At 42.4% G+C, this 72,089-nt stretch overlaps 1 protein-coding gene across 1 annotated transcript; it reads left to right on the top strand.

Moving 5' to 3' along the window:
- The first annotated feature begins 18,312 nt into the window (after nt 1-18,312).
- On the top strand, nt 18,313-46,163 carry LOC133917835 (ankyrin repeat-containing protein At5g02620-like). Its single transcript, XM_062361671.1, has 3 exons — nt 18,313-19,049; nt 44,778-45,376; nt 45,477-46,163. The coding sequence occupies exons 1-3, from the start codon at nt 18,320-18,322 to the stop codon at nt 46,161-46,163; spliced, it is 2,016 nt and encodes a 671-aa protein (XP_062217655.1). The 5' UTR covers nt 18,313-18,319.
- The last annotated feature ends 25,926 nt before the right edge of the window (nt 46,164-72,089 follow it).

The following is a 72,089-nucleotide window of genomic DNA, read 5'->3' as shown; positions in this document are numbered from 1 at the left end:
CTCGAGTGAACTAGTGTATCCTTCCTAGATAGGAGACTTACGTGTTAATTGCATACAAAGACACCTTCCTGGATCTCATCGGTGTTGCCTATAGGTCATGATGTACCTCAAGATGTCTATCTCTTGTCCCCCTGCTCGTTCGTTGGAACCAGAAGTTAAAATTGTTGTGGATAGGGATCATGAAAAAAATGGAGGAATGGGCCTCACCTAGGCATTTTTCAAGAACCATCAACTAAAAAAAAAAATCCTATGAATGCATAACAGAAAAGACTTCTCAATATTGTAGGGAATGAAATGATTGATGAGCACTATGAAACCAACCCAGTGTGGTTTCCAAAAATGCTTATGGATTGGTAGGCCCTCCAATTTTGGAAGGGGTTTATCTAAAAGATTCGACCGAATTAATTATCCTCATGGAGAAACAAGAATTATGAAAGTTTAACCAATGGAACTTTTTAGAACATTTCCTAGATGCCCAATGAAGGTTTTGGATGGATCGAACCAAGACAAATCATGTTAAACCAAAAGATCCATCAAAAAACAAAATTGGAAGACAAAATAAAGAACGAGAAGAAAAGAACCAAATCAACAACTAACCAACTTACGAATCTTGATCTTCATTGTATAGATGAGTTCACAAGATGCATCTCTATAGTATCCTTATAAGGATTTCTTTGAAATCCCAAACCTTAAATAGTTTCAACTCTTCTCCCTCTCTCTAGATGGCATTCTCTCAATTCCCTCTCTCTAGATTGATCAACGCTTCCACAAGCGTCTCTCTCGCTAAACTTAAACTCTAGGTTCTCCTCTAGGTGTTGGTGTCTTCCCTGGCTATGACCTCTTCTTTTTATAGCCTCCTAAGCCGACCTTGCCTTGGAATCACGAGCTCCAAGTCAAAATTGACTGTATCATGCCTGGTAGTCACACTGGCCCTCCTGGTGGTTAGACCATAGCATACCTGCGCTTAGACCACCAGCCACAAATAATACCTATGTTCTAGCCAAGCAGCCTCCGGCGTTCAGATCGCCCATTTCAAACAGAGTCATTTCTTGTAGGACTGCCTCATGTGGTCCAAGTGTTGTCCTTGTAGTTAGACCAGCCCTCCTAGCAAATAGACTACCACCTAGCAGTTAGACTCTTGATAGAGTCTGCCGACACCACTTCCAACTTTATCTTCTAGAGGTCAGACCACTACTGCACCCGGTCAGATCACCACCTGCTGTCATCGTGTAGTCGATTAGACCACTAACTCCACATGGGCCTCCAACGCATATTGCCTCCATATGCATTGTTCTCTAGCTCAAACATCTTGCATGACATTCTTGATAACTAGAACCTTAGTTCCTCCCTGAATCTAGTTTCGAACCTCAATTCCTCCTAAACTTAAATCTAACCCCATCATCGACCATGTTTGCCCTAAAGCAACACCTGCACATGAAAAACCACGAAACCACAAACGAGCACAAGTTCTCCCCAACCTAACTCCAAATTAGTTCATGCAACACTACTCACATCAGTATACTGCATACATATCAAAACCACAACTATGCTACCAAAGGCGTATAAACCAACTATGCTACCTCATATCCAAGCAACAACTTAGCAACACATGTACATCATCCTAATGCAATTATGCTATATCACTTTACTTTGACAATCTCAACACACTACTAAAAAAACCCCTTCATTGTCGGCTCATATAGGGGTTTCCCTGCTAGTTTTGGAGCCGGTAGTGGGCAACGGGCAGTGATAATCTCCGACTATCACTGCCGGTTGAAGGCTTCACTGCCGGTTGGTGGCTAGAGCCGGCAGCGATAGTGGATTTTCATTGTCGGTTCTTTTCGAATAGCCTTTTAGTACCAGTTCATTATACGAACCAGCATATAAGCCTATTTCTGTAGTAGTGACACTAAACTAATTTTTTATCACTCATGATCTCACAATCTCCCCCTTGATGAAAACATTAGCAGCACCTCAAAAATATTTTCAAGTTCAAGAAGCAAAGTGAAAAACAAAAGATCACATAAGGTCCAAGAAATTCTGCCCTAAGAGAAATAAAAGAAAAAAAGAATAAACCTCCCCCTTTGACAAAAAAGAATGTGAAAAATCCAATTTATTAAAAGATCTCACAATCTCCCAAAACTCTCCTCCTCTTTGATAAAGTCTCAAATCTCTTCCCCTTTGACAATGAAGGAAAATAAAACCCAAAATGAGTACTCAAACTTCTCCTCCTTTGACAATGGATTTATCAAAAATACACAATAGAGAATAAAGTCTTTTTATTTGTTCATTTTTATAATGTTTTTATCATAATGAGCATCCTAAATCATCCACATATGAAATAAATACTAGTCCATGCCACACTATCAAAAATATTTGCACCAACACATCTACACATGTAAAAATGTAGTGTAAGTACAACTCATCCAGTGTACTTAACGATTTATTTGAAAGGCATGGTCTCTCAATCTCAACTACTCCAATCCATGATTAATACTATTTGTATTTCATACTTATTTTTAGTGACTGAAAACTAATTAATATCACTTGTAACAATAAGATTGTTTTGCAAGGAATTATATGCACAATCTTGCCTTACTTTCCAACCAAACCAAGTTTTTGTCAAAATGACAATCAGAAGCTTAATACCAATGGGTTTGGTCATACACAACTTATTCCAAGCTCATATCGAAGTGCCAAGATAAGCTATCTCATAAAGAAGAATTGTGACAATGCATACTTCCTTGATATTTTACCTATCAACTATTACTTAGCACTTTTCTCATAACTTTAACACTTCACTTTTAGCATTTTTCATCAAAGGTCAAAGCAGTCAAGAGAATTCAACAATGAAAAGATTTAATTCAAGTTATCATTAGATTTAGATAGTCTCGACAAAGATGTGAAAGTGCAAAAACTCCTAAGTAGCATAAGCATGGCTTCAAATGTCACATATGTATCATATACAATGCTCATTACTTTTTTGTTGTTTTATATTTTTTGTTTTTTCAATTTTTGAAACACATAAAAAAAAGCAAAAGCAAAAAGAGATACAATAAGAAGATTTCAAGAACTTTCCTCAAAACAATCCTCTCATTTTTTTTTTCAAAATAGTCATCCAATTAGATCAATTTTGAATTCAAAGACCAAAACAAAAATCTTTTCCCCCAAAAGAAATTAAAATAATGACTCCCCCTCATCAATAGAATAAGAATGAAAACAAGGGAGACAAGGGGATAAGATGCATGTGTTTGAATTATCATAGTATGTTCTTTTAAGCACAAGTATGAATCATGATAAAGCATGGAGATATGCAACATGTCAACAAGTGATTTTTCTAAGAAATATCATGTGCCACTTGTTTTATCAAATTTTAAATCCCCAAGATAAGCATCAACGATCCATGATAAGCACGTCCTAACTATGGAAAGCCATGGTGCAAGGTATAACATGATGAAATATGAAATATGCTAGAGGATACAAATGAGCATATGAACAAGCATCTCATCTCATACCACAAAAAGATATCTTTGATTATAAAAAGCATAATTGTATAGAATAGGTCATAAAGTAGGTGAAAATGCTATAGTATCCAACAAGCCTCTTGAAGGCCTTCACAAGGGTATAAAACTATCCAATTCTGGATTATGTAAAAATCAAGATCCATCAAATTTTGTTCTCCATCCCACATTTCAAAAACCTACATAGCACTAAGAAGATGTCAAGACTCGGTACTGGGGTTAATAATAATACATTTAGGAATTCAGTACTAAGACACACGACAAAAAGCACGAGCAGAAACAACACGAGTACTCTTATTAGCAAAATTAGTTTTAGTTTTTCCCTTGTTTCTAGCAATAAAAGATGAAGTCACCTGAGGCATAAAGTTAGGCGCCACAACCTCACGAGGAATGAAACGTGCCTTTCTCCAATTAGACCTAACCTTAAACTTTTCTTTTCTTTGTTGCTTAGCTAGTCTAAAGCAAAAAATTTACTAAATATTCGTCTCTACCACAATAAGTACAAGTGTACTTAACATGATATTTGGTTGTAGAAGAAGAAGCTACATTTGCATACATCATAGTAGAAGATAAAAATCCAGTACACTTGAAAACAACATTCTTAGGCTCAGCAAGTGTTTCAAAAGTTTCACTACCAAGAGGCTTAACAACAGTGAGAACATTATGACTTAGAATGAGCATAGGGATCAAAACCTAAACCTTCCTTATATGTGATTGATTTAGATGAATAAAAAATTAGGTTTAGATTTTTAGTTCCCCTAGAAAAGTATTCTAAAGTCCCTTTTAAGTAAACAAGTTGTGTTGAAAGAGCCAAGCACTTATCACAAGAAATATTCATGGGATTCTTTTATTTACGACAATTAGAGCATGAAAGCACTTACTACAAGCAATATTCATGGGATTCATAAACCACCGATCTTAGTATGGACGTAGCCAAGGATACAGGTACTATGCCATGGAAGGCTTGAGTAAACCAGCTTGATGGTGGATCGAGAGATCTGCATCGCATCAAGTGCATCTGAGAAAATGATGTTCAAAGAACACCCTCCATCGATAAGCACTCGGGAAATCATGCAATTGTTGATCGTAGTCTTTACCACTATCGGGAAGTGGTCTGGCAGTACGAAGTTTTCTAGGCAGTCGTCTTGGCCGAAAGAGATTTCGAGATCCGACCACTAAACGACTTGACGACCCTTCGGGACAACAACTAAGATTTCTCAAGCCACCATCTTGTACTGTTGTTTCTACTCGTAGGTCACAGGACCGCTGAACATGTGGTTGACAGTTCTCTTCTCCGGTTGGTAGTACATCGGGTCTGAGTCTTCATCACTGCTGCTAGAGCTAAAGTCCCTGCTCTAGGTTGTGACCTAGGTCATATTCCCTTTGGCCTTGTCGATCTTGGCCCTGGCCATCTTCTGCCAGATACGACATTTGTGGAGGTCGTGGCTGTCAGTCTGGTGGAAGTCGCACTAGGGTCCGCCATTGCGTTTGCCAATACCCGACTAATGGCCCTTGCCCTAGGATGAGCCAGAGTGCTTATTAGGACGTGTATTGGAAAGATCTATGAAAACTTCATCGGTTTTGGTTTTCATGCTTATACCTCCCTTCGAGTTCTTCTTGTGCTTGCTCTTTGCCATGTCATCTTCTAATCTGGGTTGAGGGCACTTGATGCCCCTAACCCCTTTCCTTGATGAACAGGCCTCTTCGGCGTTAGCCGCCTTGGCAATGATCCTTATGAGCTCCTTGACTATCTCGGGCTCCTTTCTAGCAACATTCTCAATGCATCGTTGGCTCCTGACCCCTCGGGTAAATGCTTGGATGATGTCATAATCACTTATTTTTGGGTTAGTGTTCCTGTTGTTGCTGAAGTGGCAGATGAACTCGCACAAGGTTTCCTTCTCTATATATTTGACATGGAAGAGGTCATTCTTTGTGCCGGGGCAAACGTAAGTACCCTGGAGGTTGGCTCAGAACAAGTCACAGAGCTGCTCCCATGAGTAGATTATCCCTGGTGGTATATTAGTTAACCATGTTCTAGCTGACCTTTCAAGTGTTGTGAGAAGGTAGTTTGCTATAACCTTTTTGTCCCCGCGAGCCGTTTGGATGGACATAGTATAGATCTAGAGGAACTCAATAGGATTGGTGTTCCCATTGTACTTCTTGATCGAATCGAGATGGAACCGAGCTGACTAGTTCACCTTTCACAGACCTGGAGAGAAAGCCTAGCATCCGTTGATGGTGACTTGCTCGGTTCGGGTAGCCTCTGGTGCTCTACCAACGGGGGTCAGGGGTTTGCCGTGGCTTCTACTTGAACAGTACTGGGACATCCTCCGATTAGACCACTGAGGGGTGGTTGATTGTTCCTCAGGGATCTTCGAGCATCTCTGCCAGTCGATGACTTTGCGCTGATCATTTATGGGATGGACCTTGATCGGTGAGGTCTTACGGCAGCTAGGAATTCATTGTATCGGTATTTCGACAATCCATGTTGTCAAAAGCCACGGGGGAGTTATCGACTTGCGGCTAATGTCACATACGTGATTGTCTTGGAAACTGAGCGGTTCAATCTCGATCCTGCAGTACTTGGCGCACTGATCTATAAAATGACTTACCTCATCGCTGGAGTCATCGCCAGTAATGCATCGTCTAGATCCACCCGATCGATCACCACCTCATTGTTGGTCGAGAGGGCAAAGTTGTCATAGAACCCCTCATTTGAGAAGCCTATCCATGGTGCAAGCTTGGGATAAGTCAGCAACATGCTGTGTCTCGAAGATTCCATGTCTTTGGTCATAATCCCCACATACGACGCCAGTTATCAACGATTTGTAAATTGTCGATATTACAAACTTGTAGATGAAGTAAGGGGTACTCCTTGTAAATGAATCACACGCCATACACACAGAGGTTTGTACAGGTTCAAGCCTCCCTTAGGATAATAGCCCTATGACTTATTTGTCTTGTATTGATATCTGAGATTGTTTACTAGGGGGTTCTTGGCTAGCTTAGTGGATCTAAACCTAGTCAAAGGGCTCCTTATGTGTAGTTGGAGAGGGTTTCTAATGTAGATCTAAAGTGTAGAAGGCTTGAGGGGTCAAAGTTCATGTAGGTTTGAATGGCTTTAGTGGACTTGTCCTCTATAGGGTCCCCTGGCTCCGTATCTATCAGGGGTCTGTACGGTCTCTGGAGTCCTTCATATAATTTTTTGAGATAAACTTCACTGTTTAAGAGATATCCTGGGGACCTGCGGTCAATTTCCATACGTCTAGGGATTCCCTTCCTAGGTACAAAGATATGTCCCGAGAATATAGGAAACTCGGATACGATAGATGAACCCTCATGATAATCATATAGTGTTTTCCATGCCTCGTACACTGACTGGAGATGTAGAACTCGGTCGAAGTCACTCCTTCCCAAACCTTGAATGATCAAGTTCCTCGCCTTGCTATTTGCTTTCACGGCTGGCATGTTCTGCGCTGTTACTTGATTGCTCTCCAAAACCTCATACAACTTGTAGATCTTCTACCAAATTGCAAAGCCTTAAGCTTGAATGTAATCTACCATCTTCGCCTTTAAGAACTAAAAATCAACACAATCGAAAACAAAAGGTTTTGTGGAATATCCATCCGATGAAATGTTTATAATTACCGGTTAAGATCAATTACAAAGGTTTTAGGCCCTGATACCACTTGTATGATCGATTGCTCTCTAATAAGGCAATTAGAGGGGGGGGGGGGGTAAATAATTGCAGAAGTCAAATTCAATTTTTTTATGATTAACAATTCACCCTAATAAAAAATCCAATTTAATTTTGTATTCCACTTCTAGACAAACCACAAACATGTTACTCAAAATATTGTAGATCCAAATCGTAGCTCTGATGGACCTCAATTTTAATCAACGGAAATTAGACAAAGTTATGGAACTAATCCAATAAGAATTATGTCAATCGGGTATATAGATATAAAATTATGAACAACAAAAACAGACTATGATAGATGGTGATTAAATCCTAATTTTGTGATTAAAAAATAAGCATGAAAGTTTAAACAAATTGAAATTTTTAGAATGTTTCTTAGATGCCCTATGAAGGTTTTGGATGGATCAAAACAAGACAAATCATGTTAAAACAAAAGATCCATAAAAAAGCAAAACCGAAAGACAAAACGAAGAACAAGGAGAAAATAACCAAATCAACAACTCATCAGCTTACATAACTTGATCTTTATTGCATAGATGTGATCACAAGATGCATCTCCAAAGCATCCTTACAAGGATTTCCACAAAATACCAAACCCTAGATAGGTTAACCTCTTCTCTAGATGGAATTCTCTCAATTCCCTCTCTCTAGGTCAATCAATGCCTCCACAAGTGTATCTCTCCCTCTAAACCTAAACTCTAGGTTCTCCTCTAGGTCTTGGTGACTTCCCTGGCTATGACCTCTTCTTTTTATAGCCCCCCCCCAAGCGAACCTTGGCTTGGAATCACGAGCTTCAAGTTGAAACTAACTCGGATCGTGCCTAACGGTCAGACCGCCCGCATAGCTATAGTCAGACCGCGAGCCACAAATAGTACCTCTATTCTAACCAAGAAGCCTCTGGTGGTAAGACCGGACCCATGGTGGTTAGATTCCCCATCTCGAACAAGGACATCTCTAGCTGGACCGCCTCCTGCGGTCAACCTGGTCTTCTGGCCATTAGACCAGCCCTCCTAGTGGATAGATTGTCACCTAGCGGTCAGCCTCTTGACAGAGTTTGTCGACACCACTTCCAACTTTAACTTCTAGCGGTCAGACCACCACTACACTTGGTCAGACCACCACCTATAGTCACCGTGCAGTCAATTATACCACTCACTCCACGTGCACCTCAAATGTGCGTTGCCTCCACACGTATTATTTTCTAGCCTGAACGTCCTGTATGACATCCTTGATCACTAGTAATGATGGGTAGTATAGAACTAACATATCCGAATACCCTAGGGTTTTTTTGTCATTCTCATGGCATATATTTATCTACTGGAAGGGAATCCTTGGATGCATGGGAATCGCTTGAGATACTCAGAACATCTCATAAACAGTGAAGTTTATCTCCAAGATTGGGAAGGATTAGAGGCCGTACGATGTCCCTTATATATGCAGAGCCTTGGGACCTTGTGCAATACAATTCGAGACAATTCAATACAAGCCGTTACATGCCATTGAAGCCTGTGGATGCTCCGCATCCACCACGCCTTTTGTAGTTAGATTTGTATTAGCATCTCCCCCGACTACACACAAGGAAGTCGTTCAACTAGGTTAGATCCATCTAGGCTAGCCACACACCCTCTTATAAAAGTCTTAGAGATGAATACAAAACAAACATGACATATGTCTATTATCCTAAGGGAGGTCTGAACCTGTATAAAAACCCCTCTGTGTGTTTCTTTGATTCATCTACTTGAAGCATCTCCCATCTCTTTTACAAGTTCATAAGATCAGCGGTTCACCAATCATCGACAACTGGCACTGTCCATGAGGAACATGACAATAGGCGTTGAAAAATCTACACACGACATGCCATCGACTTCGTCCAAGCCTGCATAGAGGACTGTCTTCTCGTATGAGGGGTTCTATGACAACATCAGCCTTTCAACTGACGAACCGGTGATCGATCTGGTGAACCTTGACAAAGAACTACCCGGTGACAATTCTGGTGATGGGGTAAGTCGCTTCATTGATCAATGAGCCAAGGACTATGGCATCAAGTTTGAACCACTTGACTATCAAGACAATCACGAAGGTGATATTCCCCACAAGTCGAGATCCTCCCACACAGCTCTGACAACATGGATTGTTGAGATACCTACCCGGAGAAATCCGATGACAAATCCATGATAGATCTAAACTCCTCCACTGGTGGAGATTACCCCTGAGATGTCTTCACCATCGGAGATAGGGAATACAGTCATGTTAATCATGATGATGATCCCACAAACATGCACACCCCTTCCGCTCTAGTTCCGAGCAACAGCTAGCTTTTGCTAACCACAGCCCACCAGATCCAAAACCCTGACGGGGCGTAGGGTTTACCATCTTCTGACTATCAACAGGGGGCTCGGTGCTATAGATTTGCAAGGGCGCGAAGGCTCCTCCTTCTACAAGAGGCTCTCATGTGCCCTCCGATTATAGATCTAACAACCCCTGCTGGTAAGGGCTGGATGAACTTAGTGACTGGCATGACGAAGGAGGTTCTCCTTCAGGCTGAGAACTCCCATCTAACCACTATCAGTAATAGCTCTAACCAGGGGAAGTCTTGCACTGCCCATTATACAGATGGATCAGACTTAGAGAGGTGTAATCGCTGGAACAAGATGACCCAGGAAGACAACCGAGTAACTAACCACTGTAGGACCTCACCGGTCAAAGGTCAACTGATCAACAACCTTTGTGAGGTTATCAACGAACGGAGGCGCTTGAAGACCCCTGAAGAAACATTACTACGCCTCAACGATCTGGTCGGAAGACATCCTGGCACCACTCTATCTAGGGCCAATCTCCGACCCACATGGATAAGACACATGAGGCCACATGGACCAAGCAAGGTTCCATCAACAGGTGTTGGGCCTTCTCTCTAGATCTATGGAACGTGAACTGTCTGGCAAGGTTTCACTCTGAGTCGATCGAGAAATACAATGGGAGAACAAATCCCGTTGAGTTCCTCTAGATATATACCACAACTATCCAAGTGGTTAGTGCGGACGAGAAGGTAATTGCGAATTACATCCGCATGGCCCTTGAAGGGGCAGCCAGAACCTGGCTGACCAACCTATCGCCGGGGACAATCTACTCATGGGAGCAGCTCTACGATATTTTCCAAGCTAATTTTTAAGGCACATACGTTCGCCCTGAAATAAAAAAAAGGTCTCTACCATTGCGAGCAGATGAAAAAAAGAAATATTGTGCGGGTTTTTGCGCCACTTCAGCAACACCCATAACACCATCCCCAAGATCAGCGACTATGATGTCATTCAAGCATTCACTCATGGGGTTAGGAGCCGACGATGCATTGGATACATCGCTAGAAAGGAGCCCAAGATGGTCAAAGAACTCATGAAGATTATCGATATGATCGCCTAGGCTGAAGAGGCTCTCCTCTTCGTCAAGGAGAAAGCCAAGGGCATCAAACGAACATAGCCCGAGCTTGATAACGACATGGCCAAGAGCAAGCACAAGAAGAACACATAGGGAGATAAGGGCAAAAAAGCCAAAATTGATGAAATTTTTGCAGATCTGCCCAATATCCGTCCCGACAAGCATTCCAGTTCGTCCCGGGGAAAGAGCTACACGCTAGGGACCAGAGAACACTACAGTAAGTCTTGGTGCGACCTCCACCAGATCGACAACCATAGCTTCCACAAGTGCCGCCTCTAGAAGAAGATGGCCAAAGCAGAGATCGAGAAAGCGGCCAAGGGAAAGGTGACCTAGGTCACAGCCTAAAGCAGGGACTCCAGCTCTACCAGCCTTGAGGATGACTCAGATCCAATGTCTTTCCACCTAGACGAGATGACCATTGACCACACGTTTGGTGGTTCCACGTCCTACGAGTCCAAGCGGCAGTACAAGACGGTGGCCCGAGAAGTCTTAGCTATAATCCCTAAGGGTCGCCAGGCCATTTAGTGGTCGAGTGTTGAGATTTCCTTTGTCCAGAACTACTACCCAGAGAACTTCGTACGGCCAGGTCGTTTCCCGATAGTGTTCGAGCTTAGGATAAACAACTACAAGGTCTCCCAAGTGCTTATCGATGGAGGAAGTTCCCTCAACATCCTCTTCATGGGCGCACTGGAAGCAATGTAAATCTCCCAATCTGCTATTAAGGCAGTTACGCAAGACTTCCATGGCATAGTACCCAGGTCCTCAGCCACTACTATCGGCCAGATATCACTCTTCGTTACCTTTAGGAAGCATGATAACATCCAAACAGAAAAGATTCTATTTGATGTGGTCAACTTTGAGACAGCGTACAATGCCATTTTGGGATGACCAACTTTGGCCAAGTTCATGGCTGCTGCACAATATGCTTAACAATGTGTGAAGATCTTAGGACTCGAAGGGCTCATTATCATTTGAGGTTGCCCTAAGGCAGGTCTCTACTATGACAAGTGGAGTCTCGACATGGCGTCTCAACACCGACCCGATAAGAAACCCGAGAGCTCAAGGATTAAGGTGAATGAGAAGCCTACATCATGACCATGACTACAACACTTTGATGAGAAAACCTAATAACCCGGGGATCTGGTTCCACGACTAGTTAGGAACCCATGCAATAGCTGTACGCTACCCTAGAAGTTGTAGGTCCCTGCTTATCAGCTTAATCTAGTTTGTGTCATTTAGTTTTAAGATATTAGGTATAGAATAGCTCATGGGTCATCAATTAGCTCTGTAAGTAAGTGTAAGTAATAAGAGTACCTTCGTAATAATAAAGATCATATTGCCTAGAAAGTTGCTTAAATTCTCTTTCTGCCTTACTTGTCTTCTCGCACATTCTGATGCCTGATAATGGGATAAGTCACCTCTTGGGAACCTCATCTCATGCGTGCACTCCAGGCGGTGAAAAGCTTTTTCTATGACCTAAAGGCAAAATGAGCTCTCTTCACTTTATTACATTTTCCCATTTAGACTGCCTACTCAGAAAACCTTTCTATGTAGACAGTCGGGGGCTCAACAAGTACTTAGTACTTGAAACCAAAAATGACATATTGTGTACATTCTAAAAGCAAATTCTAATGAGAAGGGAAGGATCAATACGTTGCGACTTCGGAGTTGCAAAAAGATTCCTTATCGCGCTCCACGAGTGACAAGGGGCTATGACACCTTTCACTCAAGCGGATGTAAGGCTGACCATAATAAGCGCTCCTACTAGTGACTAAAGCGTCCTGAACTAAGCAAAGGAAGAGGTAAGTAAGGATATTATGATATGATGTCGAATGCATCCAGCATCAGGTACCTCATTGAATACAATGCATTTAAAGATAAAAATTCCTAAAAATCTGACAATCTATCAAGTTATTTATTACAGACTACATGATGAAAGTTTAAAGCGATGACCCAAGTCTGAAGTCCATCATGTTCACATAAGCCTTGGCCGGCCCAAATATCCTCGACTTTCTACACCACCGACTCCTCATCTGTTTCCCCTAGGAAGTCCTCGTGGAGAACATCGGTGTCCATGTTCTGGTAGTGTATCTTCAGTATGGCCAACACCTCGGCAACCGCTTCCTTCAAGCCTCGTCAGGCTTGGCTCAAGATGTGCTCAACCACCTTCCCTCAGAGTCCCTCATAGACCTTGGTAAGCTTGGTCGCTTGGGTGGCTAGCCCAACTCCATCGACATCTCCCACATGCTCCACCTGGATCCTGACTTTGGCGAGTGCTTCCTAGAAGACATCAAGGGCGATGACAAGCTATTGTCACATGATGGACATTCGAGCCCCCTCATGGGCTAAGACCTCACGGGTCTCAAAAAGCTCTGCAAAATGCCATGATCAACACAAGAAGGCAAAGGGAAGGCATGCCTAGGCTGGTGGAGGGCTTACCTTTTGATCGGCCCTCAAATTCTGCACATGTCTTCTCCTTTTTGTGACCTCCGGGGAGAGCTGATGGCACATCTCGATAGCTTCCTCCTCGAGTTTGGCCACTCAGGCAATAGCCTTATTAGTGTCGCCATGGATTTTGTTCAAATGCGATGTGAACAACTACAAAACCTTAGGTTAGTACCTGTTATTTCATTGACTAAGTAGCTAACTTGTAGGAAAATGCTTACTGTGAAGAAGGAGGTGAAGACCGACTTTGGGTCATGACCCCTCGTTCCTTGAACGATCTCCTTCCAGATCATGTCCTCAGGTAGCCTGAACGTATTTTTCGTGGCTGCTAGATGCATTGTGGCCCCCACTTCCTGGCTATCGACAATCGATGCTGGGGGCTCATTGGGCTTGCTCCCACCTCCCTCAGAGGAGGCAACATCCAGGATCTAAAGAGGTTGAGACTTGGGGGCCGAAGCCGGTTCATCGACCAAGCCGGAGCCGGTGCATCGACCAACCTACAAGAAAAGGTTCTAAAACTCATGCTCCTATCAACATAGGAAGGACATGCATAGCGACAATACGCACCTCGGTCACTTCCTGTCTAGCGAGGGTCTCAATGGGACTAGTATGGAGGTCGACCTCTTGGCCGCCTTCTTGGGGTTGCCTCCTCCTGTCCCCACTCCTGGCGTGGCTAGGGTTGCATCGCTCGATGTTCCTGTAACAATGATTTCCTTTCCACAATCCTAGGCCGATGCCCAAATGTACTTAGAGTCAAATATCATGGCTACAAAGGCTTTGGCTAAATGCTTAAACTTACTAGAGTCAGGGCCGATGTTCCAAGTGTTGGAGTTGAGGACGGATCCATAGTGGTCATAGCCTCCGACGTGGTGCCATCACCACCGCTTCTACTCAGGCCTATAGTACCCATGATCTGGACCTTGTTTGGGTCCTCTTCCCAAACACCCACATTATCAGTTTTGATGTCAGGCTACTCGTGCAGTCGTGCCTAGGGAGCTTCATAATTCGTGATAGTTACCACCATGGTTTACGACTACATGGAAAAAAGATAAAATAAGAAAACAAGAAGGCTCGTGAGGCTTACCGATAAGATCCTCTCCTGAGCATCGACCTCCATCTATACGATGGGGATAGGGATGTTCGAACGATTGGACTCGAGGGCTAAGTCAAATAGAAGTTTGGTCTTTTGGTCCATCACAAAGGTTAAGAACATCATACAAATACAAATCATACATTGTTCAGAACACAAAAACCTAGCTAGTTATATATCATTGGTCGATTGACGCCGTATTCCAAAAGGATGAAATGATTGACATCATTTCAGCATCCTTTATTTCAGCACAATATCAACACAGAATCATCTTCAATTAGCATCTCACAGTCATCCGGATAATCTGTCTGACAGCTGATGAAAATGTCTCCATTCTGACAAACAACAATGGAGAATTTTCCATCTGGTAGAATTGAATGGAGAACGTGGTTGACGGCGTACACATGGTTGACGGAGGGAGCCTTGATAGCAATGAAGAAGACAAACTCCACCGGGCTAAAGTCGACACCAAGCATCTGTGTCGTTGAAGCCGCCATAGGGACAACCCCATCCTACCACTTCTTGATTGCCGTGAATTGCACCATTACAGATTGACGATGAAAAACAATATTTTTCCATTAATTGCATAGATCGAAGCAATGAAAACCTCGGTGTAGTAAAAGGAACCATATGATACTCACCTCGGTGCAGTGAAAGGGATTCAGCCATTGGCGAGATCTAGCTTCTTCGACGCGATTGGTGAGGGCACAGAACACTCCTCGTCACTTTATATTGAGGAGAGACGAGGGGTCATGTGTGTAAAGCCAAAAGAGCCTAGGGAGACGAGTGATTTGTGTGTGTTGGAAGCCAAAAGAGTCAACGAAGACGGATGGTCAAATTTAAAAATGTTCACAGGTCTTGAAATACAAACAAGTGTTTATAAAATCCATTTGTGTCTACCTACTAGACATAGATGGATCTTATAAAAACTATTTGTGAGTACATTCATAAATAGATGTCTGTCTTAGCAACTATATGAGGATATTTAGTTTGTGATAACTCCTAAGAAACCGTCTGTGATATATCGTCTGTTTTCAATGATTTTGTGGTAGTGCGACGACATTCTCAATATTGATGATACTTCTTTGGTAATGTCTAGATTTCAACCATGCAGCCGTTAACGCTCATGCCTGCACACTCCCTGTGCTGAGCCTAATCCCAATGCTCTGCTACGCTAAGCACCTTGTCCTTTGATGTGGTTGCTCCACCTCCACACAAAAATCTCCCATCTAGGCCTCTCTCACCAAAACCCTCTCAATCTATAAGAAATATAGAAGCCTCCTCATCCCGTTCCCCACCACCATTAAGCAGAAGCTCACCTATCTGCATCACCAAGCTCTTCTCTGGCGCCGTGCTTGCTCGAAGCTCACGCAGGCTGCAACCTTGAGTTCTCTCCTATGTCACTAAGCAACAGCTCCCTCCCTCCCCCCTCTCTCTCTAGGCAACAAGGTATTTGCATCGATGGGCTTGCCGGCCGTCCCCCTGCATGGAGTTGATGGATCCGGCCCACGAGTTGGGCAAATGCAACTCCTGCCCTCCATCCCATGCTGATCACGACCTTGAATCGTGCTTGTTCTGCTCAAATCTCGCACCACCTCCAAACACGGCAGAGAATGAGGATGGGAGAAGTGGTTGCGGAGGTCATAAATATAGATAGCGGAAGGAGGCCAAGTGCATTGTTTTCTCCCAAATTTGCTCCATTTTTTTCGTTTTTGGTGCATCCATTCGATCTTCCCTTCCCTCTCTCCTAATATGCATATCTCTATGTCTCATATATATTGATTCAACCTCCCATCCCAAATCAATTGCCATGGTAATCGTGTTAGGATTTTGCTAGATCTAGTGCCTCCTATAACACCCTCACCTCCGACCACCTTGACCTATTCGCTGTCCTCTGGTTGTCCCCGGGGCCCAGCCCTGACCAGGTCACCATCTCTCATGCCTTCCACCGCCTGGCGCTCCTTGGCCCCAGCAACCAGCACCACGGCTCTAAGATGACCCTCCGCCTCATCGATGATGCATACACCCTCCTCTCCAATCCATCTTGTCGGCCACCAGCTTGCTAGATTTGCTCTTTGGTTTAAAAAAATTAGCTCTTGGATTTGGTACGGATTTTCTCATAAAAAGATATAAATTTGCTTTCTGATTTTTTTTATGTATTTACATTTGTAAATTGAAACAAATTTGTCCTCTAAATCTGTATGGATTAATTTTCTTGTAAATAAAACAAATTTGTTTTATAAGTTGGTACATATTTAATTGTAAAATTAAACAAACTTCTCTTTTGTGTCATACTGATTTGCTTTTGTGAATTGAGGCAATTTGCTCTCTCAAACCTAGGAAAGCATACAAATTGCTTTTTATTTTTGTTTGGAAATATATAGTAGACTGATTTGATTTTTGCTATTATGATATCTGAATTCATGCAAATTTGCTTACACATTTGTTCCAACTTGCTTCTTAGTCCATTCTGGTTTGCTTACAACTTTTAACAAAAATGCTTATCGACTGGGTGATTAAAGAAAGAACATATGGATTTTTCCTATTTTTGTTTGGTTTACCTCATATTAAAGTTGGATCTATAAACAATGTACTTGGAGCTCAGATGCTAAGTAGCAAAAAACCGAAAAGGCGAACATATGTTGAAAAATGGATGTTAAATATCCCAAAAATGGAAAGAGAAAGTAGTGTTTAGACCAAATTATGCTAACTATGGGTGTGCATGCTAAATTACTATAGCATGCATGGTCAGAACTTAGCCATGTCCCATTGGCAAGAACAAAAACTTGTGTGAGGTCCATAGTAGTTATATTATACTTGTCGATGTTTACACTATCTGGAGTCTAATCTATTAGTATCGAAACAGAGGAACTTTTAAAAGTACATAGACAAGCTCATAAATCTTCTCTATGAGTACATAGGTAGTGTTTTTCTTGCCAGTGTTGTTATAGGTATCTATATAAGCACCACTATTTTATTAGTATTTTTATTATCCTAAGCTCTCATATAAAATACTATCTATTTATATTATATTTTTAGAATATTAAAATTGTACTTGACGGTCCTAGAGCCTAGGATGGCTGCAAAGGGCAAAAAGCCGAGCAGTTCCTCTGTTGAGCCCGGCCTCGTGGGGGGAGGCCGAAGGCATTTTGTAGTGTTCGTAGACGAGGATGTGCCTCATCTCATCCTCGGCCTCGGTGATCTCGGCAGCACCGGCCTGATCGGCGAGGATGTGCCTCATCTCATCTGCGCCAGCAGCTTTGGCGATCTCGGTGGCCCCGGCGTGCTCGGCCAGGACGAACGTCATCTCATTAGTGGCAGCAGCCTCGGTGATCGTCCCGACGGCGCCGGCGTGCTCGACGGGCAGCGATCTCATCGGTGGTTCGATCTCTCGCTCGCTGGGCAATGAAGAAACCTTGGCGCCGCGCTACTTGGCTCGGGAGGCATGCCCGTCAATCTGGCTCAGATATGCTCGTCAGCATGTGGCTGCTCTCGTGCTCCAGGGCTGGTGCTCGGGTCAGATGCACTTATGGCTGCGCTCGTGCTCCAGAGCTAGTCCTCGTTTGCTCTTCTCGTGCTCGATCCTTTGCTAGCGCTCGGCTCGTGCGGATGCTTTGAGATGCACATATACATACAGGTGGAAGGTATCCTGGCGTTCTGCATGAGGAGGGCTGTGCAGCACGTCTCCATAGATTTTTTTCCCGTTTAAGCTGCAGTAACTTTATAAAAAAAATTAAGCACCAATTTACAGATCAAAAGAACCTCGATTTGTCCTAGTAAGGAGAAAGCACAATATTCGGACCAGCAACAAGGACCAAAAAGAGCTGCATGCGATGATACGTCCATGTGTCTCCGATGGATTACCATCGAAATGCGCATATGTTTTTGCTGACCCGTCTTTTTACAACTGTATACTACAAATAAGGACTTCCCGTGGGTGTTTGCTATGTGTGGAAGTGGAACTTAGAACCAAGTGTACACTTACCTGTACACTATATATAAGTTCTCTGTCAAATAATTAAGTCGAGCGTGAATACAAACATGTGCTTACTAAACATTTAGCATTCTACATACATTGGAGCATGTTTTCTCACTGTGGCAGAGGCTCAATAGGTATCGGAGGCCACCGCGATGAGTACCCCGGCTTCCATGAATCCCTTTCTGCTAGCATCAGCATGCTTTGGCTCCTGGCGGGCACTGAGCGTTCTTCTCAGTAGGGAAGATGGGCCTGCAGATGCGGTGTCAACCCAAGCATTCCTTGACTTGCTCGAGGCCAGCTCAAGTCCGGAGACTCAGGAAGCTTCCGATGTTGAAGAAGGCGCTGATCAGACCGCGTGGCCTCCGGCACCGATTCTGGAGGGTGTCACCGCTGATGGGGACACCGCACTACACGTGTTGGCTACATGTGGAGACGGCGACAACTTCTTGAGGAGCGCTGACATAGTCTACCACAAGGCCAGATACCTTCTGGTCGCGCAAAACAGCAAGGGTGATACACCCCTGCATTGTGCTGCCCGAGCTGGGAGACCCAAAATGGTCTCTCGTCTCATTGCTCTAGCCAGAGGTGAGGCCAACATCGGGGAGATGCTCAAGGAAGTCGTGAGAAAGGAGAATGGGCGTAAGGAGACGGCCTTGCACGAGGCTGTCCGCCTTGGTAGCAAGCATACAGTCGAGCTTCTAATGGCGGCTGATTCGGAATTGGCTAGTTTTCCTAAAGAAGGCACATCGCCATTGTATCTAGCCATCTTGCTAGAACGTATCGACATTGTGCAGTCACTATATGTTATGAGTGGTGGGAATCTTTCTTATTCTGGACCAAATGGACAAAATGCATTGCATGCTGCCGTTCTTCGAGGCCAAGGTACGAACTTATAATATATTGATGCATTTAATTCTTGAAATCTGTACTTATTCAATTGGTAATAAGTGTTATTAATAAATATTCTTGATTTTTGAAAACATCAATCACATAGAAACACAAAATCGTCTACAGTGGCAATATAAAAATATCATTACTTGATTAGCGTTTTCTATAAAATATCACAATCTTTTGTATGCTCGTCATGTCCAAAACTGTACAACAAGTTGTGTCGTTATATGTTACAAAATATTACAAAAATCGTGATATATAAAACTACATTTAGTTATTTTCTGTGACTAAATATCCACGATTAGAATTTATTTACTAGCACACATATAAAGGGACATCTTTGGGACTAGAGTGAGTAATTTACAATCACACTACTATAATAATTAATAATATATTGTACAATATGGAAGCACACAGAGAGAGAACATAATCCCTCGGCTCCTTGTGCATCAAGATTTATACTAAAACTGAAAAAATGACCGCGAATCACGCACCATCAGGTGAAGGGAGCTCTGCTTCCACTATACATCAACAAAAAAAAAACTGAACAACTCCAGCCTACCAAAAGTGTTCCTAATTGACATGAGCAAACCCGCCAGCATCCTGACCCTTTCGTAAGACGAATCTCACCACCAAATAATAATTTCACCTTGCTCACGTAAAATCATAGGTTTCAGTCTTAGTTTAGGACAAATTAACAAGGGGAACCAATCTGAAAAACCAATCAGCGAGCTAGACATATAGAATTACTGAGATACAATCATGGCTAAGCAGTCTACCAATACAATGGTCTTAAATATACCCAAATGACATTAACTATTGCTTACACCATATACTATGGGTACAACAGTAGGTAAATCAATATTTCAAGGCTGACAAGTACGTTCAAGTGGGATTTAACTACCAAAAATACTCGAAACATAGCAATTTGTAGCAAACATATATACACACGTGCATAGATAAATTGCAAACAACACACACACACACACACACACACACATATATATATATATACATATGTGTGTGTATGAGATGCTTGCCTTTCTCCAGTTAGTAATAATCGCGTTCTTCATGGTTCTGATCCTCGCCAATTAAAACCACCCCCGTACATGCTGTCTACTTGAAGCACTGCCATATGCACAAAGAAAGTAAATAAAATCAACAGGAGTAAGCATTTAATATTTTTGCATGATATGAAACGTAATGCTTTAGGTGAATATTTCAAAAAGAACCACTTAAATTGGAGCTCCTATGAGGGAGATGTCAAAAAGAGGGGGGGGGGGGGGCAGATTCACTGCCACTATGGTTTCGGATTCTGTTTTATTTTTGAAATTTTATTCTATTAATAAAATATCTAGACATCCATTTATGGGACTGACACGGCCCCAAACACTGATATCTTGATTTTATTTTTATCCTATAGAAAATTCCTTTGAAATAGCCTATGACATGTGGGTCATGCAAATTTGATTTTTCATTTCCTTTGTCTATATTCAAAGAAAATCCTTGGAAAGGCATGTTCCGATAATATTCCTTGTCCACGGGATTTCGGTCCATGGACTCGATCCACATGGACCAGGCCCACTTGCCATCGGCACATTATGTTAAACTGAGTTAAATTGTATTTTCATAATGCGCCGTCTAACCTGTCAGTGACTACATTAAGTGCCTCTAATTAATCATGTGATTACATTAAGTGCACTTCAAAGCAACTTACTAGTGAAGCCCAGGGAGAGAAAGAGAGAAACAGAGTTGAGAGTTCAATGGGGCTCTAACCCGGCCAAGAAATATCCCAAGGGACATCCTGGGTTCTTGCGGCAGCAGTGGCTCGCTGTGAAGTAGCCGGAGCATCGCCAGCACCTAGGTTTAGCGGCGGCTGCGGTACAGTGCATATGAGACCAACGCCGGATTGTTTGATCCTTTAATCGACCGCTACATGTCATCCGGACAGAAACTCAGTTCCAAGAGATCCCTAGTCCAAGTCTTAGGATGCAAGGGAAGTAATAAGATTCCTCCCACTTCCTGTATCGCCATCCAAACTAGCTTTCCATAAGTGCACTCGGTGGTATCATACACTACTCGCCAGGTTCAAAAAACCGATGGTAACCGAGTAAAAATCGCGATAACCGATCTTCTCGATCCGGTTCGGTTTCAGAAACCAAACGGTAACCGAATTTTAGTTCAAAAAAGTCAAAAAAAATAAAAAATTTAAAAAATTTAAAAAAAATCTTAAAAAAACTAGACACAATTCTAATACCTTCTGTGAAAAAATGTTTCAAAAATAATGTTGTTTGCATCATATTCTATAGGGAGGAAGTTTGAAAAAAATAAAAAAAATTGAAACGTGCGGCTCAGTTATTAACTCATGTTAAAGAAAAGTTTAACATGCAAACTCATATTTTTTTTGTGTAAAACATATCTTAAGAGGATCTTTAAAATTGATTTCACTTTATTTAGAGTTTTATTAATTTCTGTATGATTTTTACAAAGTTCACAAGCATAAAGTGAATATGTTAAGAAACAGCACTGTAATTAACTTTTTCATGTTTACTATTATTTTTTCTACATAAATCATAGTATAAATAAACTAATAAAAGTGGTTTCACTAATTTTTGAGGTGTGATGGGTCAGTTATGAATTAATCTAGTCGCAACATATTTACACAATCATGCATATTACAATAACTAATTCATGAGTTCATGTATATTTAAAAGACATAGGATCATGTAAGAAGACTAACAAAATTAGTTTCATGATTTTTGGATTAGCAAAGAGTAAACTATGCATTTAACTTGGTTTAACAAATACAATTTATCACAGAAAATTTTGAACTTTTTTATGAGTATAAATACTTTTACCATGTAGATCATGTTACATGGAAATCAACAAAATTTGTTTCACTTGATTTGAAGCTCAGATGAATTAGTTATTGATTTTACAAGATTGAGATAATTTTTGGATTTTTTGTTGAACTTCACTGAAAATCGAGAAAACCGCTCAATAAATCGAGAAAACCGAGCGGTTACCGATAATGCGAAAAATTCGAGAAAATCGATCGATAAATCGCAAAAACCGCTCGGTAACCGGTCCAAACCGACCGGTTACCGAACGGCTAAAATCGCGATTTGTTTTCCAAATTTCAAATTTTATCAAATAAATTTTCTCTGAATTTTTTTAATTTTCGACCGGTTACCGCGGTAACCGCGAATTTTTGGTTACCGCCGGAGCTCAATAACCGAGCTCCGGTCGGTAAGGTGAACCGTGCTACTCGCACATTTTATCGTTCTTCATATGAGGACGTACCTGGTGTCCCATCCCTTTATACGATACTTCCACGTATTTCTGAGGTATAGACGTTTTCAAAAATATATCCAAATTTTTTTGAGATATAGGAGAGGATATATATATATATATCGTACGTAGAACTATCTAAAATACATTATATGGAATTGATAAGCAGCGGAAATACCATTATTCATGCCAGATTTATCTTTTTCATATCTCTCAAATGCAATCGAGTTTGATCTGACTTATAGGATATGGCGTCCCTTACATCTCCATATTTTTTTTCCGGAAACTTTTATAGAAACTTTTATATCAAGGAAGTATGGGAAAGTACCACAAGGGAAGAAGAGCATTGGATACACTAAGTGAAAAACAGATAAAGGAGACACAAAATGAGTGATAAATCATAACACAATCCGTCACTGATAATAAAAATGATGTGTTATAGTTGTAACTCGTCATTTAAAACTTATCATAAGTGACGGATCATTCTAGGTCAGTGACTTATCATAAGTGACGGATCATCCTAGATCAGTCATAGATGACAGGTTGTAGTTGTGATCCGTCACCTATTACGGCTCATAAGTGACGGATCATCCTTACCAGTCATTAGTAACATGTCACAACTTGATCCGTCACCAATGATTAACTCATAAATGACTAACTCATTAGTGACAGATCAAATTGTGACCTATCACCAATAACTTGATCAATACATAGAGCTATCATTTTCTCTATTGTGTGTATATATATCCCTAGATAATATTTATGGTTATTTTTATAGATGTACATGATCGATATATAGAGATACCATTTCATGTGGTGCAAAAGTGCATGTATTCTATGTTATTTTCTCTATTTATAGGGGTGTATATATATAATATACAACCTCAGGAATTTATATATGTATGTGATGCTAAATTTTTTTATTTTTTTCCTCACCTCGGTAGCTCTAGAATATGAATTATTATACAATTTTGCTTAAATTTGATGTAAGAGGTGGCAGCTATAGACACAAACGCGTGTTCCAGAAACGGTATAGAAACTTCCGGGGGCGAGAACTCAATCTTCCAAGCCATTTGGCCTCAAAAAATTCTCTGAACCCGACATAGTCGGGTAGAAACAAATTTAACTTTTTCTGTAGATGTCCGTAGAATAAAAAAACGTCAAAATCAGAGTCTATATGTAAAAGTTATGTCTTTTTACTAAACGCTCTCTATATCAATATTTCAGTAAAAACGTCATCGATAAGGGTTATAATTATGACCCGTCACCTATGACTTACATAAGTGAGAGGTCACAGTTATGACCCGTCACTTATGAGCTTTGGTAGCAAAGGTTAAAAGGATAGTGTATCTAGTTTTTATCATAAACAAGTGATAGCTGAGGTGGTAAGGGAGTTGCGTGCAAGGTCCTGGGCGCGGATTCGAGTCCCACAAAATGCAAAGACCGAAATATGTTTGAAAATGATGTGGATTAGGCATATGCGATGGGCCTTATAATAGGGTGACTTTCGGGTGAAAAAATATTTTTTTGATTTTTTCTGGTAAAAATAGGAAAAATGTTCGTTAGTCAATAGTGATGGGTCATAACTGTGGCCCATCACTTATGACTTGTAGTAAGTGATGGGTCATAGTTGTGACCCGTTACTTATGACTTGTAGTAAGTGACGGGTCATAGTTGTGATTCATCACTTATGATCTTAATAAGTGACAAGTCAAGTTTTGACCCGTTATCAATAATATTATTGGTGACGGGTAGGACCCGTCACTTATAACTTGTCATCAGTGACGCTTTCAAAGTGACAGATGCCTCACCCATCACTTTTGAGCTTTTTTCATGTAGTGATATACCTGTTTTTCATGTGTCTGCAAAAATGGTTGCTCCTGGTTCGCCACCAAATGTTCTGAATCTTGGTGGCACTTTAATCTTCTAAATTCTTCTTTCAAAGAGGATTAACATCACCATGCGAGCTTGAGGCTGCAATTGCAGCATCAACTCGTTCATTAGCCTTTACCGAAGCTCGGTACACAAAACAGATCGAGTAAGCTTCGCATGTTTCTGAAAGTGTCATGCTAGCTATCATGTCCTCCAACAGTACCAATTGGAATGCTCCATATAGCATCAACATCAGGAGCCAGCAAGGTCTGATCAACTCCTCATCCAGCTCTTCTCGGTCAGGTTATGTCAATCTACGTAGCAATATAGTGGAGTAAAGATTGGAGACATGGATAATCCAGTTAACCTGCTCCTGTTTCCACCAAAATCTACGTATGACCACCTTTTTTCGCAGGTTAAATCCATATAAAAAACAATTTGTGTTAAAGCACCAAATCAACATGAAAAATTCCCAAAAGATAAGAGCGCGTATTCTAACATTGCATTACCCTCCATAATTTCAAATTCAAGTTAAAAAGAGTTATGAGGAAAAAAGAAATTTATAATAAATAGTAACTTTTTTAGTCATCATTTTCATTCACAGTGTGTTATGGATATCTCTTTTTCATTTATGACAACACTAAGTGAATTTGAAGCTAAAATTAAACGAATGCCTGCAAATTAAGAACTACCTTCAATTCTATTGGGGAACTATGCTTGTTCACTTAGTACTCAAACTAAAATGCTTGCCAAGTTTTCACCTTGTATGTCCCCTCGTTCATAGCACACGCTATTAGATTACTAGGACAGGCAGGAAAAGGTATTACATAAAGCGTGCATTATCTTCACATATAAAAATAGATATTTTTGCCTGGCTTATAAAAATTATGAAATGATAGAGGATAACTCCCTACCTTAGAACAGTTTATTACATATGAATTTTAAACCTATTATAGATGGTTATATGTTCCGTCTCTACAAAGGTATTTGTGGTATTGACCTTATTACAAATAGTTTCAGAACTGTCTGCAATAGACTTACACACAGATGGATTTTTTTGAAAACTATCTGTACGTAGTAAGGATCACAAATAGTTTTTGTTGAAACCATCTGTGAGTAGTAAGAGTCACAGACGGTATTTGTTGAACCACGTTTGTGAGTAGTAAAAATACATAGATAGTTTTTGTTCAAACCCGTCTATATTAACTGTCATAGACGGAGTTTTTTAAAAAACTGTCAGCCAAGAAGCAAATTTGCTTATAGAGGGAAAGGGTCGCATACCCACTTAATGATTCACAAATTAAACACATTGACACATTATTTAGAATATCGATCACACATTGTTCATAACATCGATCACACATTGTTCAGAACACAAAAAACATGTATTTACATATCACAAAGGTTAGGAAGATCACACAGATGCACATCACATATTTTTCATAACACATAAACCTAACTAGCTAAACACAATCCCTAGCTATACATCATTGGTCGATCGACTCTTTCAAAAAGATGAAATGATTAACATCATGGAGATACCGTCTTCCAGAAAGACAAAAAGTGATCAATAAACTTAGGTCAATTGACGTCGTCTTTCAAAAAGGCGAGATGATAGATATCATCTCAGCCTTCTGCGTTTCAGCACAACATCAACCCAAGCATCATCTTAAATGAGTAGCTCGCAGTCAGCCGGATCTGGCTGCACCTTGACTAGCTCATGCACGAGCCAGCACAAGCCAGAACAAAACTGTATTACTGCTAAATTGCTAGCCATGGTTTAGCAGGAAATGCGCATTGAAGCCTATCCTGCAATTGATGATAATCTCTCCATTGTAATGAACATCAATAGAGAAAATTCTATCCAGAAGAACATAACGGAAAATGTGGTTCACAGCATACATAGGGTCCATGGAGGGGGCCTCCAAAGCAGCGAAGAAGACAAAGTCCACCTAGCCGAAGTCGATGCCAAGCATTTGCACCGTCGAAGCTGTCATAGGGAGAATCCTTCCTGCCACCTCTAGATTGATGTGAACTATGCTATTAGTGACATGGATCAAACAAATTAAAATCGTACAAACCCTAACTAAACCGCGATGGGAACCATATGATACTCACCTTGGTATAGTCAAAGGGATTCGGCCCCAGCTGAGATCTCGCTTCTCCGATGCTGATGGTGAGTGAGGATGACACTTTCTCAGTATAGTGGAACACTATGGTGAGTGGGAAATAAGAACACTCATCGCTTTTTATTGAGGGGAGACGCACAGGTTGTGTGTGTGGGAAGCCAAAATAATCCCGGGGAGACGAATATATTGTGTATGTGAGAAGCCAAAAGAGCTTAGGGAGACGAATGGGTTGTGTGTGTGGGAAGCCAAAAGAGCCAGAGGAGCAGTCAAATTTGAAAACGTACGTGGGTCTTTAAATACAGACATGTGTTTATAAAATCCGTCTGCGTCTCTCGTATAGACACAGATGGATCTTACAAGGAATTATTTGTGACGATAGACGCAGACAGATCTTACAAGAAACCGTTTGTGACAATATAACAGATGAATTTTTCTAAACACTGTCTATGTTTGTATGATAGAAACAGACGGATTTATAAATTTTTTGAGTTCAGTCACACCTAGATGGCTATCTTGTTATAGATATGGTTGTCTTAGCAACTGTTTGAGGATATTTTATCAGTTACGGGTCCTAAGACACCGCCTGCGATATACCATATGTTTTCAATGATTATGTGGTAGTAAGTTCTTTATGCACATTAAATAGATGTTTCATGCATGTTACCATTGAACTTGATTAACATATTGAGTGGCGATGCTAATGGTGGTGGGTAACGACATGGTGTAAATTTTATCCGAGTGATTTATTTCTTGGCAAAATTTTGGAAACCCAACTAGAAATACATCACAATATGATTTCTTCAGACAATAATTTTGTGGCACTTAATTTGGCCCCAACTAGTATGAAGTTGATTGGAACTTGCCCCTTGATATCCTTTTTCATGTAATTTCCAATGATGTGGTCTTCCATAATTGTGGCAAACTCGTTAAAATTGGACCCCTCCCGAGCGACCTGTTTGGGTGTAGGCCTAAGGAAAGAGAAAAATCTGGGCCAATCTTGGTGAGGAGTGATGTAGTCTCTTCCATGATTCGGCAGTGTTCTCATCAGTGCGCTGAGTTAAGCTAGTGATCTTATTGCGCAAGTGTCTTGCCTGGCAGGAAGTACTTGGTGAGGGAAGCACGACCACATTATCTCAAGAGTTGGCGGTTGTTTTCGGAAGTATGTGGAATCACTGGCATGCCTTTCCCATGAGAGAGAAAAGGAAAAAGCGCGTATTGACATCATTCATGTTGAGATTTTTATCTTGAACGTGTTGTACACCTCTAGAAATTGCTACAGATGGAGACAGGTGTCCTCCCTCCACTACTTAAAAAAAATCTTTTCACTACTGGCTCTAAAGTGGTCATCACTGTCGGTTTTAGAGCCGGCAGTGGGCAACTGGTAGTGATAGTCGAAGACAATCACTGCCAGCCCAGACACCGGTAGTGAAGGGGTTATCACTGCCAGCTGAAGCAGGCTGAAAGCTTCAGTCGGCAGTGATACAGTCTGCCCCTGATTGATTTTTTGGGTCAGAAAAACTAAATAAATAAATAAATTTTGCACCCGAGGAACCTCACGCCCGCGCAAGTCACAAGTCACACGATTATTCGCACGAAATACGCACACATGCGGTTCATGGCACTCGAACCTGAGACCTCTCAGCTCGCACGATACCATATTTCTTATTTCCTTGGAATTGAAGCCCACTACACTGCTAATGGTTTTCCTTACCATCCCACCACATAAGTACTTGCGATAACAGTAGCATGCAATCCTTCTGACCTCTTTTGTTTGAAACTTCAAACTATTATTTAGACATCTAAATGATTTCAAATGAAAAAAATTTCAACTACAAAGTTGTAGATCTCGTTGGGGGCTATAATTTTCATATAAATTTTGTCCCCATCTGACTTTGTATGGAAAAGTTATGAAATTTTAAAGATAAGCTGTCAGCTATTATCACTGCTGGCACTGCCGGTTCGTAACACGAGCCGACAGTGATACCAGACCAGGTGCTATTCACCCGACGAGTCACTACTCACCAGTTATCACTGCCGGTGCTTCTTATGAGCTGACAATGATACCTATTATCACTGTCGGCTCATAGTACGAGCCGGTAATGATACTTAACGAACTATCACTGCCGGTTCATGGCTAGAGCTGGCAGTGATAGTTCAGGTACCACTGCCGGCTGGTTCCTTCACTCAGCAGTGAAGCATCACTGCCGGCTCAAATCATCAACCGGCAGTGATGCCCTTCATCACTGACAGTTCATAAGTCACATTCGTTGATTCTTCCCGCGCGGCTTTAGTGATGCCTCATCACTGCCGGCTCATTTGCAACCGGTAGTGATTGGCTAGCATATAAGCCTGGTTTTGTAGTAGTGCTCCTAGTGAACTGAGACTAGCCAACTATGTCGATGTTGGTTCGCTTGATCTCAAAGTTGCCAGTGACTTCCTTGTACTTGTCTATCAGGATCTTGTCCGGATTTGGCGCTCCGTACTTGCTGATAGCCTGCTCAACGGTCTCTCTCGTGTTGCCTCTTGGTTCTTCTGGCTTCAGGGGGCTACTTCTCTCCTTCGGATGAAGAATCTGGCTTCTCGTCCTTTGGGGGATCTCCTTATTGTTCACCTGGTGGCGGTGGCATGGTGCCAGATGCAGTGGCAGCAGCAGCTTGTCTTTGTCACGCCCTAGCTTGCATCAGCGGCAGGTCTGTATTGTCCAAAAAGTAAGGGGCTTATTGGACTTCGGCCTTGACATTCATGTTCTTGTTAGCGGAAAAATAGGATATATGCAATATAAAAGAAATAAAACTAGTTTGAAAGAATAAAGTAAAAACACCCAAAAGGTTCAAGTTGCTAATCCCTGACAATGGTGCCAGAAAAGCATTTTGACGCTAGTTACACGCACAATATTAGTACCGAAAGCGCACGGATCATCTGTACCCTTTCACCTATAGTATTCCAAGGTTATCATACCTACAAGGATCAACAAGTAAACCAAATAGGATTAACTACTCTACACTAAAAAAATAGGTTTACTCCTGAATGTAATTGCATAAGAGAATAGCTGATGGTTGTAATGGTTATGAGAAAGTAGATACAACACAAAAGATAGATCTACAAGCCTAAGCTAGATATGCATTAAGTTCTACCTCGGTAGTTAATAGTTGTGGTTCTTAGCCAAAGGATGTTGACGATGGGTAGTATAGAACTACTGTATATTAGTATCCTATATGTGTCCAGATCCCCTAGTATTTCATGTATTCTTGGAGCATACATCCGTGCCTGAGAAAGGAATCCCTAGATATATGAAAACCACCCACATGTATCACGGTATCTCACAAATATGAGAGTTTATCTCTAAGCATAACAGAATCCTACTCGGGAAAGAGTCCAAGAGCAACACGACAACCCCATACATATATGGAACTAGCGGACCCTGCGGAGGACAAGTCCATTGAAGACCGACAAACAAGCCTAAGCCTACAAGAGCCTCATGCCCTCGAGCCTTCTGTAATTGTGATCTACATTGACTTCTCACCGAGGCTACAAGCAAGGAACCCTCGACTAGGTTTAGATCTATCTAGGCTAGCAAAGACCCCTCTTGTACTACTGTCTCGATCCCCTAGTATTTCATGTATTCTTGGAGCATATGTCCGTGCCTAGGAAAGGAATCCCTAGATATATGAAAACTACCCGCATGTATCAGGGTATCTCACAAATATGAGACTTTATCTCTAAGAATGACAGAATCCTACTCGAGAAAGAGTCCAAGAGCAACACGACAACCTCATATATATATGGAACTAGGGGACCCTGCGGAGGACAAGTCCATTGAAGACCGACAAACAAGCCCCAAGCCTACAAGAGCCTCATGCCCTCGAGTCTTCTGTAATTGTGATCTACATTGACTTCTCACCGAGGCTACAAGCAAGGAACCCTCGACTAGGTTTAGATCTATCTAGGCTAGCAAAGACCCCTCTTGTACTACTGTTTCGAAGATCAATACAAGACCACATGATGTAGGGCTATTATCCTTTGGGAGGCCTGAACCTGTATAAATCTGTGTGTTTGGTGTGTGATTCGACTACAAGGAGTATTCCTACATCCTTCATGTATTTGTAAGATTGGCGGTTCAAAAATCGTCTACAACTGGTGTTGTCCGTGGGGAATATGACCAAAGACATCGAATCCTTGACACATAACATGTCACCGATTCCATCCAAGTCTGCACCGAGAACCAGCTTCCTGGATGAGAGGTTCTACGATAACTTTACCCTCTCAACCGACATGGAACCGGCGGTCGATCTAGTGGATCTTGACGATGACCATACTAGCAACGACTACAATGACGAGGTAAGTCATTTTATGGATCAATATGCCAGAGAATACAGCTTCATCCTTGAATCACTCGGTGACCAAGAAGATCGCGCAAGAGACATTCTTCGCAAGTCGAGATCTTCCCCAGCGGCTTCTGATAATATGGATTATCAAAGGACCTACCTAGAGGTCTCCTCTGATGATAAATCCATGATAGATCTAAACTCCTCTACCGAAGATTACCCCTAAGAAGTTTTCACCATTGGAGACGAGGGCTTGCCTCAACCCCATGGCCCCAGCTATGGGAAACAACAACCAGTCTCCACTGATGACAACTACTTTGGTCCAAAATCCTAACGGGAATCTAGGATCTCACGTCTCCCGACCATCAACTGGGAACCTAGAGTTTCAGTCTGCGGTAGCTCAAAGGCTCGTCCTTCTATAAGAGATCCTCCGGTAACCCCCTGCTACATATCTATCTACCCTTAAAGGCAAGGACTAGATCAACTTGATGACCGACATGTCCAAAGAAGCTATACTTAAGGCCAAGAACTCTCATCAAGCGACACCACAAATAGCTCTAATCGGGGGAAGTACTGTGTTGATCCTTCTTGCGATGATTTAGATCTCGAGAGACGCATCCCTCGGAACACGACAGTCTGAGAAGATAACCGAGCTCTTTACCGCCACAAGACTTCGCCGATCATGAACCATAACATTAACAATTTGCATGGAGTTATCGAGGAATGAAGACATTTGAGGACCCCTAAGGAGCAGTTGACTTCTCCTCAGTGACCCAACCGGAGGATATCCTGGCATTATTTGAGCAGAAGTCATGGGCAATCTCTGACCTAGCCGGTAGAGTTCCCATAGTTATCCGAATCAATCAGGGTGCCATCAACGGGTGCAAGGCTTTCTCTCCAGATCTACGGAGGGTTGATTGGCCAGGTCAGTTCTGATCAGGGTCAATTGAGAAGTACAATGGGACCACTAATCCCATTAAGTTTCTCTAGACCTACACTACAGCCATCCAAACGGCTGGCGGGGGACGAAAAGGTGATGGCTAACTACCTCCCCACAACCCTTGAGGGGTTGGCCAAGATTTGGCTGATCAATCTACCGCCATGGATGATCTACTTTTGGGAGTAGCTCTGCAACTTGTTTCGAGCCAACTTTGAAGGCATGTATGTTCACCTCGGTAAGAAGAATGACCTTTTTTCTTCTTATGCAGACGGAGAAGGATACCTTGTGCGAGTTCATCCGATGCTTCAGCAATATTTGAAACACCATCCTGAAGATAAATGATTATAATGTCATCTAAGCATTTACTGAAGGGGTCATGAGTTGATGTTGCGTTGAGTACGTCACCATGAAGGAGCCCGAGATGGTCAAGGAACTCATGAAGATCGTCGACAAGGTGGCCAATGCTGAAGAGATGCTCCTATTCATCAAGGAATGGGATCTGGGCATCAAGCACCCTCAACCCAGACTAGATGATGACTCAGTGAAGAGCAAGCGCAAGAAGAACTCCAAAGGAGGTAAGGGAAAGAAAACTATAACTAACAATGTTTTGGTGGATCTTCTTGACAAGCATCTAGGTACATCTCTGGGCAAGGGCTATCAGCCAGGCATTGACGAACGCTCCGGCAAGCCCTAGTGCATCTTCCACCAGATCAACGACCACAACCTCCAACAATGCTACATCTACCAAAAGTTGGTCAAGGCTAAGATCAACAAGGTTAAGGGGAAGAAGACCTAGGTCGTGACCCAGAGCTAGGACTCAAGTGACGATGACTCAGATTCAATGTCCTACCAAGAGGGAGAAAGGACCGTCGACCACATATTTGGTGGATCTGTGTCCTATGGGTCCAAACGACAGTACAAGATGGTGGCCTGAGAAGTCCTAACAACCACCCCTAAGAGTCACCCGACCATCAAGTTGTCAAACGTCAAAATATCTTTCGGCTAAGATGACTACATAGAGAACATCGCACGGTCAGGCCGCTTTTCAATAGTAGTCGAGTCCACGATCAATGACCGCAAGGTTACCTGTGTGCTAATCGACTGAGGAAGTTCCCTCTACATTGTCTTCACGGATGCACTTGATGTGATGCAGGTCTCCCGATCTACCATCAAGCCAATTACTCAAGCCTTCTACGACATAGTACCTGAATCTTCGGCCATGCCTATCAGCTAGATATCACTTCCTGTCACCTCTACGAAGCTTGACAACTTCTCGATAGAAAAAAAATATGTTCGGTGTGGTCAATTTTGAGACAGCATACAATGCAATCTTAGGACGACCAACCCTAGCCAAGTTCATGGATGCCGTGCACTATGCTTACTAGTGCATGAAGATTCCAAGACCTGAAGAATTCATCACCGTCTGGGGCTACCCAAGGTAGGTCTCCACTACGACAAGCGGAGTCTCAACATGGCAGCTTAGTAGCAACCTAACAAGAAGACCAAGAACTCAAGGACTAAGGTAGCCGAGATGCCTTCATCATGTCCACGACCAAAGCATCCAAAAATCAAGCTTGGTAACCCAGGGATTTAGTTCCATGACTAGTTTAAAACCAATGTAACAATAATACACTATCCACGAAGTAGAAGGGTTCTTGTGTATCGACAAAATCCAATATGAGTTGTATAGGTTAACGGTATAAGGTGGTAGGGTACTCAATAATTCAGGGAACACCAATTAGCTTTATAAGTCCCATATGTAAGTAGTAAGAGTACATTTATAGTAATAAAGATTATATTGCACAAAAAGTTGCTTGAATAGCCTTTTTAACCTTATATATCATCCCTTGCACCCTAATACCTAGCAACAGGGTAAGCCGCTATCCGGGTACCTCTACCCATGAGTGCACTCAAGGTTACAAAAAGCTTTTCTATGACTAAAGGGTAGTATGAGTTTCTTTTACTTCATTGCATTATTTGCTTCCTAACTTTTAGACTGGCAAAAATCTGGAAATTCTTCTGGGATAGACAGTCAACGGGTACTCGATACTAAAAACTGAAAAGGTGTATTGTGTATGATCTAAAAGCAAATTCCAACGAGAAGGAATAGAGTTTTAAGATGTGACTTGGGGGTTGTGAAATGGTTCCTTATTGTGTCCACAAATGCCTGAGGGCTATGACCTCAAGTCAAATCTAAGGCTGACCATTATAAGTGCTTTGACTAGCAGCTAATGTCTCCTAAACTAATCGGAAGGAGAAGCGAGTAAGGCTACGATGATAAGTTGTCAAATGCATTCGGTACCAGGCACCCATGTTGCTCCCATCTCAAGTGCAAAACATTTAAGATAAATATCGTAGGTTCTAACAAACTACCATGTTCATATTACAAACTGTAGGAAATAAAAGTCTTAAGGCAATGACTTGAAGGTCATCATGTCCACATAGCCCTTGGCTAGCCCAGATAACTTCTCCACCATCTGGTTTGCCTCCTCTTCGGTTTCTCCAGGGAACTCCACGTGAAGGAAGTTAGTGTCGATCTCCCAGTAGTGCACCTTCAGAATGGCTGGCACCTGTGCAACCGCCACCTCTGCGCCTCACCAGGCCTGGCTCATGATGTGGCTAGCCATCATCGGATGGAAGCTTATGAAGGCCTCAGTTAGCTTGGTTCCCTGGGTGGCCAACCCGGCAGCACCAATGTCCTCCATAGGCTCTACCTGGATTCTGACTCTAACAAGGGCATCTTGGAAGGTATCCAGGGTTGTGATGAGCTGTTGTTCGATGGAGCCTATCCGAGCTTCCTCCTGTGCTGGGCATTGTAGGTCTCAGATAGCTCTACATGAAAAATACATTGGGTTCAAAACAAAAAGTCAAGGCATGGTGCGTCCAAGATATCGGGAAGCTTACCCTTGGATTTTTTTGTCTAACTCAGAGAATATCCCCTCCTTCTCAGAGACCTCCTTGGAGAGTTAGAGGCCTATGTCATTCAACCATCAGTCCTTCTCAGCTAGCTCCCCCTCTTGTCCAGCTAGCTGGGCTTTCACCTGACAAACTTTATTGCAGAGCTTGTGCATCGATGACATGCCAAACTGCAAAACATCAGGTCAACACATATTATTGTATTGACTAATCGGCTATTTTGTAGGTTAGTACTCACCATAAAGAAGGCAGCCAATAAGTCTTCTGGGTCATGGCCACCTTGAACTTGGGCCCCCTTCACGACATCCCTCAAGGGCATATTGTCAAGCAAACCATGGACGAGTGTCTCATCCACCTCGGGTGATGAGACTTCTACCTCCCCGCCTTCATCAACAGGAGCTACGGGCTCAATTGTCACGTCCCTCCATCCCTCAGAGGAATCGACCTCCTGGATCTAAGGTTGTGGGGGCTCAAGGCCTGGCGCTGGCGCTATGAGCAATCTATGAGAAAGTAGCTAAAGATTGTGTTTCTGAAAATGTAAGGAAGGTGTCAAGGCCAACAACCGTAGATGGGCTTCTCCAAGTCTTGGGACGCCTTCAACTGAACGAGCAGGGAACCCACTCTCTTGGATAACTTTTGAGGGGTGTCCACCTCAACTGCAACTTCTAGCACAGACGAGGTTACGATAGCCGAACTACCCACACCAACCATGACCTTTCTGTGATCCTTGTCCGGCATCTACTCATATGTCAGATGAATCAACTACCATAGCTATAGGGGTTTGGAGAGAAGTCTGAACTCACCTGAGGTGCGGGTTGAGGGGATGGAACCACAGGAGCTGGAGTTGGGCTTGGAAGCATAGGTTCTGGAGTTGGGGCTGGCGACACCACAAGACTGCTGACTGACAAGCCGCTGCCTCTTGAGTCCACATATTCCTTTGACATGCCATCGCAGATGGAGGACGAGGCTGGCAATGCAGTTGTGGGGCCTCCACTTCTGCCAGGGCCCACGCTTCCCATGACTTGACCTCATCCGAGTCCTCACCCCGAACGCCTGAGTTCTTGACCTTCAGTCAGGCCTCCCACGTCCTAGTTACTTCTTGATTTGTACCAACAACTACCCTAAATAATAACTAATCGAAAAGAAAAGGAAGAAAAAATGGCTCGTGAGGTTACTGATAAAATCTTGACCCTATCATCGGCCTCCATCTCTATGATGGGGATCGATATGTTCTTGCGGTTGGACTCGGGTGTTGTTTTGAAGAGGAACTTGGTCCTCAGCTCCACCTCCTTCAGGGAGAGATATGCAAATAAGAACAACTCGTGAGAGATATGCCCTTAGTACCCCTGATAATTACTCGGTATAGGTGAGTACTTGTCTCACCTTCTCGTGCAAGGTCCTCTCTAGCTGTGAACTCCCAAGTGTAAAAAATCCTCGACTTCAGAGGACATATGCGCACTTGATAAAATCCCCAGCGATGTCCCATGCTGTTAGTCCCCGCTCCTTTAGATCCTAGATCTTGGTGATGAGGGTTCGAGTGGCAGCGGTGGTCTTCAGTACTTCCATCCACACTGGCCCTACGAGTGGTGCAAGTCCTCGGTACATGATTTCGGGTAGGGGTGTTTGGAAGTAGAACCACCTATTATGCCACCCTGACCAGGAGCTCTTGGCATAGAAGTCGATGTACTCCGTTGACTTCCCATTGCAGAGGAAGAATCCAGTGCCACCAGTGACCCTACCCTAGAATCTCTTCAAGATGTAGAAGTACAGGAAAAGGTTGACCAAGGGGCACACGCTTAAGTAGGACTCACATAGGTGTATGAAGACATTGAGCATGATGATGGAGTTGGGGTTGAGAAGGATGAGCTCGATGCCGTAAAAGTTGAGCACGTAGAGGAAAAAAGCTAGAAGGGGGAAAGCGGAAGCCACAACAGAAGAAGTGAAGAAATACGATAATCCATGGAGTGCTTGGCCTGGGGATCTCTTGACCCTCCACTGTTGTGCAGGCGATCAAGGTACGTGGAGAAATGACCTTGTCACGCTCCTCACTGATCAGGACCTCCTCCAAAACATCTGACACCACCCATGGGAGAATTGCAGACTTGGCAGTACCGACATTGGAGCTCTCCAGCCTGTCAATCTTTTTTGCGGCCCATGATGCCTGGAGGATGTGGATAGTGAGGCTAGGGTTTGGGTGGAGGTTGTAGGCACAAAGTAGGAGGTGAGAGAGAAGATGGCTTGAGGAAAATGATGACAAAGGAAATAAATGTTGTATGGACTGCCTCAGTTTTCTTTTATACAAGGGTAAAGAGTCTCTAGATGGTTCTCCGACTACCATGGTAACGGTTCCGAGTACAACATGGGGCAATGATCTGCTGTGCTAACGTCCTGTCGCAATTTAATGCTCGGAATCTCTTTTGACACATTTGGGAGTAGTCAGAACAGTAAGCCAGAGAAACTTGCGCACTACCTCACCGGACATGCACAATTTCCAAACATCATCATGATCCTTTGCAAAAGAAAGATTCTTTTCACCACTACGCAAAATCTCCACAGTGATGGTTCAAATTTCAAAGCCAATCAACGACGAGTCTTTTCTCTCTATCCTTTCAAAAGGTTGGGATGATATTTCTTGGACAACTCAGAATTTCTACCCAAATGAAATACTTACTTGGGGGCTCGCATGAGTACTTGGAATCTTGACTAGATGACTCAAGAACACCTAGATCCTAGCTAGATGTATCATCCAATCTAGGGACCCGAGTCACTGCTCAGGATGCAGTCCATCGAAGCGTCTTTCTTTACTAGACTAAGTTTTTGATCCATCGAAGTCTCATTTCATGTACTAATGGGGGGCTTGACGACGGATAGTATAAAACTACCATATATTAGTATCCTATACGTATCTAGATCCCCTAGGGTTTTCTGTATTCTCGGAGCATATGTCTGTGCCTGGGAAAGAAATCCCTAGATGTATGAAAACTGCCCACATGTACTAGAGTATCTCACAAAATTTGAAAGTTTTATCTCTAAAGATAACATAATCCTACTCTGAAAATAGTCCAGGAGTCACAAGGTAGCCCAAGCCCAGCCATTACCACCTACTCAAATGTGGGAAGCTTCGGTGTCTGGTGGTGGGAAGAGGACGGCTTTGCAATGCCATGCAAGGAAGGTTTGTGCGGCCGATTGATTTTCTTCCTTTCCCAAATGCCACAGTAAATGTCTTTCCAATGTCATCCTCGCGAGTGGTCCCAGTCGGATGTTGGTGCGTGGGCCGCTTTTGCAGGATGCAAAACTTGAAGTTCCTAAAATTGTGCCCCCAATCTGCCTCCTCACGTGCCGGATTAGTTGCCACCGGAGAGGCCAGGCCAGCCATCAGTTTGGCTAGCAGGAAATCACTGAACGCAACTATTGGTTTAGGCCAAGCCTTGGGAAGAGGGCCTTTCGGTGGCCTCATGAGCCAACTGAGGCCTCATTCGTGCCACCGAGGTGGTGCACTGGCGGCAAAGGTGATCGAGTCGCTTGTTGTCGGTCGAGCTTTGGAACTGGGATGGCAATGCCGGTGACCACCACCTCAGTCCCCTAAGTCGCAGTAGTGCGTCCAGGCAGCGACGATGGCTTGGTCGGCGGAGAAAACATCTGCAGATGTTGTTGAGCCACTGCATCCACGATCCGGCTTGCGAGCAATGGCTAGTGGTAGGGACCTGGGGCTACCTCTGGCGTGCCAGGTAAAACAACCCAGGTAGCAAAACAATGCTGCACGGAGAAAACAAAGAACTCGTTTGGATCTTTTTCCAGGTGATGCTCTATATAGCACCCCCCTCATTTTCTTTTATAGTTGAGCAAAACACAAAATACAGTCCGACTCGTACATGTCTTGAGAAGATAGCCTACTACTACTACTACGTTACGGAAACATTCGGACACCTAATCCGAGACCAACTAGACAACAGAGATTAAACTAACAATCTCCTCCTTAATCTTGTTGTCTTTCGTCGATAATCTGTACGCCAATCTTCTGTCTGTTTTCAGCAAACTTCAACCTTTCGAGAGACTTAGTTAGAATATCAGCAGGTTGGTCTTTTGTGCCAATATGTTGCACGTCTATCATCCCTGATTCCACACATTCTCTAATGTAATGGAAACGTGTATCAATGTGTTTGCTCCTCTCGTGGTATACTGGATTCTTGCTCAACGCAATCGCTGACTGATTATCAACTTTCAAAGTTACTTTTTCAAACTTTGTCATAAGAATATTGGCCAGTAACCTTCCCAGCCATACCCCTTGACATGCTGCTGCACAAGCTGCAATATACTCCGCTTCACAAGAAGATAGTGCAACTACCTTCTGCTTTTGAGAACTCCAACTGATTGGACTTTTCCCAAGGAAAAACACCATGCCTGAAGTACTCTTCCGATCATCAGTGTCACCTGCTAGATCACTGTCCGAGAAACTGAACAGACACAAATTTTCTTGCTTCCCATAGATGCACCCACACAAATGCTCTGTTGTGGGATTCTCCATATACTGCTCACCATGCCGACCGAAAATGCCAAATACGGGCGCGTGTGTAGCAGATATCTCAAACTCCCAACTATACTTCGATATAGGGTCTTGTCTACAGCCGGGTTTGTGCTATCCTTGCTCAGCTTCAAACGTGGTTCCATTGGCACTTGTGTTGGATTACAATCCTTCATGCTGAACTTATCCAACACCTTTGCTGCATAAGTGGATTGACTGAGTGTTATACTTCTGGAGCTCTGACGAACTTCAATTCCTAGATAATAACTGAGTAACCCGAGATCACTCATGTTAAACATCTTTTTCATTTGATTTTTGAAACTATTGATCTCTTCCATACTATCTCCGGTGATGATTAAATCATCCACATAAACTCCAACCAGCAAGTTCCTTCTTCCTTGGGTTCGCTTGTATACAACATGCTCTAACGGACACTTCTCAAAACCAAGTACTCTCAATGACTTGTCCAGTTTTGAGTTCCAAGCCCTTGGAGCTTGATGTAGGCCATATAACGCTTTGTGCAGTCTTAACACCTTGTGTTCTTCTCCTTTCTTTTCAAATCCAGGAGGTTGTACTACATAAACTTCTTCTTCCAAATCCCCATTGAGGAAAGCTAATTTAACATCCATATGATGAATTTTCCACCCTTCATGTGCACCAATGGCGATGAGAATACGAACTGTCTCTCATCTTGCAACTGGGGCAAAAACTTCATCAAAATCAACGCCTTGTCGTTGAACATACCCCTTTGCAACTAGTCTCGCCTTGTGTTTGACAATCTTGCCTTGAGTGTCTTTCTTTACCTTGTATACCCACTTCAATCCTATAGGTTTGTGGCTTTCCGGCAATGGAACAAGTTGCCACGTTCCATTTTCTTGGATAGAAGACATCTCTTCTTCCATGGCTTTTCTCCATGTTGGGTGTTCTTTAGCTTCTTCAAGACTCACGAGCTCTTCTTCCCCAAGCAAACAAAAACCCGAGTCTTCCAACTCTATTGGGGATGTGGTATCATAGATGCTTTTGAGGTCACGCATTCATCGTGGTGCTTTAGAAGAGGAGTTCACATCAGGCTCCACACTCTGTGGGGCTCCAGGCAATGCAAGCGCTCCTAAAGTAGTCGTAGGAGTGCTTGGCGTTGATGGATCTGGTGTCTCTATGTTCGGTGTAGCAGGAGAGTGATGCACCGGAGATGGAACTTCTCCGATCATCTCAAAATTATCCACGTTGGAATGCCCAGTACCATTGTAGGGATCAGCATTTTCAACTAGAGGGTAATGTATTGTAAATATATCCCCAGCTTGTTGTACCTCCGCCACGGGTTCTTCACTCCATATCCACTTCTTCTCCTCCTCAAATATTGCATCACGAGTCACCACAGCTCTTCGTGCTACTGGATCATACATCCTATAGCCCTTTGTTTTTGAATCATACCCGATGAACACCATTTGCTTACTTCGGTCTGCTAGCTTTGAGAGATGTGGCGTGACTGTCTTCACATGCGCAACGCACCCGAAAGTGCGTAAATGACCAACACTTGGCTTGTGGCCATAATAGGCTTCGTAAGGAGTTTTGCCGATGATACTCTTTGTTAGTGCCCTATTTAGAAGATAAACGGCAGTGGATGCTGCTTCTCCCCAAAATTCCCCTGGGACTCCCATGCTTTTCAACAAACTCCTTGCCATGCCGACGACCATCTGATTCCTCCTTTCAACTACTCCATTTTGTTGGGGTGAATAAGGCGCTGTCAGATAACTCCTAATTCCCAACATATCACAGTAGTCTGTAAACTCATTTGAGGTAAACTCGCCGCCTCGGTCAGTGCGCAAAGCTTTTAGCTTTAGATCTTTCTCTATCTCAGCTGCAATTTTAACCTTCTTGAATGACTCAAATGCTTCATCTTTGCTTTTGAGTAAAGCCAGCCACATATATCTTGTGCAATCATCGACCAGAAGTAGAAAATATTGTTTTCCTCCATGTGTAGCAGGGGTGATTGGGCCACACAAATCACCATGCCAAAGCTCAAGGGGACGAACTGCCTTGTATGTCGTTGTTGTCGGAAACGGATTCCGTTGTTGCTTACCAATCATACAACCATCGCAGACACGGTCCACATGCTTGATGATGGGCATACCATGGACCATCTTTTTGTCACCTAGATCTTTTAGAGCACGAAAATTCACATGCCCGTACCTAGCGTGCCAGCGCCACGCCTCTTCAGAACTTCTTGCCAAGAGACACTCCGGGAGAGTTGGGTTAATTTGTAGCACATACAACCGGTTTCTTGATCTTCTCACTTCACCTTCTTCTATCTCAACCTTGCGGCCATTCTCATTGAGCTGACCGATACTAATTATATTACTTCTAAGCTTCAGAATGTAGTAAACATTCGTGAGGATACGATGTTCACCACCAAAACCCTCCAACAGCACCGAACCTCTTCCTTGTATCTCCATAATCGAGCTATCATCAAATCTGATGGAGCCTCCAATAATCATGTCGATCTCCATGAACTTCTCCATGCAGCCGGTCATATGGTTACTTGCTCCAGTATCAAGATACCAAGCCTTGTTCTGAGTGCCACTTAGCTTGGGCACTACCTTCTCTTCATGTAAACAAAACACTTCATTATGAACCGGCACAACATGAGTAAGCTCGCATACCTCAGCCATCAATAGTTGGTGATCATCATCATTCTGCTTCGCTACAAGATTGGCTCTCTCTCTTCGGTTTGGCTTTGGACAATCCTTTGCAATGTGCCCGTATACGTTGCAGTTGAAGCACTTGCGTTTTTTCAGAGCTTCCTGATGCTCGATCATTTGATCGATTGCCATCTCCTCTACCTCCTCCTTGTCCGCGACCATGTCCCCGGCCTCTCCCATGTTGGCCTCCTCTCTTGGCTCCAGAAGAACCGTCATCCTTCTTGAACTTTGTGCTTCTCGCTTCCCACTCGGCTTGGGTGAGAAGTAGCTGATCTCCTCCATCCTTTGATTCCCGTCGTCCCTTGAGTCCTTCCTTGAAGGTTCTGAGACGTTCGATCGCCTCAGGGAGCGACATGGTTGCGACATCACCGAATTGTTCAATCGTTCCAATGATTTGGAGGAAACGATTTGGAACTGAGCTGAACAATTTCTTGATGGCGTCGCTGTCTTCGAGCTTGACGTCGAGTGAGCGAATCTCGCCCACCAGCTTGGTGAATTTCACGGAGTACTCGACGATAGTCTCCGATTCCCCCATCTGCATCTTGTTCAGTTGCCATTTCAACACTTGAGCGCGTGCCTTCTTGACGCGATCTTCGCCTACACTCATCTCCTTGAGTGCGTTCCATGCTTCTTTAGCCATTTCCTTCTCCGCGATGGACATCGTCACGTCATCTGGGACGGCTTGACAGATGGCCACCATCGCACCTTGATCCTTGTCGCCATCTTCGTCCCCGTCTTTGATAGCCGACCATACCCCCAGCGAACGCAAGATGATCTTCATCTTGACGGCCCATATGCCGCAATTCGTTTCGCTTAACATCGGATATTGGGTCGGGATTGAGGCACTTCTTGTTGTCATCTTCACGATCTCGCTGTCGGACTTGGCGTTGGAACTCTTTGCAGCATCATCGTTGCCGGTCATTGCTTTGCACGTTTAGGCTCTTGATACCAATTGTCAGGTAAAACAACCCAGGTAGCAAAACAATGCTGCACGGAGAAAACAAAAAACTCGTTTGGATCTTTTTCCAGGTGACACTCTATACAGCACCCCCCTCGTTTTCTTTTATAGCTGAGCAAAACACAAAATACAGTCCGACTCGTACATGTCTTGAGAAGATAGCCTACTACTACTACTACGTTACGGAAACATTCGGACACCTAATCCGAGACCAACTAGACAACATAGATTAAACTAACATGGTGAGGTTGACAAACCCGTCTCCGCGTAGAGCAGGTCCTACAATGTGAAGCCCACCTACAGAGCCAGTTCGATGAAGTCCTGGGTTGAAATCTCACGATCCATCTCCGTGCATCGCTGAGATCCCAACATAATAGGGGGAGATGGGCAGCCATGCTACGCCGTTAGCCCACGGCAGGTGCCACTTTAGCGCTTCTGGCAATGGTAGACCACCTAAGATGAAGTGTTGCCAGAGCAACAATCGCGATCACTGGTCCCTACACATTGTCTCTTCCGCTGTCGAGACGAAACACCTTGGGGAAAGCAGCAGCCATCGCCTGCCGATGGCAAGAAGCAGAGGCAATTCAAAATCACCTCTGGGTTATCCGGGTTGTCAAATTCCATCTACGCAATTGCATACATCTACAACGAGATGGTTGCAATCTATTTATTAAATTAGAGCTTAAAATTGGAGCTCTAGCTCCATAAATATGCAAAATTTCAAAATCTAAAATAAATTAACAAGTAAAACAAGCAATCAAATCAACAATAGAACAAATTACTAACCTTGAGCACCTAGAAGAAGTGGATGAACAAGATCTTTCTCAGTTTTGAAGCTTCCAAGCACAAAATCGCGTCAAATGGTCATCGACGGCAAAAAAGCCAAGCAGCTCCTCTGCTCAACTAGGCCTTAGGGTAGGTTGTTGACCGCAATAAATAATGCTGATTATCACTGTTGGTTGGTACAAATCGATAGTGATAGTACCTTATCATTGTCGGCTCGTGTTACAAATGAACAGTGATGTATCATAGTGATAAGGAGGATATCACTTTGGGATTGTGATATGAACTGGCAATGATAGTGTCATTTTTGCTTTTTTACAGGAACTGATAATGACAATTAGTATCACTATCAGTTCTCTCATCCATAAACATTTTTTGGCTGTTAGAGGTTGTGAACCGACAGTGTTAGCCGATCATAGATTGGGGTTTCTGTGGTAGTGGATTGATGGCCACGTCCAAGGTGGAGTTGCGGGTCTTGAGGTGATTGAGCTCTGCAGCGATGACGGTCTTGGAGTCCTTCACGAACGTGGCGAGGTTGTTCATTGTCTTGCACAGCTCACCGATGGCGGACTCGAATACTTGCATGGTGATCGTTTCCCCCATGATCAAGATTGGCTCTAAATACCAGATGATATGGCTTGCGGATTGGTTAGGGACAGCAAAGAGATGGAAGCGTACTTACCCTCTTAAGGAGGCTATAAACAGCCGGCTTAGATGGAATTAGGTTTAATCATTGCTTAATTCATCAAGGGAACTCTCCTGGCATATATAAAGCCGAACCTAACAAAAGATGCAAGCCAACTTACAATCATATCTTAGCTAACCGATTTGCTAACTAAGGAACTAACAACTTGATAATGATAGATGACTTATGTCTAAGCCGTGGACGCTGTGCTGGGCTGAGCGGCCCCCTTGCGCTTGTACTTCTTCCCAATGAAGACGTCCACAACATTATACTAATTTAATAAGTTAGGAACAAAATTTACCTCCTGACCGTCTCAAAAACACTGTACAGAGTTATATTCTTCTAATTTGGGTACAGGACTATTTTCTTAAAGAATCATTCTTTTAGATATAGGACGATGAAAATATTCAGTAACCCTTGTCTAAATCTTCCAATGAATCTTCATGTTCAGAATTCGGAGCTTTCTGATTGATAGAGAACTATCTATGTTTCTTTATATATTTACATACGATTCTTGTTGCATGGTTACATACTTAGTATATTAAAATGCTTCAATTTTTAATGAGATTAAAGCAGTTAAAATAAAGTGTCGTTTTCAGATATGACAGAAATGCTATTGAGATGGAACATTGGTCTTGCAATACAAGGGGATCAAAACGGGAGCACGCCCCTTCACTTCGCTACATCAGTGCTACGCCCAAGAGGTGTACACTTCTGGATCCACAGCCCTTGGTTTCCTTGGGAACGTGGTGTTTGGCATTCAGGCATGCCATTCAAGCAAGTGCTGGAAGCTAACCTAGCTACAATGTGTCAGTCAGATGATAAGGGGTTATACCCTGTACACACTGCTACCTACATAGGAGCGAACAAGGCAATCGTCAAATTTCTGGAGAAATGCCCCAACATCGCTGGTTTGCGCGACATTAAGGGAAGATCTTTCCTTCATGTCGCTGTTGAAAAGAAGCGATGGCATATAGTCACGCATGCTTGCAATACTCCGTCATTATCATGGATTTGGAACATGCAAGACATTGATGGAAACACTGCACTACACCTAGCTGTAAAACATGAAGTTCAGGACATATTTTGTTTACTCTTGGAGAATCTGGAAGTGCACTTAAATATAACTAATAACAATGGGGAAACTCCTCTGGACCTGTCGGAGAGTAAGATGCGCGCTGGGTCTTTTTGGTCATGGGTAATACATATACTTCTTTTGGTTTCAGGCTTGCTTTCCATCAAAGGCAAACAAAACAAAAGCGATCCATATGACTCAAGGCTCATGTTTTCTTTTGCAGAGCCCCAAATTCTTGATAAACAGTGCATTAAAGTATTGTCACGCTAAGCATGGGAATCGTCGGTTGGATCACTTTGAAGAACAGTACATTCAACCATTGGACGAAGAGAAAGAATCAGAGAAACTGACAAGTTCCACGCAGACTCTGGGCCTTGGCTCAGCGATAATGGCAACTGTGGCATTTGGTGCAAGTTTCAATCTACCTGGAGGTTATAAAGACGATGGCACCCCAGCACTTTCTGGGAGGTACGTTTTTGATGCATTCGTTGCGGCCAACTCATTGGCATTCGCCTGTGCTGGTTTGGCTACTATCAATCTCATGTACTCTGGAACAGCTATCGTTGATGTCCCATTGCGCGTTCGGCACTTTGACATAGCTCTGTTCTTCGCGTTTGGTTCAGTCACAAGCTTGGGTACAGCCTGTGCGTTAGGCTTGTACGTGACTCTAGCTCCAGTTGCTTATATGACTGCAACTGGAATCTGTGTGGTGGCATCTGTTTTATCTCTGTGTGCGTTCATTGACCCTATGAGAGGCCGCGCTGTAGCAAGAGCATTATATGCTAGGCTCGGGAATCAGGCATTGCTGATCTTTGCACGTATTATCATCCTCCGAGGAGCAATGGTGTATTGGCCCTTGGTAACAAGCTTCATTTCGGCAGCGATTTCAGCTAAATATCGTCATAAATGACTTGAAGATCGAGGTGGTGCCGTATTATTAGAGGTGATGAAACTATGAAATGGATAAATTATGCTCATATATCTCTGAAAGTTCTGGCGCATCGTCAGTGAGTTGTGTGCGCATTGCTACTATATTTGAGCAATACTACACAATTGTGAAACGGATGTAAATGATTTATTAAGCACCTGTGAACTGTTTGGATTTCGAGAAATTTCCTCACATACCACCCAATGTTACCATTCTTTTGACCTTTTCCAAATTTGCCATCAAAAGTTTGAGGTTTCTGTCACAAGCACGATTCGAGAGATTGGGAGAGAGACAAATTTGGGATTGGGTTCAGAGGAACTGAGGTTTAGGGGTTAATACAGTAGTGTGTTCTTTCTTGTCTCTCCCCTCTTAGCTCTCGCCTTTTAACTCTCACAGCTCCTCTCTCATGCCACCCACTCAGTTGGGCAGAATAGGGTGTTGGGCCGCCGAGTTCGAAGCCTACGCCGCAGCTTACTCCTGGGCTGGTTCTTCTCTGTGGCTTTGGGCTCATCCGCATGCCTGGGGACAATGATATCCCCTCCTCCTTCCGATGCGGCTTATCCCCAAGACGGCATGGCAGGGAAATGATGCTTCAACGCCACCAGATCCTCCCAGGTAGCAAGAGCATCTGGTAATCTGGTCCAACATACCCGAACTTGCACCGCTGCCATCACACCTTTCTTGTAGAGTCGGCGCTCCAGGATTGCCTCAGGTACTTGAGTTGCCTCCACTTCATCGGGTAGTGCTGGAATTGCTCCCACGTTGGTTTTGGATGGATGTAGCGCCTTCTTCAGCTGAGATATGTGCACCAACAGATGCACCTGACAATCGTCGGGAAGCTTCAGCTTATACGCCACCGCTCCTACTTGGCTCAGTACCTGAAAAGGACCAAAGTAGTGGAATGCAGGTTTGTGATTCGCACGCCGAGCCACGGAGGATTGGATTTAAGGTTGTATCTTTAGATATGCCCAATTTCCCACAGCAAACTCCCTGTCCGAGCGCTTCATGTCCGCCTGGTATTTCATCCGTTGTTGCGCGTGTTTGAGGTGTTGCTGGACCAGATCAGTCATCAATTCCCTTTCCTTCATCCAGGTGACCAGGTCAGGTACTATGCACTGTGAAGCAGCCAGTGCACCAAACTACGTACGCGGATGCCCGTATAAAACTTCAAAGGGAGTGTGCCCGAGTGCCGTATGATATGTGGTGTTGTACTAATACTCGGCCAATGCCAACCAGAAACTCCATTTGCGTGGGCATGAGTGCATGAAACAGCAGAGATACGTTTCGAGACACTGATTTACCCTCTCTGTCTGCCTGCCTGTCTCTGGATGATAAGATGAGCTCATGTGTAACTGCTAACTGGGTACCTGCCATCCGGAAGAGCCCCCTCCACAAGGCACTAGAGAAAATCCGTTCCCGATCACATACCAATGATTGGGGTAACCCATGCAACTTATACACCTGAGTCATATAGGCCTGAGCCACTTGCAAGGCGGTGAATGGGTGGGCCAGTGGCGCAAAATGGGCGTACTTAGAAAATTTATCGACAACGATAAGAATGCAATTGACGCGATTAGAGATAGGCAATCCTTCAACGAAGTCCAGGGTCACCATTTACTAAGATTGCTCGGGCACGGGAAGTGGCTCGAGGAGTCCTGGGTGCTTCACTTGCTCCATCTTGGCCTGTTTGTAGACTGAACAGGCGTTGATGTGCTGTCAGATCATTGCCTTCATGCCTGGCCAAGTGAATGATTACTAGGCTCGTCTGTAAGTCACCTTGATGCCCGAATGCCCCACAACTGCATCATCATGGGTAGCGTCCTGAGCAATTCTTGTTGAACTATTGCATTCATGTCCACCCAGATTCTCCCCTAGTAGTGCAAAACACCATCCCAAAGCTAATAATGCCCATTGTCGGACTGCCCTGTTCTCAATTGGTCCAAAATCCGTGAAGTGTGCGGATCTTCCTTGTATCCCACACACACTTGATCCATTCAAACAGGTTCACAAATTGACACTGCCCTGAGTTCGTCGGCGTTCTCAGACTGACAGCGAGATGCCCTTCTTGTATACCAGTCGATACTGAGACATAGCAGTTTCATCAGAAGCTTTTGTTGCCATGGTGTACTTAAGTGTTGGCACTCCAGATGCACAATACTTCTTTCATCCATGCGAATCAAGAATTCCACGTGTTGCAAATACCATTGCCATTGCTCAATTGCCATGATAATGGCAAGGCTCTCCTTCTTATAAGTGGATAGGCAACGTGTCAGCTGTCCCAACACTTAACTGAGAAACACAAGCGGGTGACCTTCTTGCATCAGAACGGCCCCGATGCTCTTCTCCGACGTGTCCACTTCAACTTTTCAAAATTGGGCAATGCCAAGACCAGGGCAGTGATCAGTGCATTTTGTCAGGCGTGGAAGGATGCCTCCGTCTATGCTGTCCAAGCAAATACCCAATGCTTCTTTAGTAAATCCGTCAGTTGGAGACTAATTTCTCCAAAATGCCACACAAATTTGTAGTAGTACCCCGCAAGGCTGAGGAATCCCCGCACTTCTTTGATGTTTGTAGGTATGGGCCACCTCCAGATTGATGCGATGTTCTTCTCATCAGTGGTGACCTGCCCGTCGCAAACAACATGCCCGAGGTAAGTTAACTTATTTCGCGTCAAGGAACACTTGGAAGATTTCACCTTGAGTTGACATTCATTCAGAAGCTCAAACACCAGGGTTGTGCTTTAGACTAAAATGTCGTCAATAAACACAAGGACCCCCTTCGACAACAATGGTGCCAGAATTAGATTCGTAGTGTCTTGGAATGTTGCTGGAGCTCCCATGATATCATACTGTAAGACCTTGAATTCATAATGCCATGGTCGGTTTTGAACGCCGTCTTATTCTCGTCCTCCTATCTCAGTGGATCTGATGGTAGCCCGCTCTCAAATCAAGGCAAGTGAACCACACATAAGTGGCTAATTCATCCCCAAGCTCATCAATCACTAGTAGTGGGTAGCGATTCTCGATGGTGATGGCATTCAAGTGACGGTAGCACTACTGCAGAACCGCTATCACTGCCGGCTCCAAAGCCCCCTTCACTATTGTTTCTCTCCCTCTCAATACATGCATACAATGAGACATATATTTAATATGAATCAATAATAAAGTGTCATACCCTAATTTTCAAATTCCGCAAATTTCTAAGATTTTTCAAGATTAGATTATAGGTTAAATATTTAGAATAGGAATAATCCTATTTTCTAAAACCAAATTCAAATTTGAATAAGGTTATCATTTGGTTGAATGCATTCATGCTGAATAGTAGACATTAAGGTTTTATTTTTTTTGAGTTATCTAGATTCTATTGGATTTTTATTTGAGATCATTTGGATTTTATTTGGTTTCATTTGAGTTATAATTTATTTTCCAAAATACCAAAATGTTTTCATGAGTTCAAAACGTTTTTGTTGGCTTATAAATGTTTTTAAAAGCTTGTTGGGATTTTCAAGAATTCTTATGCTTTATTTGAAGTGTTATTTGGATTTCATTTGCTTTATTCCTTTTTGTGGGAATTCCCAATTCTAAAGAAAAAGCTAAACATCTCTCCCAGGCCGCCCCTCCTTTTGGCCCAACAGCCAGCCGACCTAGCCTGCCTCTACCTCCCGTGTCGCCAGCCCACCTCCGTGCTAGCCCGCTCCACCTGCTGTAGCCAAAGATGCCCACTCGGTTCCCGCCTCCACCCCACGTTGTTGTCTTCGTCTCGGACTCGAACCTACCGCCGTGTCCGAGTGGAAGTCTGTCGCCACTTGAGAGTCTTGCTGCACCCCGAGACCCTCCTTGGCCGCCTATATAATCACCACCATCCCTCAGCCCTTTTGCCTTCGATCCAACCTGCCGAGATAGCTCAAGTCATCAATATCCAATCACCGTCGTCGCCATAGTCGCTGCCTTCGGTCGATCTCGCTGCCACACCGTTCTAGTGCCGTGGAGCTTCACCTGAGCTGTCCTACAAAATTGCCTACCTTCGTCGAAGCTTGAGCCGCCGTCACCTTTGCTTCCAGGTCACCGGAGCTGCCCCTTTGACGTGGTTCTGAGCTGCTTCACTGCCTCTGCCGTTGACAGCCCCCTTCCGGTGCCTCATCACCCTCGGTAAGGCCTCAATCAAGATCCCTGTGAGCTTCTTCATCTGTTTCGCCACTCATCGTCATGCTCCAAGGACGGTGACAAGGTTTCGGCCATCCTCCGGCGAGATCGCCGTCGTACTAGAGCTCCCTCCACCTCTCTCTGGCTGCCCAGCCTTTGCCATCTCTTCTCAGCCGTCCGTTCCAAATCCAAGCGCCGAGATTAGAACACAACCTACCTCTTCAGCAGCCAATCACAAGCCACCACATGTTGCCTCCATAATTCCAGTCAGCAGCTTTGCCTCGTCAGCAAGCCTCCCGAGCCACCACGTCACCTCTTTGTTGACGTGTCAGCCTAATCAGCGCATACACAGTAATTCAAGGTTTTTTAATACAAAAATAAATTTGATAATTCTAGGAGTTAGGCAATTTTGCACTTTAGCTCCTTCACTTTTTTGTATTTACCAAAAGTCCCTAACTTTTTATAGTTTAGTTGCTAAACTTTTTCATATTTACAAAACGATCCCTATGTTTTTACAAAAGATCCCTACCTTTTCTATTTTATTCAAAATAGTTCCTTTTCTTTTTCAGATAAAATCCTAAAATTATTTTAGCCATAACTTCTTTGTTTTAGCTCCGATGTGAGTGATTCTTGTGTTGATTTTTTTTCTAAATTCATGATCTATCTAACCATGCCAATTTTAGGTGTTAATTATCACATTTCTATAGTATTTATCCCTTATTAACATCTAGATCCCTACAACATGAAAATATTATTTTGATTAGTAAATTTATGGTGGTCACGATGACATATAGGTCATGAACTACATGTCATTATATTGCAAACATAAGTTTATAATATTAAAATGTATATTAGTTTGTAGATCACACATGTTAATATTTCAGTCAATCTTTTCTATCATTTCATCTGAAGCCTTAGTTCCTGTCTCTTTATCTTTCTACGAAAGAAGTCCAGTCAATTATATTTTTCCTATCTAGTCCCATTAGAGATCCCAGTCTATCATTCTGTTTCTCTTATTGTTGCAATTTAGATTTTATTGGTGTTTTTTCAATGTTGCTTTTGTTTGTCGATAGATCTCTTCGAGAGATTTCAAGACCAAGATTTCGTCAACACTAAGCAGCAGTGGGTAAAAGGCAAGTGTACTTCTTGATCATCTCGAACCTATGTTTTTAAATATTTTATTTTACAAATTGCATGCCGTGTCAATTTGATGGGTAGTCACCTATTTAGGGTTTACCTAGTTTTTTCTTTACATTCCTTAAAGCCTAAGTAATACGTATATGAGTCTTTTTGGTAGAATTGCTTAGCTTTGCTGTCAGGATGTTGGGAAGTGTCTTATACATGATTAAAGAACATATGCAACGTTGATAATGAACACGAGGTAGAAATATGGAACCTTAGGCCTTGAGTAAAGTGGTTGTGGTGGTTCTTATGGTTACATTGTTGGTTTAGTGTTTGCTCAAGTGACCTAAGTAAGGACCGGTTCGTGGAGTGACAACCCAAAAGTAACGTACCAATCACGCGCCCTTATGGGAGGCCTGCCTTATTAATTAGTGGATTCTAGTTTGTGTATGCCAAATGGTAGGAGTGGATGTATTTTTGGTTAGTGGCAGTGGATGTGTGGGGAAGGGATCCTAGATCTTGCGAACCATCTGGCTTAACAGGGGGCTTCTGGCTTGGAAGGGGATTCCGTTAACCCTGGCGGTGAAACCTCAGCGGGCATACAAATATTAGGAGAAACTTTGTAACACCCTTGTAGTGATCTTATGGCTACACACCTTAGGTAGTGTGATATGTGCCTGATCAGTACTAGCATAATGGAGACTTTAGTCACTTGCTTGTAGGTGATAAAATCATGACTTGTGGGGAAAGCTGGACAACCTCTGCAGAGTCTAAAATCTGATATATCAGCCGTGCTCACGGTCATGAGAGACTTAGACCTCACATGATTAGATGGTTTGGGTTATGGTTTTGGATATGCTGGTGAAATGGTTATGGTTTGGTTGTGGTACAGGGAGTATAGATGGTTATGGTTTGCAAGGTGTGGAGCCTTGTATGTTAGTTGTTGGATCATTTGGGTTACTTACACTTAATAATTACTTAATTTTTAAAGTTCAATTGTTTTTTAATTATATTTACACAAATATACCATGTGTTAGCCTATCCTTGATTTAAGCCTACATATCATTATTCTCCTATACACTTGTTGAGCGTGTTATGTGCTCACACTTACTATTTTCTCTATGCCATGCAATATGTGTGGTGCTGCTCAGTGAGTGAAGATGTTGAAGACTATCAAGATGAGGTTGTAATGTTCTAGGCTCATGTCTTCTGGTCGGTTGTTTGCGGTGTTGCTGGACTCCAGTGCTTCTGTTCTGCTGCAAATATCTACATAGAAGACAATATGTATCAATTTCCATTAGAGTTATGTTTATTTAATAAAGGTATTGCTTTTGTGACATCACATGTGACGTCCTTATGTGTGCTGAACATCCTGGGCACACATAAGCCGCATGTGGTTTTGGCCATTAAAACCGAGTGTGACATAAATGCACCTTCATTAATACATAGTAATTCATATAATACAATGAAGATTTTGGGCATTGACAAACACACATATATACATAATAGTTCTCACATGTCACCCCCCAAAAGTCAGTTGAATTGAGCTAGTCCAGTATCCCTCTACCTCTCTTGCGATGAGGACCGCGTCTCTGCACGGACGACTGATGGCATGTGTACGTCCAGGGACGCTAGGGGACCGATGGTGGTGGAGCAAAAGACCCAACACACCTGATCGACCACAGCGTCACCTATGCTCTAGGCTCGCTGGCTTGTCAAAGATGTCAAAGTCAGATGCTTGAACACCACAATGGTTTGAGCCTTTTGCCTCCTCCGCAATGCACTGATGGGCCACCCTCTCGTGCTCATTGACAACATACTGATGGGCCAGCCTCTCGTCCTCCTCCTCCTGAGCATGCTTACGGGACGCTGCTTCTTGCTCCTCCGCAGTGCATAGCTGATGGGCCTACCTCTCATCCTCCTCCTGGGCACGCTTACGGGCCACTGCTTCTTGCTCCTCTTTCGCACCATCGTTGGAAGGCCATTCTATCGAAAGAGTCATCCGATGGTACCAACTCCGAAAGCTGGTCAAAGGCCACAACAGGATCCTCTAGACTAGGTGCATTGATAGCGGGTGCACTTCTACCATTGCTTCTTTGAGGAAATGGCTGGGGAGGTGGATTTCTTCTAGGAGATGGCTGAGAGAGGGAAATCTTTGAGGTGACGACGGCTGGGGTGTCAATGATCTTCCAGTTGCGGCCATTTGCTAAAATCTGGTGTTCCAATTCTTAAATGAAAGGCCCATAATCATTAGCGCCTTATGCTTAACTACGTCCATATCTGTCTCTGCGGGGAACTCGAACTTCTCTAATATCTTGGGCTACAGGATGTCATTCTTGATTGAATAAAGAACCACGTGTGGATCACCTCGTTCTTTGTTGCTATGTAATGGTTAGTTTTTGAGGGTTGGGTATATATACCCTCTCACCCTCATTCTTTGTTGCTGCTACTTGGGCACGAAAGAAAAACCTTCTAGAGCCAAAAGAACTCCTTCTTACTCCATTTTAGTGTGAGATTTGAGAAGAAAACTGAGTTTGGTTGAGAGATTGTAAATTTGAGTGCAAGTGAGCATATCTCCTATCTTGAGCACTTGAGTTCATCGGCAAGAAGTTCGTAAAGCGTTTGTTACTCTTGGAGCTTTGAGCTCCTAGGTGGCTAGGCATCTCTAGCGAGTATCCAAGGTTATGGTGTGCCATGAAAAGTCTATGAAGACTTCGATTTCACCTTCAGAATGGAAGAAATCAAGAGTGAAAAGCCAAGCTGAAGTGTGACCGAGCTTGGAGAGGAAAAAGGTTGAGAGAGACCCGACTTAAGTGTGACCGAGCCCCTTAACGGATATTTAGGAACCTCTAGAGGAGGTGTCCACATTTTGGGAAACAAATCATTACTTGGAACACACGACTTCACTTGGTTTGAGCTAGAACCCTTTATGCACTGTTTAATTTCAATTTCGAGTTCATTCTCTGTTGAACCCGGAGGTTCCGGATTGAACCCAGATACTCCGGATTCTGTACAATAAGCTCTGAAGGATGAATAATATTTTTTAGGATTTTCTTTTTGAATTTTATTGTATATCTTTTGCTAGATTTGAGTAATCTTTGTCACACTTATTTAGAATGATTATGCACTAGTTGAGCCTAGCATATTTAGAATTTTCACTTGTGAAAAATCCATTAGTTTATTTTATGCTGCAAGTTTAGGCCAACGGTAAAAGTTGACGAATTTTTGTAAAAACAACTATTCACCCCATCTAGGTGACATTATTGTCCTTTCAATTGGTATCAGAGCCAAGTCTCTCTTTTTAGGGCTTCACCGCCTAGAGAGTAAATATGTCAAATAGTGGATTAGTGCATATAGAATCACTCCTATTAGATGGCTCTAATTATATTGAGTGGAGTGCTCGCATGCTTCATAATTTTAGGACTACAGGTCCTCAAATAGAGCGAGTTGTAGATGTGAGTATTTCTCCTCCTAGTGATAAACTCTTATCAGTTGAAGAGTAAGAGAAATGCATACATCTCAATACTCAAACCACTAATGCTTTATTTAATGCTTTGAGTATAGACATGGTTGAATCCATCTTGCCACTTGAAGACGTTCATCTCATTTGTACAAATTCACTATTTCTTCTAATGATGATATTTGTGCTACTAACTCTATTTCTCATGTAGCATCTTTGGAGAAGAAAAATGTTGAGCTAACGATTTAAATTGAAAAGCTAACTAGTAAGTATGTGGAACTACAAGAAAATCATGATGAGCTTTTGTACACTTATGAATATCTTATAGTTTCTCATACCATGCTAGAAATAACTCATGAGGTAATGATCACAACGGTAAATCCTATAAATCTGATGTGGATAATAGCATATATTCTTTGCATAATGTAGATTTAACATGTGATAGTTCTAGCAATTCATTTAATGCCAATTCAATATCCAATGATGAATTGTCTATTATTTCTTGTTTCTCTAACATTAATGTATCCTCTAGTTCCACTTGTGAATTTAATCTTGTAGAGGAAATAAAGGAGCTCAAGGATCAAGTTAATTCTTTGAAGAAAGCATTAACTTGGTACTTCAAAGGGAAGACCACTCTGGATGAGATGCTTAAAGACCGAAGACATCCAAAAGACAAAAGTGTACTTTGATTAAATCCCAACAAGAATAAGCCCAACAATGCCAAAAAGAAGGGTCAAGGTGAAAAGAAGACCACCACACTCATGACTTGCTTCAAGTGCAAGAAAGAGGGTCATCATGTTCGGGATTACCCTTTGAAGAAGAAGAAATCATTGATCAAGGAACAACAAAACAAGAGTTATATGAAGAAAGAAGCTCCATCATCAAGAGATCAGGGAAATTCTCATCATGATGATCAACATCAAAACAGAGGCCTCAAGCTATTTCAAGATCATACAGGTGAAGGGGTCAAAGAAATGATCATCAAGGTGAGAAGCCTCAAATGAAGAGGCTTGGTGGCAAAATTTGCTATACATACCGTGAAAAGGGATATATTAGTAAAAAATATCTCAAGGGTAACATTTCTAAGCCTAACTCTTTCGATAATGATCAATATTTTCTTAGGAAGGTTAAGAGTGGTACTTGTTTTGCTATGGTGATTAGTTCATCTCATGCTAATGCAAGGGCTATTTGGGTGCCTAATTTTCTCGTGACTAACCTTAAAGGACACAACATTGCTTGGCTACCACAAAGTTCTTAATTTGCTAAATAGGTACTTGGATATGCATTGAAGACTAGGATCACTTGAGAAGAATTATATTGCACATATCATGTCAAGTTTCTTTTCAAGTGGTATTTCTTATCATTTATGGAAAGGGCGCTAAGTATAAAGATTATTGTTCTAATATCAAGAATCAATGATATCTAGTTAGCTAAGAAATGAATGCTTGGTGGGAGTCATCAAGAAAAATATCAAGAAAGATCAAGATATCATCAAGTGTCTAAGAGGCCATTTCATCAATGATGCTCACAGAGACATTTGAAAAAAGGATGGTAATTGCTAAAACCTCTAGTTTTAATTTCTTATGAATTTTACCTTTTGTGTCCTTGTGAGCTATATTAGATAAAAGAAATACAAGAGGATTTGGAGTTGGTGATGGCTATAGAAGATGAACTTAATCTACAGGATCTCATGGTTGTAAGTACATTCTTAGCACAAGTATTTCCTTTGTAAATTCATTTTGTGCCTTAACTCAAAATATAGGGTAAACTCTTCTAGATTCTTGAATGAACTATGCGTACGTTACAAGTAATTAAATTACTTAGATGCACATATTTAAGGGGAGCTCATCCTATGTTTTGTGCTTTGAGACTAATATTTCTTCAAGTAAAATTTGTGTTTAGTCTCTTCGTGAAATGAATGTCCTCAAGGATGTAAATGAGAATTGGCATTGGAGACTTGACTATCTATTTGAAGAGTTATCTAATTATTTAAAGAGTCGAGTTATATGGAAATATATTTACTATCTATCCAATGTAATTCTATAAAGTTAACATTCTATCACAATACCTTAAATTCATATTTTTGTTCATTGTGTTAGATTTTTGTTCTAAACAATTTTTTTTTTGGAAAGTTCTAGAACTCGGAAGTTCTGGGTCAGGCTAGAGTATCTGAGTGCTCCAGAACTCGAAGGTTCCAGGTTGTATCTGAAACTCCATATTCTGGTAGTTTCTAGCTCTTCGCATGTGTAGTTTTTGTATCTATGCTTGTTTTAGAGTTTATGCTTATCCTGGCATGTGTAGACTTTATTGTAATCTTGTTATATCTATATTTCATATCCATACATATCTTGATTGCTTGCTAAGTGTGCTATGACTTTGTTTCTAGTGCATCTAGGTTTTTTGTTTTGCTAACAAGCATGTGTAAGTCATATAACTAGTATGTGTAGGATGCAATGTACATTAATGTGTTGATTGTGGTTTTGAAGCCTCATTTGATCTTAATTGTCCTTGTTGAATTCTATTTTGGCTTTTGGAGATATTAATGGATTATCACATTATGGAGGAGTATTATGCTTTGTGCATCTTAAATACCCATAAGTGTGAATATTTGAGCAATACCACTTAGAATTAATATCATTGCTTATCTAGTATTTATGTGGTATGTCAAGCTTATATAAAGCTCAATTTTGCAAGAATCCATTAATTAATCCATATTTGATCTTGAATTGAAACATGAGATTCTTGTTACTTTTGTAGTGATCTATTTAATCTCGAGATTTTAATTTGAATCATTTTTCATTCGAATCAAGTCAACTATGGTTTTTATGTGTTTACTTATAATAGTTGATTTTGTGAAGAATGCTTTGAAGCATGATATTTAATTTCTAAAATCCTTCTTCACATGCTTCTTGAAATAAAGTTGATCTATGTCTTGTTGCAATTTTACCAACTTGTGAAATCTCTATATACCATTGTTTTCTTACAATTGATAGTAATACAAGTGATAATCCTCATTGATCATCTTTGTTTCAAAATTTGCTTCTAAGTGATTTCTCTCTTTATGAAAGATTTAATTTACCTCCTATTGGTTTCTTCAGGGAAACTTTCCACTTGGAGTTCATAGAAGCTTGTTATCTTAATGCTTGTAGCTTGTTCAATATACTCGCTTGAGATAAGTTTTTGAGCATATTTTGTCACACCGGGTTTTAACGGTCAAAACCAGATATGGCTTATGTGTGCCCAGGACGTCATAGGTGAAGTAACAAAAGCAAACTTTTATTAAATAAACGTTAAACTCTTATAACAATTGATATATATTGTCTCCTATGAAGATATCTGCAGCGGAACAGAAGCACTAGTGTCCAACAACACCGCAAGCAACTGATTGGGAGACACGCGCCTAGAACGTCACAACCGCGTAGGTTCTCCAGAGTGGACACACAACTTCTTATCGTCAGGTACAAGGATCCTTATGGGACATCCATTGGCATAGCGTCTTTCTTCTTCACAACAAAAACACACCTTCCTTGCAGGGGTACTCTGCAAATTTTCCCTCGACCTGTGAAACTTGCTGGTTGATAGAACAAAGTGCTTGTTTAGGAGTGGAACGTAATTGAGAACTGTAGTTTGCTTGATGGTCTTCAAAGGCTTTCTTCCTCTTCTTGTTGTTGCCTTGCTTTCTAGGCCCGTCTTCTGCACTTAGAGCTTTAACGATCTATAGTAGACTTTCCATATTCTGAGTCATGTTTGAAAGATCTGAGTCTGCATCTCCAAAAATTGTTCCTTGTTGAATTGAGGTGGCATCTATTAGATGTTTTTGTCATTGTTGTTGGTACCTTCACCAAGCTAATCTTTCTTTGTGTTCACCATCTGATCGGGATTGAGGCAGAAGGTTTGGCAAGAAAAGAAGAGACTAGAAGGAGAAAACCCAGCTATACTATTAACTATAGAGATATATAAGGAATGTCATTGTTACCAGATGCTAAAGCATCCCACAACGCACTGTAGCACTCAAACAAAAAATCCAAATCACACAAGTCACTCAACACAAACACACACTACCAACAGCGCTCTAACATTTACGAAGAAATGGGGAAAATCCTCCTATGTCTCGAAAAACTAAAACCGGAAGCGGCGCAGAGGTAGATCTTCATGTCTTCAGTGTTGTGGTAGATGAATCTTCCTTGTTATGATGGATCTTCATCTTTGTCATAAAAATTTTCACTCAAGGTAGGAGTGCCAAGAGAGAACTTCAAGTGCATCCTCCTAGAGTAACTGGGATGGTTCAACAACTAAATTTTTTGAAAGGAGTAGTGTTGGAAATTCATTTTTCTCAAAAGAGTGACATAGGTAAGTAGAGAGAGAAACTGAGTGTGAGGAACCGTCCAAATAGTATTCTAATTAATCATCAGGAGGATCATTATTCACAATCACAACCTCGACGATTAACCAGAATACCATTCCGGTAGTCCCGGCACGTGTTTTGTGCCCAGGATCGGAACACATGCCTTCCAACTCAAATATCACAACACAGTTTAATAGAGAGCAAGCAATTAAGCTGTATTACAATACTTAAACATGCAACTGCTTCCACAATTTACAACAAAAGAGGAACAACAACAACTACGCAGCGGAAGATAAACCTATACAATAAAAGAGTATGGAGCCGGATGCCCTTAGGCTCCATACCAAAAGCGCCGGAGTTCGGAGTAGAAGGTGCTACTCCTGCCCGCCACCCGGATCGGCAGGCACAAAGTAGCTGAACACTGCCTCTTCCTCGCCAACCTGCGAACCTGAAAGCAACTTAAGGGCAGCACCCCTTAGTACGAAGGTACTAGCAAGTCTTACACAGTATGAGTATATATATTCTCGACTCCAAGGATCATGCATTTAAAGCTGTAGCAAGGATTAAGACATGTTTAAGTTTATTAAGCGGTAAGCAACCTAGACTCTAGGTGTAAGCAACTGACTTAACCAACCACCGACTCAAACCCTGCCAACGAACTGATCAGAACAGATATACAAACAACAAGTGTATAAAAGTAAACCATTACCACCAAACCACTGACCACATATCGACCAAACCACCCAAACCAACCATGCCACAACCCACATCGAAACTCTACGACCAAAACATGGTCGCTCGGTGGAGATAAGCGATAGCAATGCTCATGACCGAGAGCGCGGCAGCTCGAACTGATTATACACCCTGCAAGGGGATACTCCTAGACCCACATGACACAGGGACCATACGGCTTGTGCCACCCGCTAAGATGCACACAAGGGGGTACCCGTGACAACCTTTTCCAACCAGGCCTAACCATGTGGATCAACCATAGCTCGGCACGGCGGTATTAGAACTACTCCTCGAGCAAACGAATACCGCTAAAAGCCTGGACTCAAACCGGACTCACACCGTCTATGGCAAGGCCCACATGACCACGTCTGCGAAGGTAATCAGCTCACCTAGCATTATATCAGCATGTGGTAAGGTAAGTGCTAAAGCCGACTACACCGACGGTTGGTGCTTAACCGGTACAAGCGGTCTACGGTGTCCGGGTTCCCTCCCCAAACTGCCTGAGGACTCCTCGTGAGCAGATGACACTCCTAACACCGCCCACACCTCGTCTCAACTCACCACTCACCAAACCGACTCATCATCAACACAACCACAAGTGTGAACAAGTAATAAGCCCTAGGCTCGCGACAACGGTGGACGCCGTCGTCGACTTCTACCGGAAAGCCTAAGTACCATTAAGCATAGCGAACTATAATTAGACCTCGACGACACCACTAGGCTCCAAGGAATAACACATGACACGTGACCGAAATGGGAGAATGCATCGGCATAGGTTCTACCCAACTCGGTACCCGACACATGCAATGTATACATAAGCGTAGATAACATATTAGATTTTCAAGTAGACACGGTGAAATATGAACGATGCTTGCCTTGCTGCCATGACTACTGCCCGACACTACTCGAGTCACGATCACCACTGCGGGAACCTCCGGGGACAACCTCGTTCGCCGGGTCGAAGTTCCCTAAAGGAATAACGCGTGCAATGTAACGAATATGAATGTTATGAAATGAAGGATACTCCATAGAATGCGATAACAGTGCAAATCGTCAGGGCACGAGTTCTAAAGCATTGAAGATTTTCCTTAAATGGGATTACTGTTAAACGTTTGAACACTTCTAGGATTAATTAAGCTTAACCCTATATAGAATTGTAACAACATCTAACATGTGGGTGATTATTTTTGCTGAACAGGGGGTATTAAAACAAGAATAACAAAATTGGATTCATCAATTTTGGAAATACCAAACTTTAACTATGAATTATCAAAGCCTAGACATATTTCATTAATTCAATAATTCACAGAACACATTTCACGGCCACTGGTATTTTTAATGGATAGATCATGTCATAATAAAGCCAACAAAATTGGTTTCATGAATTTTGGAGCTCTACATAATTTCCTATGCATTTTTTCAAAATTTCAGGTGATTTATCAACTCAACAGATATTCATTTCGCAATTTCTGATTTCCTCTAATATTAAAATGGGCCCACGCCTTTTTCTACCGGCACCGATCTAGCCCAAACCACTGACTGTGGGCCCAGCTCCCTTGACCGAAGTCAAAACCAGCCCACGGCCGCTGCGCGCGCGCAAAAGGCGGATGGCCGGCGGCCCTTGCGGTGACTGCCGGCGGCGAGTGGCAGCCTGAACGGCTCAGCCGAGGGTGGAAACAGCACTAGTGCGAGCACACGGTTACGGTGGGGGCACACGTCGACACCGGTGATGGCCAGAGCACGGCGAGCGGTGGCGAGGGGCGAAAATAGCACGGCGGTGACACGGTTGGCGTCGCCGGCGGCGAAACCGTGGCGCAATAGACCCAGACGAGGGTGGCTATAGCTTCTACGAGGGCGCATGGACCAAATGGCGTGGCCAAATGCCGAGGAGCTCTACGGTGGCACGGCCGGCAGCGAGAGCTGTGGCGCGGCGGCAGCCGGTCGTCGCGGACGCACGCGCCGGCGACGGGACGGAGGGAAAACGGCGCGCGCATAAGGTGTACAGGAGCATGGGGAAACTCACCGAGCAGCGGGTTGGGCTGGAGAAGTGAGGACGTGGCGGGTCAACGGAGGACAGCGGAGCTCGGTTGCTGCCGTTGGGGAAGAAAGCGCGGACGGCTCCAATCCGTGAGGAAAACGGCCGGGGAAGGAGGGGAAACGGCGGAGGAGCTTGGGCCCCTCCCTGCGGCTCCACTGGGCTCGGGCTCGACGGAAACCATCGGCGGCGCGGTGATTCTTGCCGGCGGCTGGTGCTGTGCAGTTTGCTCTGCTCGTGTGCCTCCCGCGTGAGAGAGCGAGCAGAGGGAGAGAAAGGGAGAGAGACAGGTGAGAGGGCAGGGGGGGGGGAAGATAAGGCGCTTGGGCTGAGATCTTTTGGCCGGCAATTGCAGCTTGGCCACCGACATCAACAAAGGTGGCACCGCTTGCTCTATGAGAGGAGACGGCAGAGAGAGCAGAGAAACCGGAGGGGGGGGATGACAAGCGGGCTTGATGAACAGTAACCGGCCGGCAAAATATGCCCACTACTTTAGCCATCCATTTGAATGCCTTCCCAAGGTCCAAAATTGGTAAAACAAATTTTATTTGAAACTAAAATTCATAAGGAACCCATTTGAACTTGTTTGACCCAGAATGCTTGAGCCAGTTTTGAATAAAAATTGTTCAAATATGCTATCTTTTCCAACTTGTGATAATTTTTATGCCTTCTAAATATTTCCCAAAAATTTGGGAAAATTCATTTATATTCTCCTCCTGGCATCTACTAATTTCTAAAATTGTCACCAACCCTATGTTCCATAGAAGTTTTGGGAGATGCTTTACAACGCATCAGTTAAACCTGGTTCAACTAAACTCGGTTTAATCCACACTGCAAGTCTATACTGCTCAAAACAAAAACAAATGATGCTAATGATGCTCATTAGCACTTAATTACGTGTTTAGAAACTCTGGGCTGTGACACTGAGAGGTCAGAAAAGCACAGGGATGGTTTTTTTTCAAAATAGGCTTTTAAAATATAACCTTATGGCACGACCATTCTATCTAGGCTAGCGTCCTACGGTCAGTATGGCTTTGATACCACCTTTGTCACCCAATTTTAACGGCCAAAACCAGATACGGCTTATGTGTACCTAGGATGTTCAACACACATAAGGACGTCACAGGTGAAGTAACAAAAGCAAACTTTTATTAAATAAACGTTAAAATCTTACAATAATTGACATATATTGTCTCATATGAAGATATCTGCAGCGGAACAGAAGCACTAATACCCAACAACATCGCAAGCAACCGATCAGGAGACACGCGCCTAGAACGTCACAACTTCGTCTTGATAGTCTTCAACATCTTCACTCACTGAGCAGCAGCACACATGTCGCATGGAGTAGGGAAAATAGCAAGTGTGAGCACATGGCGCGCTCAGCAAGTGTGGGAAAGATAATGATATGCAGGCTTATATCAAGAATAGGCTAACACATGGTATATTTGCGTAAATACGAGTAATGAAAACATATTTGGACTCAAAAGCATTAAGTATTTATTAAGTGAATGTAATCCAACACCCAGCATACAATGCTCCCCACCTTGCATACCATAACCATCTAGTACTCCCTGTACTATAACCAAAACCATAATCATCTAGTACTGCCTGTACCAGAACCATAACCACAACCATCTAGTACTCCCTATACCAGAACCATAACCACAACCATCTAGTATTCAATGTACCAGAACCATAACCACAACCCACTAATCATGTGAGGGTCCAAGTATCTCATAACCGTGAGCATGGCTGATATATCAGATTTTACACTCTGCAGAGGTTGTCTAGCTTTCCCCACAAGTCGTGATTTCCATATTGCCGTGTTAGGTAGACACTTAACACACACCAGTGGTGTGTCGCCCGGAAAGTCACTTCAAAGCCGTTACAAAGTGTCATCCAGTATGTGCATGCCCGCTAGGTTTCACCACCGTTAAAGTGGCATTCACACCACCCAGAAGCCCCCTTTTGCGCCTTGTAGCTCCAGGAAGTTTTCACCCTTCCCTTCCACTACACATCTCATACCACTAACCAAATGGTTCTGACCTTTGCCGTCCCCATACAACAACTCTTCCGTTTGGCACGCACAAAAACTGGAATCCACTAATTAATAGGCTAGGCCTGTCCCATACCTTGTCTCGTGGTTGGTACGATATTTCTTGGGTTGTCACTCCATGAACAGGTCCTTACTTAGGTTACTTGAGCAAACACTAAACCAACATCATAACCATGACAACCATCAAAACCACTTTGCTCAAGGCCTAAGGTTCCATATTGCTAGACCATTAACAAATTAACCACCAATATTGCATATGTTCATTAGTCAAGATTATGACACTTTCTAATATCCCAAAAGCATGGCTAAGCAATCTACCTACCAAAGATACCTAACCATAAATCATCTAGGTTCCAAGGGATGATAAGGGAAAATCTAGGGAAAACCCTATCATAGGTGACTACCCATCATATTGATAGACACTGCATGCAATTTTGTAAAACAAAACATTTAAAAACATAGGTTCAAGATGATCAAGGACACTTGCCTTTTACCCAATGCTGCTCAGTGTTGTCGAAATCTTGGTCTTGAAGTCCCTCGAACTGCTCCGAAATGTTATTGACTAATCGCGAGAAAAGAACAACATACCAAACATCATCAAAACACTTTAAAAATTCTATGGTTGGATAGGGATGATTTTAGACACTTTTATACTCAAGAATCGCCTAAACTGGAGTTAAGATGAAAAGAGAACAACTTTTGAGAGAGGGATTAGACTGAAAAGGAAATGCTAATTTTTTAGAACTATCTTCCTACGAAAAAGGCATTATTGCACAATTACTATGTCAGACTTGACAACATCATTGCGCAAGATTCAAGAAGTGTAGGGCAGACCAGACTTTGCTAACTAGGCTAAGGAGAATGATGTGGTGCTGACTTGGCATGCTATGCAAATACCATCTTGGATTAAAGAAGGGATACGCTGAGGTTTAGTATCGATCACCTATGATGGATCAAAAAGGCCGAATGTTGCGCTTATAGGTTAAGGATACTATTGGTGACTCTATGTAGTGACGGTGGTTCGGGTTTCGTTGGAGATGGCGATCAGGGCGCGTAGCCACAGACATCGATGTCAGCTTCAGTGATGTTTCAGTGAAACGAGGGAAGCATGGCGTAGCACGCGGAAAGACTAACTTAGCGGTATGGTTGGTTTTGGAAGGGGTCATCCAAGGTAGCAGCAAAACAATGATGACTACTACTAGGTTTGGTGGTGACCGCGAATAGATGCAAGAACGAAGAAGCTAGTGTTCCCAGAGATTGGCTATGAAATTTGAGAAACCATTTGAACAAAGATGTTCATATATCCCGGGAATACAATGTTACAGCATAGTTTTGGATAGATCATCTACTGAGAGGAAGAATGATCAGCGGAGATGAGATGGGTGATGACTTCGACGTGCTATGGTTGGCAATGACGTTTTGGTCGTGTCGCTGCACAAATGGGGATGGGCTCCTAGGGTCATATAGAAGACTACATGGGACACACCGTGACGCCTAGGATGATATCTCCATCGTCCGAACTCCAAATTGGACGTTTCTTGATTCTAAATTGTAATACTCGAAAAGATCAACAACTTTGGTAGTCATTGGAACTTCTGAAAACATCATATTGATTTCCAAAAATGCGCCACAAGATAAACTGTTTGAACTCGGACTTATCTGCGTAGCACTGATTTCGGGGGCCATAACTCCTAGCTCCATTATCCAAAAGGTAACTTCCATAAGTTTAAATCGAAGCTCTCGACGAGACCTACTACTTTGGTATTGTCAAGATTTGCATTTGAGGCCCTTTTGAACTCCGAAACTTCATGAAAAGATGAGGCTATCCAGGACTCCGTGAAAATTTGCAGATTTCGTGGATCTTTTATTGGGCCATCTAGAAGACTTGGCTAAGTGTTTGGACTTGAGAAAGATTGAGTCCAAAGACATTTTAGGTATATCTAGGATTTAGAAAAGAAACTTTTGTAGAGAAATTTGAATAGGGTTTGAATTTGAATTGAGTTTGGAGTGAATTTAAGATAAACGATAAATGAGGTTGAATAAGAATAGGAGTAGATAAGGAATTTGAATTAGGATTTGGCTAGAATTTGAGAAAGAGGAGAGATTGAATTTAAATAAGGATTTGGATAAGATTTGAATTGAACTAGAGAAGAATCAGATATGATTAAGGATTGAATAAATGATGAATTCAAAGATTTTGAATTCCAACCATTAAGATCCTTAACTTATTAACTACTGAGTTTTGTAAAAACCTTTTCAAAATCTTTTTCACTCAAAACACCAAAGAGAAAGAAAAGGAAAAAGAACTCTAATGCATTTACCTGGCTCCTAACAAAACTCAGCATGCAATGCACACAAAATAATAACCTATATTGATTGATTGATTAAGAAAATAGATTTTAAACATATTCTACTGGTGAAGCTATTCAATAATCTTGGAAAATTTTAAAAAGTTGTAAATTCTGAAAATCAGGATGTTACATATTTTTAACTTATTTATTTCTCTATATGCTCAATCCATTCACTTAGTTCTTTAGTTGAACTTTGTCTTAAATGTAATTTGGACAACTTTTTGATATTTTTCTTTCATTTGGTATCTTCAAGTCTCATATGCTATTTTTGTCCAAATTATATCTTTTTTGGATCTCGAAAGTGAAGAGCATGCTTGTTTGACTTATATGTTAAAATTTGTAGCATATTTGCTTTCTTTGATCCTACATTTAGAGTAAACCTCTCTCAAGTGTTTTTATTGTCGAAAAGGTGTATAGAGCTTTCATTTGATTTCAATTGGTATATACTGTCATTCGGTATATGTTTTCAATTGGTATCGATCTATTGGTATGAACTTCATTTGTTATTATTTTCATATCGTATCAATATGCACTGGTTATTAGAGAGTTTGGTCTATGTGGTGGGTTTCACTAACCTTTTTGGACCCAGTTAGTTTGAGAACCAAATTGTATTTAAATGAGTTTTAGGTACAATAGAGATGCATTGGAAGCTTGGGTTAATCATAATGAAGTTTATTCCAAATAGAAGATCATTTCAGTTGGATTTTCATGAAGAAGGTCACTATTTCAATTGGTATTTAAAAATAAGATCTTCTCCTTCAACTTTAGTTGGAAGTATAAAGAAGGACCATATCAAAGAAAAGCCAAGAAAGGGTGAACAATAATCTACTATATCAATCCAATGCCTTCACATTGATAACTTGTTCTTAGTTCATGCATTCAACATCATAGCATGAAAACAACTTGCGAAAATGTGTTTTTCTTACAAGTGCTTAAAAAACTCTTTATTGCAAATATGAGCAATTTGAAGTAGAATATTTTTATGGGAACTTTACAATCATATTTATGGTTCATTCAATCCTAAATATGCAAAAGAATCCATATCAAATGCTTGAGTTGCTCCTATATGCTATATTGATGAAAATTGCAAAACCTTTTGCTAATGGTTTTGTTTGGCCTTATTGAACATGCATGCTAATGATATGTTGACACCTTGTGCTACACGAGATATTCGTTATAATGTCAACTATTTTTCTACGCTCAATTTTGGACCTATTCTTGGACTCATGCTTGACTCGTCTTCAACTTGAATTTGTTTCAATTGGCATCTATCTCAATTGGTATTTCCTTCAATTGGTATCTTTTTGAAATCTCTTTTGGCATCTCTTTAAACACCTTCGACCTATTGTATAGCTTGTTCTTCTCACATAGTTCATAAATGGATAAATGTATTTGGTTTAACTCAAATTATGAGAAATGCACATATCAGGAGGACTTTACACTATACAAGGTCTCGCACTAACTTTCGATGATTCTTTTCGTGGGATAGAGCTAATGTACTTTGGAGAGAATTTCTTTTTAACAATCGAAAGATTTTTGGGAAATCTCTCTTTTAGCAAGTCCTTCATGATTCTTGCCAATTTGACGTCAATTGGAGTAGAATTCGTTTTGATGATTCAATTTTGGCATTGATGTCAATTGAGGGAGAATTTGGATTAGATGTTATATTTTGTAAGAGAGATTTGCTTATAGGGGAGAATTATTGCTCATGGGGGAAAATTTATAATGGATATTTTGTTTATAAAGAGAATGTCAAGTAGGGGAGTTTTAAAAGCAAAATCATGCAACTCTTTTGCTTTTTAAAAGTTTTTTCTTTGCATGAGCATATTCCTTTTCATATATACTTTGTCATGGTATAAAAGAAACTTCGTCCAAAATTTGAGATAGACAATATATGCAATGAAATTCAAGATTCATTCACACATGCATAGATCGCGAGGGAGTTTACTATATATATAGTGTTTTTTAATAACATCATAACCTTTGATGCTAGTAAAGCGAGTTTTGGCAACCTCAAATGTCTTCGTAAGGTTTGATGTTTCCAAAATTTGTTCTTTGTATACATTCATCTTTGGATTATATGAATACTTAGAACTACAAAGTTTTCAAATATAACCATCTAGTGAGATTGTCATCAATTACCAAAATCGGGGAGATTGAAAGTGCATCTAAACCTTATGTGTGGTTTTGGTAATTAATGCCAATACCTATGGATTAACTATGTTATTGAGAATTATTAGTAGGATGTTCCATAGGTGATGCATGTAGGAGAGATATGCATCAAGATCAATGAGCTCTAGGTGATGCTCGAGTAAGTGATGTCAATACCTATGGAATAACAATGATGTTAAGAATTGTTATTAAGTTATTTCATAGGAGATGAATAAGAAATGAAGTATGGATACATTGAGAAATGCCATGAGTTCAAAGAATTGCATCAAAGTAAATGAGCTCTTAGTGATGCTCATAAGAAGAAATAAAAGCTCATTTAAGATTGGCGATACATGTGAATTAAGTTACTTGTGGAGATCAAGTAATTAAAGGTATGCCATTGTTAATAGAGTTGATACACGTGAATTAAGTTACTTGTGGAGATCAAGTAATTAAAGGTATGCCATTGTTAATAGAGTTTTATGGACTAACCCGTGTGCTTTATGCTTAAGAGTGAGTTGGGGTTAGGATCCATAAGAAGACATAAGTTGAATTGAAATAATATATGCCAAGAGTGAAGAACAAGATCGGACTCCATATATGATAAAGTGAATTTATTGAAGATGTCTGATACAAAATGGTTTTTTATGGCAAGACGGTGAAGGGCAACCAAGACCCGACTACGATGGACCATCCGGTGGTGAAGGGCTAGCAAATGGCTTAGCGCCGAAGGACTAAGGCGAAGGTGAAGAGAGAGTGAAGGCTTTGCGCCAATAGACCATGTGAGGCCATGGGAAGCTTTAGGTGACTCGCATCGATCATATGTAGAGATGGAGTGAAGATTATATGGAATTTGGCAACCCTCAAGGTTTGAAAGAAAGAAGAGGTACTTGAAAGTATTCAAAGGCTCAAATTTATTCAAATGAGTTTTACATTTAAATTTGGGTATAGGTATGCCACACTATTAAGAGGGATGCAACGTGAGCTAATTGTCGTGTCTCAGTGCTCAAGAGTTTTCTAACCAACCCAAAGTGAGAGTTAGCTTAAGGAGCCAGGTGCGGAAAGTGTGGAAGTATCCAAATTGAGTTTCAGAGTGTTCCTAGATTGATCCATTGTGTTTGAGGTTATGAATTCAGTTGGGATGTGTCTGAATAAGCTTTGTATGGAGTCCAAAATCGTCGAAATCAGATTTCAAGATCAAAAGTTATCACCGTTTTTGGAGAGTTAGCTGTGCTGAACTTGGACACTCTAGGTTGGCCAGAGTCTCCGGGTTTAGTGCCAAGCCAGGTGTTCTGTTAGGGTCTAAGTGTTTCATCTGGATACTCTGGGTTGACCCAGATTCTCTGGGTGGCTGGAGTCTCCGGACTTTACTCCGGTCAGGGCTCTCGGTTAGTGTTCTAATGCCAACTCGGAGACTTTGGGTTCACCCGGATACTACGGGTTAGTACAAAAAGCTATGTAATGGCTAGTTTTTAGGGGTTGGGTATATATATCCTCTCACCCCATTCATTGTTGCTGCTGCTTGGGCATGAAAGAAAAACCTTCTAGAGCCAAAATAACTCCTTCCCACTTCATATTAGTGTGAGATTTGAGAAGAAAACTGAGTTTGGTTGAGAGATTGCAAGTGAGCGTATCTCCCATCTTGAGCACTCGAGTTTATCGACAAGAAGTTTGTGAAGTGTTTGTTACTCTTGGAGCTTTGAGCTCCTAGACGGCTAGACATCGCTGGCAAGTACCCAAGGTTGTGGTGTGCTGCGGGAAGTCTGTGAAGGCTTCAATTTCGCCTCCGGAAGGGAAGAAATCAAGAGTGGAAAGCCAAGCTCAAGTGCGCTGGCAAGTACCCAAGGTTGTGGTGTGCTGCGGGAAGTCTGTGAAGGCTTCAATTTCGCCTCCGGAAGGGAAGAAATCAAGAGTGGAAAGCCAAGCTCAAGTGCGACCGAGCTTGGAGAGGAAAAGGGTTGAGAGAGACCCATCTCAAGTGTGATCGAGCCCCTTAACAGAGACGTAGGAACCTCTAGAGGAGGTGTCCAAACTTCAAAAAACAATCTATGTCTCGTCTCTTGTTTTGTTATTCTTGTGTTCTTGCTCAATATTTATGCATATTGCTTGATCTATTTGTTCGTGTGAAATTGAGTGTAGGTACTTAGCCTATCTACATAGAATCATCACTTGGAACACATGACTTCACTTGGTTTGAACTAGAACCTTTTAGGTGCTGTTTACTTTCAAATTTGAGTTTATTCTCTGTTGAACCTAGAGGTTTTGGATTGAACCTGGATACCCCGGATTATGTACAATCAGCTCTGAACCCGGATACTCCAGATGAACATTATTTTTAGGATTTTATTTTTAAGTTCTATTGTATATCTTTTGCTGCATTTGAGTAATCTTTGTCACCTTAGGATTGTAACCTTCACACTTACTTAGGGTGATTGTGCACTAGTTGAGCCTAGCATATTTAGGATTTTCACTTGTGAAAAATCCGTTAGTTTATTTTTCACTGCAATTTTAGAACAACGGTAAAAGGGGACGAATTTTTGTAAGAAAGCCCATTCACCCCCTCTAGGAAACATCATTATGCTTTTAAAACTGACACACCTTTTGTTTGACAGGTCGCGCATCAGGTCACAAAGACAACTTGTGCTTGATCACGTGCATAGGGGCTCTGGGCACATCAGATGGACTCTAAGAAAAGTCATATGTGTTTGCCCAGAGGAAAGTGATGAGCACAAGTTCCACTTTAGGGTCTAGGCCGACCCCTATCTGGACCATCCTAGATGGGTGAGCATCGTCCAGGCAAACTACCTTGAGCTGATCGTCAAGATTGGCGATGTTGTGGACCTTCACCGGGCGACCACCAGGCCTGGCACTCCCGGGCTACGACCAGGGAGTTAGCTCAACCATGTTGAGGCTTTTCTTGTCATAGTGCACGACCGTCTTTAGATTTCCCAACATAGTGATGGCTCCTTGGGGCTAGGGATCTTGATTGCTCGCTATGCATAGTAGGCGGCGACCATGAACTAGGCCATCGTTGGTCGCCCTAGGATCTCATTGTAAGTGGTCCCGAAGTCCGCTACATCAAATAGGACCTTCTTGTCTTGAAGTTACTCGGCGAGCCAAAGGTGATGGGCATCTTGATCTGCCCCAACGGCTTGGCCAAAGATCTGGGGGTGATTTTGAAGAAGTGAGGAGATGATTTCAATGCACTCCTTGGGATCTGCAAGGTGTCCAGTAAGTCAGTGAAGAGGAGGTTGATGGAGCTCTCTCCATCGACCATCACATGCCCCATTTGGAGATTATGCACTGTGGGCTCAACCACGATGGGGTAGTGATCGGGGCGCTTGATGTATGCGGGGTGGTCCACCTAGCTGAAGGTGAGAGGTACCTCCGACCATTTCAAGCACGGACTCAGGCCCAGCATAGTTGCACATACCTCGCAGACCACCGACTTGTACTCCTTATTAGAGGAATACATTACAGCTGATGAGGAAATCACTCCTTCGGATACGAG

Source organism: Phragmites australis, chromosome 5, assembly GCF_958298935.1.
Source record: "Phragmites australis chromosome 5, lpPhrAust1.1, whole genome shotgun sequence".
NCBI lineage: Eukaryota > Viridiplantae > Streptophyta > Magnoliopsida > Poales > Poaceae > Phragmites > Phragmites australis.
The sequence above is the reverse complement of the archived record's forward strand: the minus strand, read 5'-3'. Positions and strand labels throughout refer to the sequence as shown.

Coding starts and splice junctions, on each gene's coding strand:
- LOC133917835 (XM_062361671.1), top strand. CDS start 18,320: ATGAGTACCCCGGCTTCCATGAATCCCTTTCTGCTAGCATCAGCATGC. Junction 19,050..44,777: donor TGCCGTTCTTCGAGGCCAAG/GTACGAACTTAT, acceptor TGTCGTTTTCAG/ATATGACAGAAATGCTATTG. Junction 45,377..45,476: donor CTGGGTCTTTTTGGTCATGG/GTAATACATATA, acceptor TTTCTTTTGCAG/AGCCCCAAATTCTTGATAAA.